At 38.6% G+C, this 72089-nt stretch overlaps 1 long non-coding RNA gene and 1 other non-coding gene across 2 annotated transcripts; one reads left to right on the forward strand and one right to left on the reverse strand.

The window, feature by feature from the left end:
- Positions 1 to 2297: 2297 nt before the first annotated feature.
- LOC129678688 (uncharacterized) lies at positions 2298 to 35841 on the reverse strand. The gene is made up of 3 exons (XR_008720436.1): positions 35636 to 35841; positions 26523 to 26601; positions 2298 to 2311 (listed from the first exon to the last, which is right to left on the reverse strand). It is a non-coding gene; the product is annotated as an uncharacterized LOC129678688 (long non-coding RNA).
- LOC129679062 (small nucleolar RNA SNORA44) lies at positions 11324 to 11453 on the forward strand. Its single transcript, XR_008720489.1, has one exon. It is a non-coding gene; the product is annotated as a small nucleolar RNA SNORA44 (small nucleolar RNA).
- Positions 35842 to 72089: the final 36248 nt, after the last annotated feature.

Here is a 72089-nt window from a genome sequence, read left to right on the forward strand (position 1 = left end):
CAACGAAGAGGGGCTTAACTGGTGAAAGTGCTAAGACTAAAAGATTGAGTGTTCAACCCTAAATAGAGTATCTACATTAACCCCACCTCCACAGAGTATCAGGAAATATCACAGAAGATGAGGTACAGTAATGTAAGTGGTGGAGGATGGGGAGGAAAGCTATTAAACCATGTCTTTTGGATGTTACACGGCTATTGCGATGAAGTCCTGCTTTTACCACTTTTGTTAACTTGGACAAATCACTTTAGTATCTCTGCTACCTAGTTTTCTCTTCGCTAAGATGAACAAAGAAACCTCTAAGCATCCTTCTAGTCTTAGCATAAAATAAACGAACAGTCTAATGAACAGTAAGATCATTGGGCAAAAGACAAAGTAAAGACAACAGAAATTTCTTCAGTGTTTTGTCATCCATTACTTTACACATATGCCATTAACCCTGAGGCAGTCTCTAAGTCCTTAAAGAAGGATATAAATGACTTACTTTAGGACTGTTATGAGAGTTAAATACAATGTTCACGAAAAGTATTTTTTCAAATTATGAATGCAACACATTGTTACTAATATGTTAACTTGGATGAGATTGAAATCCCAAGTATTAACAGCAGGGTGCAATGGAGCATTCCTTTAATTCATTGACTTTCAGGGTGGGGTGTGGAGAGGGATTGCCTCCACAAGGATTTGGTCATGTCTGGGAATATTTTTGATCGTTACAAAAGGAAGGTAGTATTGCAGAGGAGAGGCAAGAGGTAGCGGTACCGCTGGCATCCACTGTAAAATGGTGGCCATGGATGCTGCTACATGTTCTCCATGGCACAAGAAGAATGACAACAAAGAATTACCCTGCTCAATAGTAAAGCTGCTACTTAAAACTCATCCTAGGGGCAGGAGTTGTAGCCCAGTTGGTAAAGGCTTTACTTAGAATGTGCAAAGCCTTGGGTATGTTCCCTATAAAGGCATAAAGTCTAGTTTATCAGTTCATTCCTATAATCCCAGCACTCAGGAGGTAGAGGCACAGAGATTGATATATGAGGTCATCTTCAAAATACATTGCAAGTGTGAGGTCAACCTGAGCTACTTGAGACCATATCTTAAAAAAGAAAAGTAATAATAATAATTCTAAATAATGACTGGGTTTTCCCAAGGAGTAAGACAAGTCCACTCTTTACAAACCACTTGTATTAAGATAGCTGAATAATTAGACTGTCAAAAAATGTCCATGGCCAGGATAGAGCTACAGCCAAAAACATCTTTCCTCAGAGATTTCTTTTATTATCATTTATTACAATTTATTCACATTTATCCCCTCTGTGGTCCCTCTCTCTTCTCCTCCCAATCCCTCCATCCTTCCTCTTTTCCCCATATCTATGCCCCCTCCCCTAGTTCACTGATGGGGAGGTCCTCCTCCCATTCTATTAGACCCTAGCCTATCAAGTTTCATCAGGGCTGGTTGCATTGTCTTCCTCTGTGGCCTGACAAGGCTGCACCCCCCCCCCAGGGGGAGGTGATCAGAGAACCTCCCACTGAGTGCATGCCAGAGACAGCCCCTTACTAGGGACCCCACTTAGGTACTAAGTCTACGGGCTACATCTGAGCTGTGGTTTTTAGGTCCTCTCCATTCATTGTCCTTGGTTGGAGTATCAGTCTCCAAAGAGCCCCCAGGGCTCAGTTGTTTTGTTTGTTTTTTTGTTTGTTCTGGCTCTGTTGGTCTCCTTTTGGCACTCTTGTCCCCTCCCGGTCTTTCTATATCTCCCTTCTTTCCTAAGATTCCCTGCACTCTGCCCAAAGTTTGGCTATGATCTTCAGAGATTTTTATCACCAAACTCTCAGCTGCTGGAATTTGGATAGAGACTGCTCTGAACAAAAGTCCCCAAAACACAAGTGCAAATCGAAAGGCCCATTGTGTTTAAGTAGGTGATAGGAGTTGGAAATGGAATGTGTGAAGAATATCTCCATGTGTCATCTGTCATATGCTGCTAGCTCATGGGATCTCTGCATATTTCATTTCCAAGCACACAGTTAGGATATAGCTGTAAAGATTAACCTTTCTGGAGACCTGTGAATCCAAAGCAGTGCTTGGAACACCCAATGCATGGGGATAAAATGTCTGCTATAATAGATAGTCCTTTTAGTTACCTCTGTAAAAGGACTGGCTTGCTAGCCGGGTATCACACATTCTGAGGTAGGACTGCTTCTCTGGGTGTCTGGGAGCCTTGGCTCCTGAACGCATCTTGTGGGGTAAGATCTTCAGTGTTATTCAGTTACATTATTTAGTGAAGTGAACTGATAGTTCAGTCTCCAACTCTTTCCGCTCCTGCAGAAAATGACAAACAGATTCAGAAGCAAAAACCACTTATTTCACATTTAAATAACAATGCTTTGTTCAAAAGGAAAAAAATCCTTTAAAGTCATTGATATTATTTCTCACCGTAACATGTAAGAAAGATGTCACAATAAACGCAGAAACAAAGCTGCAAGGAATAACAATTGCTTTGAAGAGACTATTGAAACTCATAACCTGTAAGTTATTTAAACTCAAACCCAGAAGCCTGAAAGTGCAACTGTTGCCCTCCCTATACTTTCTCCCTAAATCAGGTGTTTTCATATTCCATGCAATGCCAATATGCTCTCTAAAAGACTTTGCATGGCACAGACTTGGTGAAGGGTGGTATTACAAGGCTTGGCTCTGTGGATGTGATTTGCCTCGTTCAGATGTTTTCCATTCCCCGAGCCTGGTGTTAAGGCCTTGGAATCCTAATGTATCTGAGAGGAGCAAGAGTCCTCTCTTTGCCTCTTGAAATGGTGTAGGGGCACAGGCAGGGACTCTCACTGCTGAGATAAGAGCCTAGCATTGCACCCTGAGTGGAGGTGAAGCTCTTTAAAACACAGGCCACAGGCATAATGGCTTTAAGGTGAGGAGAAGTAGCTGCCCCTGAGAATCCAGTGAGGTAGCGTTGATAAAACCTAAGATACCTAGGTTTTGAGTGGGTCAGTAATTACAATCTCTTTATATGAAAGTCTATGTAGATAATACTCCAGACTTTCCTTGTATCTGAATACAAGTTTGGCACTTTTGAAAAGGTATGAAATCTGTCAGGTCAAGAGTGTCATTTTTTAAATTACTACTACAATGAACTAAGTGCCCTCTCACAGGATTTACCCTTTGTTAAACATTGTTCTTATAATCAAAGAATAAAATGATTTGGCAAAAACCTTAAGAATAATTTAAATTATAGAAAAATCCAACTACCAGGGGTCTGTTTTTGTTGTTGTTGTCCATGTACTTCCCCTAAGACCCAAATGAACTCTAAAAATGTCTAATTAATAATTCATTGTAAGAATTTATTAAAAAGTATTGTTCTCATTTCATCACCAAACACACACACACACACACACACACACACACACACACACACACACTCATTCTTTATAGAGTTCACATCTGGGGTTTCTGGTAAAGGACAATCCTAGCTTCAGGAACTGGCTTTTTGGATTGATGCAGGTAGGAGCTGCCTTTTCAGATCCATAAAATATTGTTATTCAGGACATGATTGTTGAGTTCAGAAAAGTAATGGCTGCAGGCAAAAACGTGAAGAGATTATTTTCTAAAATCTGGCAGTGGTTAGAATGGAAGAGGGATGTTTTCAGTTGTTCCTGTTTTAGAGAAAGTTAAATAAACGTCAAGGAGATAGCCATAAACAATAAATCCATAAACGCAAGTTGGGTGACCTTAAGCGAGGTGACCCTGCTTGCACACTTGGCACTGCTGAGCCTAAAAACCTGGACTGCAAGTCGCCTCAAACTACAAAAGCCAAAGGGAGAGAAACCATCTGACTAGATGCAATGATTTTTTACAGAAGTATTCCCAGAACCTGTATGTCTTCAAGAAGAATGAATTCAATGGTCTCTTTCTTTGACATAATGAGGAAATTGAGCAGCTGAGGTAAGGCAAGCTCCCTTAGGTCCGGGGCCAACATCCACAAGACTCCCCTCCCAGGTTTTTCTTGTGTTCTGGGATAGAATGGGGCCTCTGGAACAAGAAATCAGCAAACATTCCTGTGATGTTGATCTTGGGTGAAAAGAAAACAATATATCAGAGACCACAGCACTCCAGAACAGGTTGGCTTATTCCTTATTTAAGTTTCATATGGAAAAAAAAAAAAAAAACAACCAATTTGTCATTTGACAGGAAAAGTCTTTAAAATTGGAATAAACAATTCTAAGAAACATGGAAAAGGCAAGAAGATATATAATTACTCTTCTGCTATACTTTCCATGTACAGGTCTCTTTCTTCCTGAGACCTAAATTTTTCATATGGATTTATTTAACTAAGAGATTCATTTAAAGATAAATATTCTGAGATCCTGAGATACCCTTATTTTTGTTTCCCCTGAAGTGAAATCTATGTTATACTTAGAGTCTCCTGGTGAAATGTTTAAGGTCAAACAATGTTGGATTTTTTTTTTCATGCTTATCTGAGGAAAGTCATTCCTCTACCCCTCTCTTTTCATATGCCAACTTTCCCCCCCATAAGAAATGCCTTACCTGAACAAGTCCTTTAGAGATACACAAAGCTCTTTGGGGAGAATGTTTTAAAGTAGGCCTGAGATTCATCTTTGTTTCAGCCCTAATCTATGTTGGTTTCAAGTCTTAGTGTTTCAACGCCCTGTCGTTGGAAGACGCTCTCCAACAAAACAGGAAACTTGCCTTTCAAATGCCCCAGAGGGTTCTCTCTGAACATGAATATTCCTATGATTTGTTCATACCCTGTTGACTCTAACCCTACTTTAATTAGGAACAGATTCTGTTATAAAAATAACAACAAACAAACAAAACCAATACATTTTCAAAACCAATACATTTTCAAAAATTTCATTTAAGTCACCTAGACATAAACACGTAAAGATAAATGTGGGACTAAGATAATAAAATATAAAAACACACAATTCATAAATAGCTTATTCTTGCAATGTGCTTTATCTTCTGGAGAAAGAAACTACAAATATTGCCAAAAATTGATTGGAAATTAATTAGAAAATTCTATGACCTAAATCAAATAAGAAACTATGACAAAAATAGGCACTGTTCCATATGTGCTAAACTAGTAATATTTGTTTCTTATTCGGTATACATATATATAAGAAATTAATGTCATTTGTTTTAGTACATTTTTCCTTCTGTTGTACATATAAGGACACAAACAAATTCAAACACACATAGTTCTATGAAAATATCTATTATTTGATGTATTGCTTAATAGCAAGTGACATGCAAAACACTTTGTGAAGGTAAGCAAAAAAAAAAAAAATGATGCGTTTTAAAGCTATGATTAAACAGTCACACCATGACCCAAGCAGAGAGTTCTTTCTTATGCCTTCTTGAGATGCCAGTGGGGCACAACACAGACTCTCTCCACTGAGATAAGAGCCTGGCAGAGCACTAGCACGGTGGAGATAAAACCCTTTGTAAAAACACAGGGCTCAGAGCTCAGACATAATGGTTTGAAGGTGAACAGAGGTCATCGCTCCTGAGAGCTCAGGGGGTAGCGTTGGCAATGACTACAGAACTCTCAGCTTTGTAATATGTTAGTATTTATAGCTTCCATGAGAGGTAGCTGATTATAGTCTATGCAGTTAACATCCTGAATTTTTCTCCTCTGCCTGAATATAACTGAACTGATCAACATGGAGATTGTTGAAAGGTTTCAAATCAGTGTGCTACACACTAAGACTATTTGGATAGATGTACATCCAAAATTAATATTATTAAAACCAGGAAGTATTAATGAGATAATACAAGGAATAAGGTGTAAGCATGTTTGAATTGAGCTATCAAGTACTTGAGTTGCATTAGTTGCAAGACATCTGTGATGGCTATTCTTGGTTGTCAGCCTGACTATATCTGGAATTATCTACAATCCTAGAAATGGAGAGCACTTGTGAGATCTGGGTCTTGAGTCTGAAAGACACGGGCTTTTGATCCAGATCTTGAGGCAGGAAGACACACCTTTAATCTGGGCTACACCTTCCGCTAGAAGCCTTTATAAGAACAATGGAAGAAGGAAATTTTTGTTGTTTGCCTGCTTGCTCTCTCTTTGCTAGCACATCTATTCCTTCACATGCATTGGAGCCTACTTCTTTGGGATTCCAGCACATATGGAAGACCAGCTGAGACACCCAGCCTCATGAGACTGAGCAACCACTAGGTTATTAGACTTTCCATTCACAGCTAGCCATTGTTGGATTAGTGGTTCCAATAAATTCTATATGTGTGTGTGTGTGTGTACGTGTATATATATATATATGTGTGTGTGTGTTAGATATTATATATATTCCTTACACATATATAAATTACACTCACACACAGATTCATACCATAAGTTCTACAACTCTAGAGAACCCTGACTTATACACATCATCTAACAGAGGAAGTTTGAAATACTATGCTCCAGTATAAGAAGGACCCAAGGAGAGACTAAAGATCATTGCCAACCATCCTGGACAGGATTCATCTGTTTCAGAACCTCAGAGATATATCTCAGCTCTGCCACATGTAACACCCCACCTTCTTTATCTTGAAAAGAACTTAGGAGTTAGAAATGCAACCATGCAGTACAACCCACGAAGACTTGGGATTCCAGCATCCTGGTGACAAGCTGGGCATGGTCTCACAGGCAGCTGCAATCTCAGAACTGAAGCAGGGAAAGAGAGGAGGACAGCTGCAGCTTGCTGGCTACCAGGAAAGAAAGAAGGAAGGAAAGAAAGAAAGAAAGAAAGAAAGAAAGAAAGAAAGGAAGGAAGGAAGGAAGGAAGGAAGGAAGGAAGGAAGGAAGGAAGGAAGGAAAGAAGGAAGGAAGGAAAAAAGGAAGGAAGGAAGGAAGGAAAGAAAGAAGAAAGAAGTAAACTCTGGGTTTAGGAAGAAACCCTTACTCAAAGGAATAGGGTAAAGAATGATAGGTGGGGACAACAGACACTCCCCTTGAGCCTCTGAATGTGTACACACGCATGCACGGACACCACATGCTCACTCAAACAAATCTTAAATTGTGTGCTCTTGAAAAAAAGATTTTGGAACTAAAAAAAAAAAAAAGTGTAAGGAGGTCCTCCCCAATCAGTGGACTTGGACAGGGAGGAGATGAGGGAGGGATGGTGGGATTGGGAGAGAATTAGGGAGCAGGATACAGCTGGGATACAGAGTTAATAAAATTTAACTATTAAAAAAAATGAAATAAAATAAAAAAATTAAAAATAAAGTGTGAAACGTCATATCTTACAGAAAGATTATCTCTATTAATGCTGTAATAAGTAAGAAGTTGTAATAATTTAAAGATTAGAAGTATTTCCACACCTGGTCTTAGTAGGGATCTGTCCCATTAAAGTATTTGTAAAAGGAATAGTTATTAGAGCTGGACACATGTGGAAGCAAATTGAACCACAGAAGTTATTTTTTCAGAGATAAAAAGTTATCTAAGCTAGCCACTGAGTACAGAGCAGAGACAGTCCCTGCTCCCCTTACTAGGGTACCCACATGGATACTGAGCTGCCATGGGCTACATCTGAGAGGGGTTCTAGGTTATCTCCATGAATGGTCCTTGGTTGGAGTATCAGACTCAGAAAAGACCCCTGAGCCCACATATTTTGGTTCTGTTGCTGTGCTTGTGGAGCTCCTGTTCTCTCCAGGTCTTACTATCTCCCCCTTCTTTCCTATGATTCCCTGCACTCTGCCCAAAGTTTGATTATGAGTCTTATTATCTTCTTTTATACACTGCTAGGTAGAGTCTTTCAGAGGCCCTCCATGGTAGGCTCCTGTCCTATTTCCTGTTTGACGGCCTCTCCTGGATGGGGGAGCAACCTTGCCAAGCCACAGTGGAAAACAATGCAGCCAGTTCGGATGAGACCAGGTAAGCTGGGGTCAGATGGAAGTTGAGAAGGACCTCCCGAGGGTGGGATTGGGAGGGGAGGAGGGAGGAGGCTACAGCTGGGATACAAAGTAAGTAACCTGTAATTAATATAAAAAAATAAAAATAATTAATAAAAAAATTTACCAACCAAGTACCATGCATGGAGCTAACCTAGAACCCCTGCACAGATGTAGCCCATGGCAGTTCAGTGTCCAAATGGGTTCCATAGCCATGGGAACAGGGACTGCCTCTGACATGAACTGATTGGCCTGCTCTTTGATCACTTCCCCCTGAGAGGAGAGCAGCCTTACCAGGCCACAGAGGAAGACAATGCAGCCACTCCTGCTGAGACCTAATTGACTAGGATCAGAGGGAAGGAGAAGAAAACCTCCCCTACCAGTGGACTTGGGGAGGGGCATGTGTGGAGAAGGGGGAGGAAAGGTGTGATTAGGAGGGGAGGAGGGAGCGGTTTATGGGGGGGTACAAAGTGAATAAAGTGTAATTAATAAAAATTGTAAAAACTTTAATTAAAAAAAGACATCTAAGGTATCTGGCACAACTTTTTTATTAACAGATAAAAAAACAAAACAGCAACTGACTGGAAGAAAGCGAACATTTGCTCTAAGTTCACACAGTAAGTTAGTGGGGAGTAGGCAGGCTTGAGGGTGGGATGTTCTAGTTTGTGTGGCTCTGTGTCCCATCTCCACCATTGCTGTGATATGACCACAAATAAGTTTCTCCTTTTGTTTAGGTTTCTACCTATTTTTTTATGGACTGAGAAGGTTGTATTTACGTATTTAGATATACATGTGTATATACTATGTATCTAGGAATACCTATTTTCATGGTATATGTACCATTAGTATATACCATATGTAATTATATATTATATATAAATATGTATGTTATATATTTATAAATATATATAAAATATATAAATATAAACATATATGTTTAGATATATAAATACATACACATGGTTATAATATGTACATACATACATAAAAACATACATATTTATATTTGTATATATAAACAAACATATAAATTTACATATTTTTATATGCTAAAATATATAAATATATGTTGCAAATATATATTTACATGTGTATCTTTATATATATATATGTGCATTTACATATATGTATTTACATAAATTATATATGTAAATATATGTTTATATGTACATATACATATAAATATATATGTTTAATGGTATATATATTAAAGAAAAAAGAACATGAATTTGAGAGAGAGAAAAAAGGGAATTCATGAAGCAGTTGGAGGGAGAAGAGGGAAGGTAAAAGGTTATGTAATTGTAATTTTAAGAAATAAATTATTATAAAAGAGGAAAATAGGTGAAAGTCAATACAAGTACAGAATTCTTTCCACTTTTTATAGTTTTCAAATCAATAGCTATTGCTTCACATCTGCTTAACCTACAACACAGTTATGTAACCTGCATAATTTATGAGCAAAAGATATTTATTTTTACAGTTCTGAAGGTTGAGAAGTCCAAGACTACAGAGCCAAGAAGCTCTGTGTCTAATGAGTGTTTCTGATTCACAGATGAGGCCTTCTATCTGTATGTGAACATGGTAGAAGTGAGGTAGCTTTCTGGGGCCTTTTTTGTTTTTTAATAGACTACTGAAGACAATTCGTGATCAGTTCCTTCATCATGCCCTAACCCTTCTCTAAAGTCCCATCCCTGAACAGCAGATGCTGATTATTAAGCTTCTGTAGATGAAGATTTTTGAAACACAGACATTGACAGGACAGCACACTTGGAACTACTTCAACTATATTTAATTTTAAAATTATGTTCAATCATATTAATTCTCCTAATATATCTTACTTTTAAAACTACTTAGTTTTAATTTTCAATTATATACACATTCACATATAGCATTTCAACTATACTTTTAAAATCATATCGATTCTCCTCATAGATCTTATTTTTAAAAACATTTATTTATATCTTTAGTTATGCATACACGTATGCACATAGGCGCACATGTGAGTGCAGGTGCCCACAGAGGCCAGAAGTCAACATCGGATTCCCTCGACCTACAGGTGATTGGGAGCCACCCAAATAAGGATGTGCTTGGAACCAAACTCCAGTTACTTGCAAGAACAGTTTGTATCCTTAACTAGTAAGACATTAACTCCAGCCCCTTGACTTAAATCTGAGATTCACAGGCAAATACTGGGAGAAGTGTAGGGAGTCTTGTGGAAAAGAGGAAGGAAGGAAGGACAGAAGAATCTGGAGGAAACAAGAGCTCCAAAGAAGACCAACAGAGCCCACTAACCAGGGCCTAGAGGAGCTTGTGGAGACTGAAGCACCAAGCAAGAACCATAAAAGAACTGGACCCAGGCCCCCTCCACGGATGTAGCCAATGGGTCCCATAGTAAGGGGAACAGGGACTGTCTCTGAAGTGAACTCTGCTATATGATCTCTTCCCCCTGGCAGGGCTGCCTTGCCAGGCCACAGAGTGGAGGGTGCGCTCAGTCATGATATGTCTTGAAGTGCTGAAGTGACGGGGGGAGTGCCCCTTTTCTGAAAAGTAGCAGAGGGAAAATGGGGGAAGAGGGAGGACAGGATTGGGAGGAGAGGGGACTACGGCCCGATCAGGATGTAAAGTGACTAAATGAGCTAATTAATTAAAAAAGGAAAATTATTCTAACACTTACCTTAAAGAGGAGCCACAATCACCTAAGTGTTTTCCCCAGACTAAGACATATCCATTGCACTCCAGGATGCTGACCCTTGGCATTTCCTCTAACATGGGGAACTCAACTGCATAATTTGTGGCAGTGGAGGAACTGCATTCAAGTTAGTCCCTGCATTCAAGGCAAGAATGAAAGAAAGAAGGAAGGAAGGAAGGAAGGAAGGAAGGAAGGAAGGAAGGAAGGAAGGAAGGAAGGAAGGAAGGAAGGAGGGAGAGATTATTCTGTGATGTTTTTATTTCATCAGACTGTGTTCTACTTAATGAAAGTTTGTAACTGGATTGATGACTAGAGCTGTCTAATCACATTGGTTTCAAATATCCCTGACTTTCAATAAGATGGACCTGAATTAGCAGAAGCAAAAGCAATCATCTTCCTGAAGAGCTGTCAATTTGTCCGTTCATTCCTGGAGTTCTTGATGTTCTGTAAGGTTGTCAATGTACTTAACAGATAGGATTGAAAAGCCTGTAATCACTTTTATTCAAGTGGTCAAGGAAGTTCTACTGAAAGTTCACAGAACGATGTCAACACATTTATTAAAAACACCACCCAAAAAAGGAAGCTATTAATATACAAGCTTAGGATTCATTTCTCCTGAATTCTTCCCAGAAAACAGACATTTGTAAATAAAAGCAGCCGTTTCTTTTGTCCACCTCTGTATTTACATTTATTCCCTTTTATTAACATAAATAACATTTTAGCATGTTTCCAAGAGCTGTGGCTGGTTGTTGCCATGGGATCTCCAATTGCATACCAGAGTAACTAGAGGGACTTTGACAGGCCAGGTCAACACAGTGCCTGCAGCTGCCACTCAGCTTTCCTGTATACGTTGGGCCTGAACTTAAGCTTTTTACCTGGAGCATTGTTCTGTGCCTAAATATTCGCAACAGAGCTTCCTTCTGCAGGCTACACTCAAGGTTCTTGGAAATGTCTGAGAAGTCAGCCTGCCTGCTGCTGCTCATTAAGTAATCTAGGGGCCATGTAACTAGTGAGGTGGCCATCTTTTATGACTTTGTCTACAGTTGTTTGGAAAAATTCAGCAAGAGGACTGCCCTGGAAGCAAACAGAAGTCTCTGGTTTATCATTAGCCAGGCTGCCTTTAAGCACTTGAAGGTAGAGGCAGGCACATCTCAAGGCCAGGCTGGTCTACAAAGATAAACCCTGAAAAACAAAGTGAAACGATTTCACTTAATATGTAATTGGGTCAATAAAGACTTTGGAAATCCCGGTAATTGAATTTTTAAAAGGTGTCCTAACTGCTACTAAGCCATCTCTTCATCCCCTTGTTTATTTTTGTGATTTGATACCCTATGAATCATAAATATACTGCATTCTGAACCTGCAAAAATTAACATTTCTTCCCGATTCATTAACAAATATTGCAAATTATTAATTATTCTATTAAATATTAAGAAAACTACTCTAGACTTAATATAATCTCTAACATGTAAAAAGATATATTTTTTTAACTTAAAGTGCAAAATTTATTCAATCAGTTGAACATTTTGTTCTACAATGGGCTTTGTGCTGGGTAATTTTGTCCAGCAGCATACTAATAAAAGGCTCTAAGCATGTTTAGAGTGAGCTAGGCTAATCTGTAGTGGTTATGTAGGTCATTTGGATTGAAGACATTTTCAACATACTATATTTTGAACTTAGAATGAATTCATTGGGCATAACTAACCTCATCATAGTCATAAAGTACCTGTGCTCAGAGCGCAGATGATCCTGGGTCTCCCATTCTAAATTTATTTGACATTGTATGTCTTTCTAGTAGATATAAAGATTCAATTTAGTACAAATGAAGTGATTTCTCATTTTTTAATTATTTCCAATTGTCTATCTTTTCCCATTTTTTATTTTGAAAATAATTTTTTTTCACATAATATATCCTGATTATGGTTTTCCCTATCTTAGCTCTTCCCAGTTCCTCCCCACAACCCCTCTTATCCAGATCCACTCCCCTTTTCTGTCTCTCATCATAAGAAAGCAAGTTCCTAAGGAGTAATAATACAATATTATGCAATACAATACAAAACAATATAATAAAGCAAAAGCTATCACATCAAAATTGAGCAAAACAAACAGACTGAAAGAAAAGAGCCTAAGAGAAGGAACAGGAAACAAAGATCCCCTTGTTTGAACACTCAGGAATCCCATAAAAATGCTAAATCCCATAAAACGTAAACCATAATATATACATGCAAAGTACCTGTAGTGTAAAAAGGGAGAAGAAAACATTTAAATAAAATAAAAATAATAAGATAAAATTTTAAAAAAGAAAAGCTCTGGAATAACATTATTAAGACACGGAACCTTCAGAGATGCCATTGAGTTTGTTGAGAAATTGTTTTTATTCGGTAATTTATTTCTGTTTTTCTGAAAATTGAGTTTAAAACTTGAATGCTGTATTACCCTAAGGTGCACAATCCCCCAATATTTTAATATCACCTTTGAAAATCTGAATGAACACTTCGTGTTGCCGACATCTTGTAGGTGCAGTATGGCAGGCGGTGGTTATAACACAGTTATATTGTCTGCACATTTGTCCTCCTGGGGTGCCCACATCAAAATTCAGAAGTGGCAGCAACTTGAAAGTAAATTGCAGAATCAATAACATATCACTCTTTTGAGGGATGCTCTATCATGAATGAGTGGAGTGTCAAAGAAGGGGCAATATTGTGCGAGAATATATATGCCAAGACAACTTGGAAGCGTTGCAGGAAACTCTGACCTTCCAAACTTTTGCCAGTCTGTTTTACTTATTTTTTGCTTTGTGGTGATACAACAGGAATGATGTGTGATTGAAAAATCATATCCCCACATCTAAAAACTACATATTCACTTCCACAATTTATTTTCACCTGTTTAATGTAGTATTGTAAGTATTAACAATGGTAACTGGGCAATGGAAATAAATAGAAAGCAATCAGATTAGAAAAAAAAGTTAAAGTATGCATGTATGAATATCACAGGGATTCATAAATGAAAAAAATATAAATATGCGAACAAAAGGTTATTAGAACTGAAAATGAATTCGCTAAAGTTGCAAGATGCAAAATCAACATACAAAATACAATAACATTTTTCTGTGTCAGTGTACTTGCTGCAAAGAAATGAAAAAAAAATCTATCTTATTTACAATAGTTACAACAACATGAACTATTTGGGAACACATTTAACCAAAGAAGTAAAATATCTCCACAATAATATTAATTTAAGAAATGATGATAGAAAATATAGAAGATATAAGAAATTGGAAGATACATTCATCACTACGTATATGATCAAAGAAGTCATTATATCAAAGTCCTACCTGCAGGTATCCATCTCAATGAATGATGAATAGGAAAAATGTGGCACATATGCACAAGAAAATATTATTCCATCATGAAAAAATAATGAAATTCTGACATTTTTAGCACCATGGATGGAACTAGAAGTCATTTTTAAAGTGAAACAAGTCAGAAGATATTAGAAGACAAATAACACTTATCCTCACACATCTCTAGAAATATGTAGTTCATCTCAGAGAAGAAAAGGATGAGATGGTGGTTGACATCAGAGGACAGAGAAGAGGAAGAACTGAAAGAAGCTAGGTAAGAGGCAGCAAAACACAGGTAGCAACGAAAAAAATTAGCTCTTCCTTTTGTTGGCACAGTTGGGGAACTACTCACCACAGCACCTGTGTGTTCCAAAACGACTGAAGAATATGAAGGTTTCTGACACAAGAGAAGATTAAAATTTGAGGAAATAGAAACCCTGTGACCTTGATATGATCATTATACATACACATGCATCTATTTTCATAGTGTCCTTCATTAATACTTAAAATACTATTATGAACAAAATTTGAGGTAACAAATACAATACTGGGAAACTTTTAAATGCCAGTGTATAGATAGGGGCTCATTGTATCACTTAAAGAGTACCATGATTTCTAACAATGAAGGAAAAACTGGCCCTAATCCTGGCTCCTATCATGAACAAACATAGTGGGAGGCCAAACAGATATAACAACTGAGTTAGGACATTGTCCACACACAGGACAACATTATGGATTCTCATCAAAAAGAGCTTGGGAGCCTCAGACCAGGCCAGATGTCTTCCCCTTAGGTAGAGATGAATTTTCATGATGTGCTTGGACTCAGATAACTGCTCTAAACTCAACTGCTCTAAACTCAGAACTTGTCCCCATTAAAGAATCAGAGTGGGGGTACACAAGGCATATGAAGTCTACAATACAGGACCCCAGAAAAGATCGTGTAGAGAGGAGACTCACAAAGTTTGAGATGGGTTACTCATGAGTGCTTAGCTAGGGGCTATGCCCAATGGCCAAGTGAGCCATTTTAAGGCTTAGCAGAGTGAAGACACTACAAGGTGAAACAAGGAACAGGCATTATTGACTAAGTCTCACTTGTTATAATGTTAATGCCAAGGATATTCTCCAGAGAAACACTACTTTTGAAAGGACCATGCCTGATTCCAGACCTACACAGCAAAGCCAGGTTAAAAACAAACAAACAAACAAAAAGCTTAACAAAATCTGCAAGAAGATAGAATGCAGGGGTTCAGTTCCACTGAATTCCAAGGCCTAGAAAACACCTTGGCTTTCCAGATATCTTCCCTAACAAAGACTATACATATGGCTAAGGTTCCATAATACAAGGAAATAACTGAACTACATACAGTTCTCAAATCAAACCAGAACTCTCAGAGGTTTTATAACACATTATTCAAAATGATTTTTATATTTAGGTCTTCACAGAAACATGAAAATGTAAGGCATAGTCAATAAAATTGCTATTTAAAAACATACCCCAAATGGTCCATATGTTTAGCAAACAAAGATCTTAAGAATCATATATGTGTGTATATAATACATTACATATATATGAATATATATGTCTGTGTGTGTTTGTGTTCAAAGAACTACAGAAAACTATGTTTAAAAAGGAAAGGAAATGGTGATTATAATAAAAAGTACACCATACTCAATGTGGCAAAAGAGTTAAAAATATTCGCACAGCCCAGAATATCTTGAATATTGCTATTGGGAAGCAGAGAGTGGAGAGATTGGCTAGAGGTGGGGAGAAAGAGAGGAAGGGAGGGGTAGAGGGAAAGAGGAAAGAAAGAAAAGAGAGGGAGATAGAGGGAATGTATAAATATTTGAAAGGATAAGTGGATAGGTAAAATGCCTCTATTTTCAGATTATAAAATTACTATATATAAAAATCCTTAAGAATCTACAAAATTGCTACATTAATAAATTAATTTTGTTAGCTAATGGGATATAAATTCAATATGCAAAAGTAAGGTGTGTCTCTACATATTTCTAACCAATTAGAAAATGAAATATTTTAAAGATGAAGATCACTTATAGGCCAACAAAATGATGTTTTGAAGAATAGCTCATTTTATAAGTGCTATATACTAAAATGACAAAACATTACTGAAAGAAACCTAAGCAGATTTGAGCCCAAGTAATTAAAGAGAAATATAAGATGTTCATAGCCAGAAACCTGTATGTTGATATATCCATTCTCCCTACATCTGCCCTGCAAGAAAACATAGCAACAGAAATTAGCATTGTTCTAACTTTTCTATATAATTGAAAGGATGAAAATAGCAAAAATAATTTTGAAACTGAGAAACATAGAATGATGACATCATCTTATTTCCAGACTTACAAGTTACTGCGATCAAAACAGTGTAATAATTTATAATGTTAGAAAAATATATCATGATGCACAAAGTCCAAAGACCCTTCCTACACACAGTCAAGTAATTTTTAACAGAACCTCTGACATAATCTGTTAAAGAAACATATTCATTTCTTCAAATGCAACTGTAGACTGTCTTCACCTCCTGTCTCATGCTATACATAAAAATTAACTTGAGATTAATCACACGTAACTTTAAAGATGAGAAAGGTAAAAGTCCTAGAAGAAAACACAGAAGAGAATCTTTGTAAAGTTGAGACAAGCAAAGACTATTACAAAAACTGAAAACAGACACAAAAAGTACTAATTAATGAGGGGAAGAGGAGGAAGTGTAAGACAGGGAGGGGAGGAGGGATGGTGCTACAATAAGGATGCAAAGTGAATAAAAAAATAAAAATAAATTGGAAAAACTCTTTGAAAACCAATTACACATACAAAAAAAAAGTACTAATAAAAAATAAAACTAAAACTTTGTAAATAGAGTTTCATAAATGTTAAAAATTCCTGGCAGAAGCTAGCATTAATGAAAAGTAAACATAACCAATTTGTACATGATTGGAGTCAGATCATATTATGGTAATTCTGATTTTTAAAATTTTTGTTTTAATGTGCATAGGTGTTTTGTCTGAATGCATGTTGGTGCACCACATGTGTGTCCAGTGCCCATGGAGGTTAGAGCAGTGCATTATTTCCCCCAGGAACTAGAGTTACACACTCTTATGAGCCACCATATGGGTGTGAGTTCTCAATGAGGTCAGGAAGGGGCTTTGGGTATCCTGGATGTGGAGTTACAGATAGTTGTGAGCCAACCAACGTGGGTGCTGAAAACCAAACCTGGATCATCTGGAAGAACAGGAACTGTTGAGTCATCCTTCTACCTTCCAAATCTGAATTTAGAAGTTACATCAAAGTGCTATTTTTTAATTCAATGTTTGGGGTTGTTTTCTGTCTTATTTGCTTTCTGTTGCTTTGATGCAACACCAACCAAAACTAACTTGAGGAGAAAATGGTTTATTTAGCTTAGACATACCCATCACAATCTATTACTGAAGGAAGTTAGGGCAGGAATTCATGCAGGAAATTGGATGCAGGAACTGAAACAGGGATCATGGACGAATGCTAGTTCTTGGCTTGCTCCCATGGTTCAGTGTGCTTTCTTATTAAACCCTGGACCACCAGACAAAGGTTGGTAGCACCCACAGTGGACTGGACTCTCCCAAATTAGTCATGAATCATGAAAGTGACCCCACAGACGAGCATGCATACCAAAGTGACAGAGGTATTTTCGAAGTTTAGGTTTCTACTTCTCAAACAACTTTAGATTTTGTGTCAAGTTGACAGAAAGAAAGAAAGAAAGAAAGAAAGAAAGAAAGAAAGAAAGAAAGAAAGAAAGAAAGGAAGGAAGGAAGGAAGGAAGGAAGGAAGGAAGGAAGGAAGGAAGGAGAAAAGAAAAGAAAAGAAAAGAAAAGAAAAGAAAAGAAAAGAAAAGAAAACTGAGGAAAAGAAAGCCAATACAGCATTCTTCAGATTTTTAAACTAGAGGAGGGTGGCCCACAGCTCTGGACTTGATTATGTCTTTTCTAAATCCTGAACTCTGACTCTACAGTGGGATCTCCTAGCTCTTACTCAGTTCTTCCTCCCTTCCATGGAACTTGAAAACTCTCCAGTCAGCAGAGTGGAACAATAATGGGCTCATCTTGTCTTTGCTCTGATTCTTAGGAATTATTGCCATAATTCAACCACTAAACATCATTGTCTCACCTTTTTTGTCTAGTGTTCTAGTTGCCTGTGAAAGACAGATAATTTTGGACCAGGGAGATGAAAGTGAAATCACTTGCAAGAGTGTTTTCATCTCAAGTGCTCATATCTATAAAGCTAGTTTGAATGTGACAAGATTTCCATGCACCTCAGTTAATTCCAGTTTAAAAGAGGGGGCTATGGAAACATTCTCATGGAATTATATGATTTAACCTATGCTAGAGTTTTGCAGGTGACCTGGAGAGTGGATTTGGTTTTGTTTTGTTGATGCTGCTTTAGAAAGAAGTCTAAGATGTTTGGCAAACTTATAAGACTTATAAGGTCTTTATGTGAATTTCACTGGGTTGAAGTTACATACAGTGCTCAAGTGTATGACTCAGACTGTAATATGATTCATAAATAAAAATCTTAAATGTTTTGGGGTTTCTGAGTTAGAATAACAGAAATTGTGAAGGTACATTCTCTGTGCATAAGGGAAGCCAGAGATCATTAAGAAAGCCAATTTCCTTTTTAAAATGGCTACAGCAACTTCAAAAGACTGTTAATCATTATTTCCCAGTCTACAAAAAAAGAAACATGGTCTAGGCTCAGAGAAAGAGAGCCAATAAGTCTCAAAGTCTAAAGGCATGTTCAAGAGCACGGCCACACAGTGAACCTAAGAACAAAGAGGGTCTAGAGTTCAGAAGGCAGAGGCAGTATCTTTGCATATGCTCAACCTGAGCATGCATCATTCACCTTTGTTGGTATACAAAGACTATTGACCTTCCACTAGTGGGTGCTTGCTGCTTTGTAGAGGAAAGTGCACTCTCATTCTGTTATTATCAGAACCTGCTTCCAGGAAGGGAAAGCAATAATTATAAAACAAATAAGGGGGAAAAAAGAATAGCTACTCATAAACTATCTCCAAAGGGGCAATAGACATTATTTAGATTAATTTTGATTAAGAAGATTACCTTTTCAGTTCCCCTTATTGAGCAGACAAAACAGTCTTTAGGATAACCTAACACTCTTGCTACCTGTGTTTGCTGCTACACCAACACCAAACTGCAGCAGGCAAAGTATGAAAAAAGGCCCACACAGTAAAACGGTTTCATGTTTTCTTATCCTTGCTGAGATTGCCAGCTATCTCCCAATCGTGATGCATTCTATGATAAAGACACAGGGGGCTAGACAAAGACCACCCGTTAATTTCCGTTACAACAAATGACAGAACTTATCATGAAACACAATCACTTGTGTCAGGGACCATTGGGTCATGGTTTCTACATCAACTTTGGCAGCAGCTTACTAGACCTAGAGGAAGTTTGTTACCTGTAAAAGAGTATGTGATTAATTGGTACCACCCACGTGATGCAGGAAACCTCTCTATTTTAAGGCTTAGTGAAACATGCAAATTCCTTGTTTATTTGTAATGTACCACATCATTAAGTCCAGGGACTAGAGTATAGACATATATGTAACCTGTACTGCCTACTGCGGGCTTTAAGTGCTATTGGAGTTCAGAAGGAAAAGAAAACATGAGACCTGTGAGTTAGCGAGTATACATAAATGTACACTTGAGTTGGATTTTAAGCAAAATTCATAAGACATTGCTAGGCACTTATTTTGTTAGGAAGGAAGAGGGAAATCCTGGGGAAGGGGAAGGAGCTCGTCCATGTAAGCCACACACAGATTATACAAGTAAGGATAAAAAGGAAAATATGAGGCATTTGCGGTAAGTGATAATGATTAGCATGGTGGAATCATAGAAACAAACCATTGGAGAGCTCTGCTGAAGGGCAGAAATGGTGAGCTGCTGGATAACAATAAGTGACTCTGAGAGGAATCAACAGGAAACGATTATGTTTTGGTTGAATGCACGAAAAATTAAAATGGCCTCTTTGGAAAATAAATTCAACCAGTAAAGAAAGACAGGAAGTAGGAAGGTAAGCAGCTAGTTAGGCATGTTAGGAACTGTCATAATCATCCAGTTGTGTAATGATAAGATCACTAGGAAGGGAAGAAAATGACCAAGAAGTATAAGGAAGAAACAGTTGGAACATAAGACTGAATGCTGCATGAGGAAAAGAAACTGGGTTTGGATTAAGGGAGTGGAAGGGACAAGGTGGAATCTACTGCAAAGAGGAAGCCTGCGTCAATCAACATGAGATTGCAACCCAGAGATCCCTGCTTTGCCATCTTAAAGAGCAGGCAGGGGCTGTGTCCTGCTCACTGTTCTCCTCCCACTGTTTTTCTATTTAGGGTAAGTGATGGGTTCATCCGCAAAGCAGGCTCCCTACTGGCATCCCGACTTCAAAAGCCACATCTCCAGACACACACACACACACACACACACACACACACACACACACACACACAAAAAAAAAAAAAAAAAAAAAAAAAAAAAACAGATGCAATTTTTTTTTCGACTGAAAAGTTCCTTTTAATATCTGGAGTTATTTTCCAAACAGTGGTTTAATTAGCATTATTAATTTCTATACTTAATGAAACATTTACAGCTTCGTGGTTGCTTCTGAGGACTCTGCTTTCAGAAGTGAGTATCTTTTTCCTTCTTCTATACAAGACTTTCATTGACTCGGGATCCTCTGAACTTTAATCTTTGAGGGGGCATCTCTGCTTCTGAGAATTGATGTATGTAATAATGAAAAAACTCTCTGACTGAACAAGAGGATGGATTAAGAGATTGTTCTTGAAGGTGTTTGTTAATAAACAATCTTTGGCAGGCCTGAGATTTACAGAGGGCATGATCAAAGTGGCCATGTAAATGGGGATGTATTGACAGTTTTTGTCCTTAAAGTGAGAGGCAGGCAGGATTTATATGCTTCAAGCACAGCTCTCTTGGGAATTCAACAAGGGACTTTGTTTCTCTTTTAATAGCTTCTCCTGGATAGTCTATGGACCAGTTTTCCCATTTAAACTGTCTGATCTCAAGACATAAATTTATTTTAGATGCGCCTTTTATCCATCTTGTCTGATACTGCAATATTCACTATTTGTTTGGGTTGCCATGGAGATAATTGACTTCCTGCAGGGGTACAAGTCTTGTTTGGGGGTATTAAGAGAGTTTAGGTCCAGAGACTTTTTAATTTTATCACAGTAAGGAAAGCCATTTTATCAATGAAGCATTTGTATAAATCTCCCACTTATAATTGGAATCATTTCTTTATCACTTTGTGAATTTTCTCTTTTTATTTTTCATTGCTTCTCTTTTTATATTTTAACCTCTAAAACTACATCAATGGGCACCCAGTCTACTTACATTTGGGGGGACATAGCATCCCAGCACAACAGTTTCTGAAAAAAAAAAGTAAATGAAAGACCTGAGGTGAATATGGTGAATTATAAAGGAAGATGCTGCATTTTTTTTCAAGGCAAGAACACTTAGAATATCAATTCATAAAATTAATTTCCTAGTGACCAAGTCAGGCTATTAAAGACTGGCTCCCTCTGGAGTTGGTAGCAGTCTTAAGGTTTATAAAGGGAATTGTTGAATTCTGCTATAAATTGTTCGAACAAGCAGACAAAAAGTCTCTCTTTGGTACAATGAGAAAAATTAGGAAGGGACTATCAGTGTTAAAGTCATTCTTTTGAAAGTATGCAAATAGCAAAATGATAAAATGCAGTTTTTTTTATTTTCAAAAAAAAGTTTTTTTTATTGTTTTTATCTCAGCCTACATATCACATCTAGCAATGCAAGTATATACAGCTCACACTTTTCTCTGAGTCATATGGGCTCTTTGAAGATCCTCAGGTCTGAAGAATGATTATGTAAATCTCTGTTTTATTGTCTTCTTTTTCTTTTTAAAAATTTATTTATTTTTAAATTAATTACAGTTTATTCACTTTGCATCCTAGCTATAGCCCCCTCGCTTGTCCCTTCCAATCTCACCCTCCCTCTCTTAACTTCTCTCTGCCCCTCTCCAAGTCCACTGATAGGGGAGGTCCTCCTCCTCTGCCCTCTGACCCTAGCCTAACAGGTCTCACCAGGACTGGCTGCACTGTCTTCCCCTGTGGTCCGGTATAAATATGTTTATATGCATTCCTTCTTACCATGAGCAGTTTAACTACCACAACCAATTATGAAACTTTCCACAACATACTATCCAAATATTTATTGAATTTTTTGTTACACTTTATCTCTGAGAATCATATGTGTTATGATTTTCCCACATTTATATTTTATAACATAAAATATAACCCTATGCCAATTATCCACACAGGTGAAGTTTTTGCTAAGATAATTTTTGTGTGTTTTAAAAAGGCATTACCAGAAGAAAAAAATAAATCAATGATCATAATTAGAATTCTCAGAGCAAGAGTAGTGAACCAAACTCCAAGAGCCTACTTTAGTTCTTTAAAGCACACAGCACACAGCCAATTTTCAATGGCCCTGAGAATCAGTCTTCCTCACCACATGACAATGAAAGAAATAGGGATGAAAACCAATGAAATTCTTTTTTGTCTTCCAAAGATTCCAGTACCACTGAGGTAGGAAATATTCCCATGTATCCTCTGAATGTTTATCATTGTGCCTTTTAAAGCAGATCTTAGAAGGTTATGGTCCCTTTTCTGATTTCTCTCTCATTCTCATTGCTTGTTCAATCAAAAAGAAATCCATTTGGAGGGATTTTTCTTTTTTTATTGACATAGCACTATGCTTAGCAATTGAGAGAAAAAAATTGATGCAATCTTGACAAGTATCAAGGAAAGAATAATGCAAACTGTGTAATTGGATACATGTCCAGAAAACGAGTGTGAGGAAAGAGAAGAGGATGACACATAGTTTCGGGTCACACTTCCCATAGCTCACTTAACAAGGATACCTTAAAAATGGAAGGCAGAGTACTACTTCCAGTTTACTGTCAAGAAAGCTACATTCCAAAAGAGAGCTGCAATAGTCAGACAAATTTGATCCTACCAGTTTCTGCTTCCTAATCTAAGAACTAAACCACTAACCTACAAACCTTATTTGTTTCGAATATAATAATTGGCTTCAATGATGAGATTTACTCTGGACCAGAAAGGACTTACAGGTGTGTAAAAACAAGAAAAGAATTCCACAGTAACAAGGCACACATGGAGGACAGTGCATGACTTCTTGAGATGAGACAGATAATAGCTAAAGCTCAAAGCACTCATTTGATGGCTAGCACTATGATAACTGCTTCCTAAACATGAATTTATTGCCCCCTCACAATGACATGTTCATTTGAGATATTGTTGTCATTCTTATTGTGTAAATGTGGAAAGTAAGGCTCAGAGATATTAAGTACCTAGTCCAAATTCAAATACCTAGTAAATACCTAGCAGAGACAGCCTGAGTGACCTTGCATCCAAGCCTATGTGTCTACATTTCCCTGGACACAGACCTGCCTATCTGGAGTTTGATTATAAAATGCAAGAGCGAGACTGACATTCAACCAAGGACCATGTATGAATATAACCTAGAACCTCTGCTCGGATGTAGCCCGTGGTAGCTCAGTAGCCAATTGGTTTCCCATAGTAAGGGGAACAAGGACTATTTCTAACAGGAACTCAATGGCTGGCTCTTTAACCTTCCCACCCCCCAAGGGAGGAGCAGTCCTGTTAGGCCACAGAGGAGGACTTTGCAGCCAGTCCTGAAGATACCTGATAAAACAGGATCAGATGAATGGGGAGGAGATCCCCCCCATCAGTGGACTTGGAAAGGGGCATGGTGGAGATGAGGGAGGGAGGGTGGGAGTGGGAGGGAATGAGGGAGCGGGATACAGCTGGGATACAGAGTTAATAAAATGTAACTGATAAGAAAAAATAAAATTAAAAAAAAATGCAAGAGCAGAGACAGGGCCAGGCAATTATTGATTGTTGTACAATGTAACTAAAGTCATGATGAAAAAGTCCATCACCACCTAACCTTTCTTGCCCTTGGGGGATATCATCATCATCATCTTTATCATCATTATCATTATTATTTACTTTTATCATGGGAAGGATAACCTAACCTCCCAAAGAGCTTCTAAAAGATAACTCTGGAGCAAAAAGAAGTGTGGGTCTGGGGAGTCAAATTCTCAAGGCACTTTTGTATTATCAAGAACAGATGTACAAGTAACCAAATATATGCATAACATACACAAAATCATACATATTACATATACATATGTATGCAAAACACATACAACAGACATGTACAAGTGACACAGATCACATATCTCATATAAAAATACAAACCTATACACATGTAAGATATATATCTCACAGTACATTTGTAAGCATACCACATACATTTATACTCCCATACAGATATGTACATGCACATTCCATCAAACCACACAATTCATTAGATACCACATACCTAGGCCGCTCTATAAATACAAATATACATATAAACCAAACACACACAAACAGTTCCATGTACATTTACCTCTCACATGCCTTCACACACACACACACACAAACGAAGAATATTCAAAGAGAGTAAATATGCACACATATTTACATGTGTATAGAATACTTTCGGCATATATATTCCATATATACACATAGAATACATTCCATATATATGTATACGTGCTTGTATCCGTTCTCAAACTTTGAATGAGAGGTACAGACTGACCCAAAAGACATGATCATTTAAATGTATTCATATGGTTTGCTTTCTGCCTCCCTGTCACACAGAAAGTACTGTCCAGAATTCTCAGCCTTCAGAAGAACGCTTCTCACCATCACCTTTTACACTATGGTCTGATGTTAGAAGGTATAGACTCATATTGATTTTTGTTAAGCTAGAAACGATGTCAGGCAAGCTGCTTAGATGTGAGGCGAGCATTGTCAATTATGTCCTAAATTAAGCAGTATGTTTTGGTTTCCTTGCTTTCATCCAGCTTCCTTCCAGAAATCATTTATTTTAAATAGGGACAATGGCAGCCTTCTGACCATGTTGGACAACTCCAAGACAAAGAATCTAGTAGAACTACGTGGAGACATTAAGTAGACTTCATCTTTAATTTTATACATTACTTTGTATAATAAATGTAGAACCATAATATTTACTATTTGTAATAATAATATGTCTCTATCTAAACAACATGAAAGTATTTATTCTTGAGTCTAAATGACTGCCACCTCGATGGTTAATTATACCCAAAGTGTGGTTTGTGTTCGTAAATTTTTTTTAAGGCTTCAGGAAATTCTGGAAAGCAAAACCACAGTTCTGAGCTAACACGGTTTAAGTTTCACTGAGGGACCGCGAAAACTGCATCCTGTGAAACACACACGGGGTATTTACAGGAAATGTGCTCCGAGACACTGAGCCTGTTTGGTCTGAATGGAAGATCACATTTTCATATTTTAAGGTCAAATTACATCAGCTTCTTTCCAGTAAAAAAAAAAAAAAAAAAAAAGCATCATCCTAGAATGCTAATATCTTTAAAGCCTCAGCGCCTCACTATTGTGATCTCTCAGGATAATTCACAGAGGATGAGACTGATGAGCTGCGGTAGTCATTTAATACCCGAGTTGTGCTGAGAAGAAAGGATTTCCAGGATAAACCATTTGCAGGAGAAATTCAATCTACAGCCTTTATTTTCAGAACATACATTTAGAGTAGAAAAAAGAAACCTCCAACATACACAAATATATATGCTCCTGTCTTTTATCTAGTTCAGATCATAGGGCTAATTTAGAACTTTGGCCTTTATGATTAAATAAAATCATCTCAATGAAAGAAATGACCAAAGTGATTTATCTTAGTACTCTCTTTCCATACTTCTTTCCCTCCCCAGTGAGGACTTTGCGGGATTGTTATGTTCACAGAACCACATACAGAACGTATTCAACAATCATTTCCTGAGTCCCGCTCTGCCAGGTAATGGATGATACACAACACCACAGGAGCGCTCATGTTTGTGCTCGGTGTGCCTGAAATCCAGATGGAGAGATAAGGTACTTATGGGACTGTCTAAGACGAAAAATCACAGAGGAAGGATCAGGGCGGTGCCCGTGGTTTCAAGAACACGAGCTGGAGTTTAAAAGGTTCTTGCTAATCCAACAACAGGAAATGAAATTCCCATTACAGGGACCTAAGCTTGAATTCTGTTGAGGAACGTTTTGGCTGCTGCAGCAGATGTTTGAGATCCCATGCTAGAAAAGCCAAGTGTTAACGATTACAGGTGGTTATCACAGCAAATTGACAAACAACAATAACCAAAAAAACCCAAAACAAAACAAAACAAAAATCTATGAAAACCTGAGTGGCTTCTGCATGGTTTGCTGGCGTATTTTCAAACTGAAAAAGGTTGCTCATAAATTATCTTTCAAGTCGATTTCCCTTTTCTCTGTGTGTGGGGAAATGCTTTAATGCACATCCACACCACCTTGGGAGCACTGGCAGCTGGCCTCATTTGTGGAAAACAGGTTAGGTTATTGCTCAAGGACGTACCTTAGTGAAAGATGTTTCCACCCCAGCAAAACTTCCGTGAACTCACAAATCTTCTGGTGAATTGGGGACAGCAGAGCAACTATCAAAGCAAGCCAGAGGATTTGAGTCACTAGGGAGTTTTCCTTGTGGAGTTGTACAGACGACTCTTTAGGAGTTCTCCAGGTACATTCTGACCACTCATCTTCCTTCATTCTGCTGGCACGTGCAACCTGAGCCTCCTACACAAAACCACATCCATATCTGTCACGAGAAAGAGTCAAACTGGATGAGAGGCTGCTCTCCCGCCCACACCTGTGGGGAAGGTCTCACCACTGTTAATATACCTGCTGAAGACAGGGCAGCCTAGATCTATAGGTTAAGTAAATGCTGTATCAAAATTACCACCCTACGGGGGAAATAGCAGTATGTGCCATTTTCAGAACACCTATCATGCTCTCCTTTTTTTCTAATCCTGGAGAATTAACTATTGCTACTTTTTTTCACAGACTTCAAAAGGCAAAATAACCCGCCCAAGGCCATACATACAGCAAGAGGCAAGACTTTCAGATCTTGTATCATTGTTTTCCTCTGCTCTGGGCTTGGAAACAGCCCACAAGAGAATTACAATTTTCAATTTAAGCAACATAAAAACACGGTGATCGACTAGGTAGTAACTGTACTGAGGTAATACAGAAAGACACTGATAAAAAGCAAAAGCTCTTTGAAAGTCTAGCTGATAATATTTTGTGTGAGAAGAGGAGAAGGAAGGAATCCAGAGGACACCTTGTATCTTAGTTTAAATAATACAGCACGGTACCCAGAATGGACAGTAATATAGAGCATTGCTACTTCTAAGATAGTAATTCCACAGGCATGAAAACTCTCTCAGAACCTCAGTATGGAAGTTGATTATTTTTCCAGCCTTGCACAGAACCTTCTAGAGTGTACTAAATGAAAATCTGAACCCAATCATATCATAAACCCATGTATTTCCTTGGTGAGCAGTTAGTCTAAAAGTCAGTGATTTCAAGTAAAACATTTAAAAACTACTATGCTATCCTTAAGAAAATAAATGTTACTCAAAAACTACTAAAATTTCATGTCCTCAAAATGGAATGAATAGAAATGAAAGGTAAGAAGATTTTTTCTTACATAATATTAATCTTACTCTGCTCCATTTGCAATTTGAATGTAATACAACCTAGATTATGCAAACTTCCCAGCATTTTACTCAAAACATCATGTCATTCTTTTAATTTTTTTTCCTTTTTCATTCCTCCCTGTGGAGGCATTGCTTTCAGAGTAACATAGGTATTGAGATTTGCAGTAGTTAGTGTTAATTGTCAACTTGGAAGAACCTAAAATCTTAGACATTGGTCTCTAGGCATACCTGTGGGAGATTATCTTGATTACAATAATTGAAGTGGGAATAACCACACACTGTGGGTGGAATCATCCCCTAGCTGGAATCCTAGATTACATAAAAGGATGAAATGAATTGAGTAGCTGCAAGCATTTGTCATTCTCTGCTGCTGCTGCTGCTGCTGCTGCTTTCCCTTTCTGATTATTTTGTTTTTAATTATAGATGTGTGTATGTGGTGAGGGGATATGGGCACATGTCCACTGAGCCCAGATGAGGGGTAGCAGAAGTCCTGGCACTGGAGTTATAGTTGTGAGCCCTCTGATGTGGGTGCAGGAAGCCAAACACTGATCAAGAACAGCTTGTGTTCTTGATCATGGAGTCATCTCTCCAGCTCCTTCCTGCTTCTTGACTACAGATGCTTTGGATCTGCTCCCCCAGGCTCCTATCCCCACAGCTTCCTTCTTTTCATGGACGTTAACCAGGCACTGTGATCCAAATAAGCCCTTCCTCCCTTCAGTTTCTTTTCTCTGGGTGTTTTATCACAGCAAAAGGAAGGATGCGATAGCAAAGGAAAGAAAGCAACTTGCTCATTAATTCATTTAGAGAGTTCCTGGGTATCTACTTTATGTTCCTGGAGGACACTGTCAACAAGTTAACAATCCTCGCCCTTGTGAAAATCCTGTTCCAGTGAGGGGAAAGATGGCTATTAAACAGTGGGAATGAATAAAAATAGAGATTATAAGCTACTGAGATGAAATTTTAAATGTAGTGATTATTTAACACGAGTACTCCTATAATCTAAAGAGTGGCTGAGGATTTTCTGGAATTTCTGTAGTGAGCTACTACCCACTAGGTGTCTTAAATAGCAGAAAGGCATTGTCTTAGTGTTCTGGAGGTCAGAGTCCTACAGAGCTCCTGAGGATTCTGAGGCATCTTTGCTATTGCCCTTCCTACTTTTCCCTTCTCCCCATATTCTAACAGTCTGGAGTTTTCTCTGTTTGTAGGTAGTGTTTTCCCATGTCCAAATTTCCTTTTTGTTGTTGTTTCTTTTCTTTTTCTTTTTGGCAGCAGAACAGCTATATTTTTTTTTTATTCTAAGTTTGAACTTTTCTATTAGCTTCAGTATACTTTTTTCTTTATTATTATTATTTATTACAATTTATTCACTTTGTATCTCTGCTGTAGCCTCCTCCGTCATCTCCTTCCAGTTCCAACCTCCCTTCCTCTATTTAGTTCACTTATTTTATAAGTGTTTTGCTTATGTGTATGTATGTGTACAATGTGGGTTCCTGGTGCCCCCAGAAGTCAGAAGAGGATGTCAGAGCTCCTACAGATGGAGTTACAGATGGCTGTGCATCACCAAATGGGTGCTAGGGATTGGACCCACGTCCCTTGCAAGAGCAACAAATGCTTTTAGCCACTGAGCCATCTCTTCAACCCTTAAATGTCCTCTTTTTGTAAGGTCATAGGAAAATTACTCTCCTTTCCCCGTGACTTCATCTTAGCTTGATCATCATAAAGGCCATTTTGCCAGATAAGATCACATTCATAGATGATAGTGATTCGGACTTCAGCATCTATTGAGGAGCCACAAGTCAACCCATAATAAAAATGGAGTATAAAAATGCTGTAAAACAATTAAAAGTCCTGACAGTACCTTGTGGAGAAAAGAATCATTAAAAGGGTTGATTGTTCTCATCAGGGAATGGTGATGATGCGTGCTTCTATATTTAATAAAGGCTAATTTCAGGCCTACAAACATCCATAATGAGCTATTTAATGTGAGCTGGGAAAAAATGTACCTATTGAACACAGATGTTGTCTTCTGCTCCTATTGGATTTGGCTATAAAATAAGACAGGAATTAGTACTCTCTAGGGACACAAGGCAACACAAAGTCACACAGGCGAAGGTCTCCTTAACCGTGCAAAACTGCATACAATGAGCTAGTACCTGGAATGGCCCAGACTCTCTGCCTTGTTCTTATTTAAAAAAATAAGAAGAGTTTCTTTCCATGAAGAAAACAGAAACTATTATCAAGCTAAATTTCCCCCTCTGCCAACAAGTTAGGGATAATGTGCATCATGTAGATCAAGCTGATCACATAAATCTCAGCTTTAAAGACAATATCTGAGCATTTCCCAGCTGAACACTCCTTTTCTGTACAAATTAAAAATGTCTAAAGGAGGGTTTATTAGAAGGAAACTATCAAAGCTTTTTATGAACATGCTTTCTCTTTTGATCTATATAATTTTCAAAAAGTGTTAGACATCTCATGATTTCTAGCACAACTGGAATTTTAAACCTAAGAATCAGAAGGAAAAATGCAAATAGAAAAGACATGATTATGAAGCAATGTCTATTTTGCCACAATTAGTCATTAAGCACAGTAAGTGAATTTCAGCAAATGGTCTACTTTATTTAGCATTTTATCAACTGAAAAGCTCTAGGAAAAAGTATTTTATATATGTATATTCCAACACAAATTTCTAATCTATAGCCACAGAAGTACAAAAAGGTGGATCTTAGGTTTCTGGCTGGTTTCAGGGAACAAAGAAAAATTGCATTTTGAATTGGTGAGATATTTTTTAACTATTATGTTTTACATGTCAATCTCCTGGCTATTAAACATTAGCTATATGAGATTTCAGCCTCACCCAAGAGAAAACATTTAAGTCACAGATGATACTTATACCTGATAACTACTTTGAATACATATAAGCCTTAGAGTAGATCAAAGGCTCTTGAAGGCATACTTGTGACTCACTGAGCCAGAACAGATCTGAAATGATTATTTATTCCTGAGACCTCCGTTCAAGTATGTAGATATTAAAATACAAAATATTGAGAGATTGTTTTTCGGGTTTTATTAAAACCCTGGTGAAAAAGTTCTGGTGCCTCCATGGAATTGAGAGAGTAACAGAGAGTAAAGTTAATGTCCTTAAGATGCCTTATTTGCAACATAATCATAACTGCCATCTAAAGACCAAAGTGCTCACAGAAAACTGTGAGCTCTCACTCTGCTAAAAACAAAACAAAACAAAAGGAAAAAAAAAGTTTTTAGTGCAGCATCTGGAGATTGCTACAGAAATCTATAACTTGTCAAAACGCAGACAAGTGATGAGGAGGTGACAAGCCTCAACTGGTGCATCTGCCCTACACCTAAGGCTCAGACAGGAAGATGGAAGATGGAGTGGAAGGTTGAAAGAGCCAGAGGACCAGGAGTCCAGTTGTAAGACAGTATCCTATATACCTGTACCTGTACCAAAACAAGTCCTGCATAATGGTTGTGCCAGCTGGTGTGCCAACCTGGCTGGTGGGAATTTCACAAAGCCTCACCCATAAATGAAGAGCTATCAACAATTCTAGAAGAAAGGTCATAAACTTGAGAGGACTTAAGAGGGACATAGGAGGATTTAGATGGGGAAGAAGGAGGGGTGGAGATGACATAGAGTATTTGTGTATGAAACTCTCGAAATATAATTAAAATTAAAGTACATAAATGAAAACAAATTCTATGGAACAGAGAAACTCAGTTTTGCTGTTTTGTTTCAAATATCTCTAAGATCAGTGGTTGTACCATCAGAGTGTCTACATAGATTTTTTTAATATTGTGGTTTGTTTGTTTGCTTGCTTGATTGTTGTTTGTTTTTTAAAGATGCATGATTTGGTGACTTAAGAAGCAATAGTAGAACAATGCAATCAGAATAGCCAGAGAGATATGGAGTTTCTCTTTCTGCCTCTGGAGGTAGGTCTATCAGGTTACTGAACTACAGAATATTCAAAAGAGGCAAAGTTAGCTTGAGTGGCTCTAACAAAATGCAACAAACTAAATAGCGTTTAAGTTTATAATAGATCTTGAGGCCTGAAGTCATAGATAAAGTTGGCTGAAGAATCACTTTTCTCTGAAAACTGTATGGAACACCCAGACTTGGATATCCCCCCTGACAAACAGATAATCACCTTTTCATTGTGCCTTAACATGGTTTTTGCTTAGTTAGTATCTCTATGTGCTCTATTCTCTTTCTATCAGAACATTAGTGAAATCAGGGCCATCACTAACAGATTCATTTAACTTAATTACTTCTTTAAAGTTCCCATCTCTGGTACAGTGATATTCTGAGATGTTGGAGGTTAGAGTTTCAACATAAGAATTTGATGATGATGATGATGATGATGGAATATAACTGCACACCAGATTGAATGGGTATGGTAGTTTGAATAAGAATGTTCTCCATAGGCTCATACACTTAAATGCTGTGTCCCAGTTGACAGAACTATTTAGGAAGGATTAGGAGTTGTGGCCTTGTTAGAGAAGGTTTGTTACTGTGGACAGGCCTTGAAGTTTCAAAGGCTCATACCATTTTCTGTATGTTCTCTTTGCCTCATACCATTAGATCAAGATGTGAGCTCTCAGCTACTGCTTTAGTGCCAGTTCTACCTGCCTGCTTCCATGCTCTTTGTGGTATCTTAGCAAGCAACAGAAATATAACTAAATAGGTGAAAATGACTAGCTAGCTTGGTGGTCATGACTCGTCATCATAAAGTGTTTCATATTCTCTCTGCTTGAAGTATAAAAGTAGACTTTGTCTACTTTTGACAGTGTAAAAGCCACAACACTGTCATCTTCCTAAGTGAAGGAATAACTAACAAAGCATGGATTGTAATGGCAGTATTAACCTCCTTCTGAGCTTCAAGATTGACAATCTCTCCCTCTCTCTTTTCTTCTCCTGAGATAAAAGCCATAGGGATTGTAAGTTAAATCTTTAGAAATCACAACCTGTATGAAATCTAGTTTCAGATTTCAAAGCTTTATACAACACAGATGAGAGATATCTGAATAGTATGTCCTTATTTGGCTATTTTTTTTTTCCTTTCTCACCAGAAAATGATGTACAGTCGTTAATTATGCAATTAAAATCTGTTGTAGAGTGAATATTCCTTATACTGGGAGAGTTCTAGAGCTTTATTTTTAGAGTTCTAGAGTCAGGAACAAGACAAGTTCTGTGATGACAAAGTCACTGCTTTTTGATTTTCTGAGAAATTTAATTCAGATGTTCTACCCATTCAAGACAAGAGAAAGGAAGTTTAATGTTATCATAAATTGGAGTTATTTCATTTTTTCCCACAGATCTATACAGAATTTACAATACTTTCTTATATAGCTGAAGGACATAGTTCTGAAAATGATTGATTTCCCATTGATTAGATTTCCCTTTGGTTTAATTTGTTTGAATTCCAAGAAAGAGCCCTCCTAGTATATGTGCCCTGGTGATAAGGATACATATACTGAAGTAATGGAGTTTTAAATTTTTACACGGCATCAAAAGTTTTTTCTTCTTTTAATTATGATCCATTTTACTAAAGTTCTCACTGACATGATTCAAATGCTCTGTTCTCCTCGTTGGTAAAAAAAAAAAAAAAAAAAAAAAAAAAAAAACAACCACATTCTGACCCATGATGCATGACTGAAAGAAGATAATATGTGTCTCTCATGTGATCTTTTGAAAATGCAGTCACAGTGTATGGACAATCCTGTACTAGAGTAAGGACTCCCTACCACATCCCTACTTTCCAAGAATTCCAAAGAAATAGGCATGCTCTAGGCATCAGAAATGTCACTCAACCTCCAGAGGAATCCCAGTTTTGGCAAAGCTCCCCCGCTTCCGCTTCTTCCCAGCTTCTTGGAATGAATGCCATTCTGATTTACCAGAGCTAATGATCCCAACCCCATGAGTACCAGGGATGGAGAGTGCAATAAGAAGCTGTGGAAAAAGATTAGGTGCTGTTTTGCAAGTCACACTCACATTCTCGGACTATCGGTTACCTAAAGAGAAAATTATTTCAACCAAAAGTTTGTTCCATTCCATGAAGCTGAAGACTCATAAACTGAGTTTTTCCTGAAAGACATCAAATCATGCACACATCCCACTCAGGAAGAGATTATCTTCAGGGATCCTTGCCTATTGCTAGGCAGTATGAAAGAAAGCAACTTGGTGCTCTCTTCTTAAAACATAGTCTTGAAGTTCTCCCTCACCTGTCCACTGGATTCCCTATGCCTGTAAATACAAACTATGGCTCTGGAGATGAAAAATCTGATACCATCAGCGCAAGTGAAGCAAAATGAGAGAGGGGAAAAAACCTACACCCATCTGGACTTCCATATGCTCTGTAGCCCAGAGGATAATATAATTCCTTGAATGTTGGTTATAAAACAATATGATATGGATAACAGCCATGCTCTGAGCTTATTTAGACAAGCGTTCTTTCTAGTCAACAAACCTTTGGAAGGATTAAAGTATAATCAGAGTTATCTGTCCAGAGTTTGACCATTCACTGTGCACATTTTCTGTTTTTACCCCAATCTGATTCCTTAGCCAATAGACCAAGTGATTCAGTGTAGAAAACTTGACAAGTAAAAAAATATTGGTAAGTTTAGCTTGATGAAGGTGCTGGATACATGAACACGCAAGCAGTTCCCACAAGATCCTTTCAAATAAATAAAAACCAGATTGTAAGTGGCCTCACGGGCTACAGGGTTGGTTCTATCATTGGATGATCAGCAAGTCTTCGAAGCAATCCAAGGATTTTTGTTTGAAAGAATAAATTTATGACAGTGTAGACAGTGAGCAAGAGTATTAAAATGATGAGAGGGAGAAAAATCCATTGAGACTGTTTCAGCGACAATGTGAAGACAAACTTCAACAATTCTAAGACTGTGGAACAGAAAGACCAGATTGAAAGTTGGAGTCAGCCTTATACAATGAGTAAACTACTCTCTTTCCTTCCAAGAAACTCAGCAGAAATCAACTCCCTACAAAATCCCTCTTCAGATGTTTGCAACTCTTTACATATGAAAAATATTTTCTCCTTTGTTCTAATGATAGTCTAGCTCATCTAGAGCTCATCATAAAACCCAGGTTTGCCTTGAACTTGTGATCTTCCCACCTCTGCCTGCCAAATGCTGGTATTACAAGCCTGTGCCACTACATCTGCATTAGGAAGAATAATATTAAGGGGACTTTTTGCATGCTTATTAAAAAGGAGGTTCTTAATATTGTGCTAAGGACTTCTTTATCTTGTAGGACAGCAGCCTTTAATACAGTAATTTTTCATCTTAACGTATACATTGCCTCTTTATTATTTTTAAATGCCAGACTTTTCTGTGTCCTAATTTATTCTTTTATGCTGGATATAAAACATGCCCTTGATTTTTGTCCCTTTTCATTTCATTTCTAATGGTGCCTCAGATTTCCACCTCTAAAAGCTCTAGTAACAGCCTTGACCACCAGCCCTATAATACATTTCATAATGAAATGAAAACTAAATGGATTTCAATGATCAAGTTTAAATGTTTCTATGTCCTCTTATACAGACATCCTTTCAAAATGAAGAGCACATGATGGCCTTTGTGCCCATTTCTCAAAGAGAGACATTTAGCAACATATTTTCTCCTAAAAATTTAACCCTCATGCTAAAATCCCACTAATGTTATCTGAAAGAATTTAAAAGACCTGTGACTCAGCAAGCAGGATTAAGAAATAAACACTATCATATAATTTACAAAAAAAAAAAAAAGTGCCATGCTAACAAAAACTCTTGAATGATCCTTAGGAAGAATAAATAATGTGTTCCAAAGACCTTCACCTATTAGAAAGGACAGGAAAAACTGGGTTGAACACTGGTTGTAGGTCAGCAAGTTCAAGATCAGCCCTCAGAAGCAGCTTCAGAAGAGCCTCAGGGTGTGATTTGAATTAGCTAGATGTACTGACCTTAGCAAAGCTGGATGTTGTGCTCAGGGCTGCACCGCTGGGCACTGAGGACGGCTGGATCTGACACATCCCAGATAGGTAGCAAGAAGCATGAGGCTTGTTTTTAAAGAATTAACAGTTTCTGAAGAATAGTGAAAACCATCTAATACATTCAGTGAAGATTCTCAAGCGGCTTCGACAGAAATTCATTTCACGGGAGAAGCAGGTATTTCTAATTTCTAGTTGCTTTTCTCTCTGTTATGAAAGTGATCAGGGGGTACAAAAGAGCTGCCTGTGTTAGGCCACACTGTGACATGGGAGAGGCAGCTTCAGAAGCCTCACCTGTCTTCATGACAGGCTGTGTGTGCTCAGCAACAGGCTCTCAGGAAGCAAACAAGCTTGTCAGCTCACCAAAGAAGCAGCAGACCGGCTGTCACTTTATTGCACAACACTTAGCTTTTAATTTTATTCTGAAGACATGAAAACAGAAGTCCAATACCAGCCCTAATTTTCCTTAAGCAGCACAATAGAAATGAGATTCTCTGAGTCACAAAATAAATGTAATCAGAGTAACAGCAAGAGACAGAACTTATATATACTATGTATATTCTCATATATTTTTTTTTATTTATATTCTTACAGACATATACACCACCACTCACTCAAGGCCAGATTTTCAATGTGCCTTCTTAATTGTGCCTACAGTCTTAAACTCTTAAACGCCAGCTTCCATTTACACCAGTATAAGCCACATTTCAAAAGCAAATTGGATACCTGCATGAACAAGCAGGCAGTTAGGCAGCTAATTACTGTTTGCAATTCAATTACCTAATTACTGTGGGCAAGTGCAGGTAGTTTGTGCAAGCAAACAGTCCCACCCACAAATATTGCTGATTTGATTAAGAAGGCTTAGGTGCAAAGATCCATGTTCACCGCTAGTGCCATAACAGGCTAAATAATTCCCCCACCATGGGCCCAGAGAAGTCCTGGTTAAACACTCTTTCAAGATTGGATTAAAGTAAAGCCCCTCTAAGTAATACCCATCAACCCCTTCTCATGCCAAGCTGCAGGCTATCTTGGAACTCCACCTTACTACCCGAAGTGTGGCCTGGGGGACCAGTAGGCAGCATTAGCCTTCTCTTGAGAGTTTGACTACAAGGCAGAATCTTGAATTCTATCCTATATGGTGGAAGGTACTCGGGTAGTACACATGGATCTTTGTGTTTGAGGAGCTTCTCCCCAGGTAGTTGCTCAAAAAATAAGGTTTTCTTGGCACAAAGTTAGATAGAGCTGTTTGTGGGAGGATTACTCTGTTTTTCTTTCAAATGGAAAGGCTAGAGGAACAGAGGAGATAACACTTCTCAGCTATAATGTGCAAACTCTATGCTTCAAGAGAAATCCCAGATAGCCTTTCAGGAACAAATCCTACAACACGAATAGTTCTTAGCATGTGCGAGGAAGTGCAGATGATACCCTCACTGCAGATCCACAAGTGCATCCCTCACATTCTTCACCCACTTAGGGTCCATGTCTTATATGTCTTCATCTATGACTATCTGTTCAGCCACAAAATTATTCTGTGAATACTCCCAACCAGGGTTTGGATTCCAACTAACAGTCCAACATCTCTCCACAGAACAGCAAAGTGAAGGGACTCTGTTTCATGAGCTCTGCAGAGATAGTCCACACTGATCCATTTGCCCAAATGGTACCAAGAAGACAGCTGTGCAGCCTCAGGGATGGACATTTTCTACTCCCAAATAGGCTGCTTCAATGACATCATCAATCTCTCTTGCTTTTGCATGGTATAGAACCTGCACACACTGCCACTTTAGGCAAAATTGTGCAGTTTGTTTTCCTGATATAGTGGAGAAAGGACCACACAGGAACCAAGGATTTGACCCCAACATTTACTGGTTGTGTGATGTTAAAAAAAAAATGCCCTTAGGTTTTAGCCTTTATTTCTAAAATGAGAGAGTTGCATTGACAGCTTTCTAATTCCTTTCCAATTTCAGTAATAATGTCTACAGTCCACAACTTCTAAGTGTATTGTAGCTGCCAGGTGTGTCCTTAGAGTATATTAGGCCCTTTTGATTTCACAATGTGGGATTTATCATTGACTGCCTCCCTACCCTTTCCCACTGTGAATTGTATGTAATTTAGACCCTCTTTCAGCTAGATGTCTCATTGACTGTCTTCCTCCAAATATGCAGAGGCATTAGGAGATAATTTAAGTGTATTATCTTCCTATGGAAGTTTTTTGATTTGGACAGAAAACTCTTTCCACAGCAGAGGACACTGATGAAATGTTAAACTTGCATTTCTATTAAGGAAACTATAGCATTTCTATAAATAACTGACGCCCTACTCATGAGACCATAAATAGCAAATCTTTCTCTTTTCATTTCAGCAGGGAAGGTCCAGAAATTTTAACTCACTTGATCAAGGAAGTGCTACTAAACTTAGAATGAGTATGTCCTCCATCTCAACACTGTAAGGCCATTGGTCCTCTTATTGTTATCATTACACTGCAGTTTGTGATATGTGAATGACCAATCAGCACGACAATGAACTTTGTCTCCTGGAAGGTGAAGGGTACCATATCTCTGACAGAGTGTATGCATGTCACTTCAGTGTTCCTCCCAGAAAGAAAAAAAAAGGGAAAGTACCTTTCCCAATGATGCTTTGTGGTCATAACCCAAGCTAAAATTGGTGAGCTCGTACACAAAATCAACTTTTCAACAACTCAGGAGACACAATGCTGCTGAGAACACAGAGATTTTTGCAAGGGAAGGGGGCTAGGGCATGCACTGAAAGCTCAGCTTGTCAGCTCCCAAAGCCCCCGAGGTAAAGGACTTAATGCCATTCTCCTGGACTAAACTGGGCTCCACTAGATGACCTCTCATTGCCCCAGATTCAGAAAGCCCTTAGGGTGTAAGATGAACGTGATCTGTGAGAATAATAAATCCAAGCTAAATCAGGGTTCGTGAGACACAAGTAAAAGCCCCATTTTTACAGTGGACCCATACACACTGCATGACAACAGAATGGCTGAATATTGCTTGAAACTGATAGAAAGTTTTATGAAATATTTTTTAACTTTGAGATAGCTGCCTCCAGTTCAGGGAGGATTGCTATACATTCATTTTAATACAGATTAAGAAAAGCTATAATTATACATGTTGCTTGGTCCCTCACCTAATGTGTTATGTTTAACTTTGATGCCACACTTAAGACCAACAGGAACAAGGAAAAATAGATCTGGAGGAAAATCTTTAGAGCAGTAAAGAGATTTGAACCTTGTCATGTGTCCTCCCAGGACAGGGTGTGAAATGCTTAGTCCTTGGAAAAATAAAAAGGCCCCAGGTGACCTGATGCCAACCTGAAGGGCTGTCATTTTCTAGAAGAGTTGGCTTATTTAGTATAATCCCAAAGAGCAGAGCCAGCATCAGCGTGAGGGAGATGCGCAGTGGAGGGATTTGATCCAAAGGCTGAAGAGCCTCCTGAGGTCACTCAGCAGAGCAGTTCAAGCCCTTCTGTTTGTTCCCTGGAAGTGGTCCAAGCATCTGATGAGAGAATGAGCAAGGTGACCCGTACTGTCCCTTCCCACCTCAGAATCCACAGAATGCAGAAAAAAAAGCCAGGAGAAAGGGACAATAAACAGAAGCAAATGCCAGGAGGTTTTTGCTGTGTTAAACAAACCCTTCTTGTATCAGCAATGGCAGAGCATCGTTTATTCTTACAGGAGGATGTCTCATTAGATGTTGGTAACATGCACAAACTCTGCCACAGAATTACAACCATTCAGGCCTTCTCAGGGAGATCCAGGCCAGGCTTCTATTACCTATTTGTGAGTTTTACTTTCTGCTAATGAGATGCAAATGTTTTGTACTTATAACAAGAAAACTTTTCTTCTATACATAATATGTGAACTTTTCCCATGCTCCTTCTAAGTTTAAGGGTGATCATATCCCACTAGTAAATTTTATTTTTACCCGACGAGTTGAACACACATTGCATTAATGACGAATTGTGTAACTAAATTAAATGAAGAAGTATTGTGTCCTTATTTCAATCCTGTTTCTCCGTTGTTGTTAGTGTAACTTTCATTTATTAAGATGTGGCCGTCTTCAGTAGTGTGGCCATCTGTGTTGTCAATATGAAACAAAGAAAACCTGTTCCTTTAATCTTACATCCATCACCTCCCCTCCAAAAGTCTAATGATCAGTTTATTCTGCCTTGCCCAAGAGACAAGAACTGTTTTCTGATTTCAAAAGTACTCATTCTGAGAATTTTGAAGTTCAACTTTTCTCTGTAGTCCTGAGAGAAAAAAAAAATCTCTAAAATTCTGACAATAAACATCATAATCAAATGTACAGATGTCCACAGCTATTAATTAGCAAAGATGCTGAGATTATCAGAGAAAATGTCCCCTAGGTAGTTTATCTCACTATCAACTGCTTTGAAACTGTACAATGCTATCTACTAAAAAGCTGAGGACACGGGGAAAGAAGATGTCTGTCTGTAAGGGAGTAATCATTTTTTATACTACGTACTAATTCTATCCCTAGTATTTATGGAAAGGCAAAAAACAAAACAAAACAAAAAAAACTGATTTTTTTTTTTTTTTTAACAGCTCGGAGATGAACTAAGAGTTGTCAGGAAAGAAAGAAATTGGAAAAAGAATAAACAGAGCTAAAAAGACCCTGGGGACTTTTTTTTTTTTTTTTTTTGTAATCTGGTTTGGGGTTTCATGTATGTTATATTTTTACTTAAGTGCTAAAGAAAGTGATTAAGGTAGTACATATCAGATGAAGAGGTAGAAATATTCTGTTCTGGACCAATAAGAATTTTTTTTGCTGAAGTCAGAAACAGTGGCACACACCTGTAATCCCAGCACTCAGGGAGGCAGAGGCAAGTGAATCGCTGTGAGTTCAAGGCCAGCCTGATCGACTAAGTGAGTCCAGGACTGCCAAGGCTACACAGAGAAACCCTGTCTCAGGATTAAAATTTTTCTTCTTCCTTTTTTTTTTTTTTTTTCAATTATAACCAGTTCCTTTAACTCCCTCCAGAGCTTCCCAAAAGTGTTTGTTGATTGAATGAATAAATATTTTTCCCCCAGGGAGTTTAGCCCATTAAGGACTAGCAACCTCAAATTTGCTTGCCTCTCAATGACCACTATTTTTTTTAACCAGGCATAAATGAGCAGCTTATGAAAGGAGCAAGAATACTGAAAACAAAAATAATCATACAACCAAGTTCATGCTCTTGATTCAGAGCCCATGGCCTTCACTGGGACTCTTTATTCCTACTGACTGGTGTCAGAAAAGGAATCCTCAGTGCAGGCAGCCTGTTCCATGAGCCTCATGGCAAGAAAAGACCTCAGCTGTGAGGCAAGCGTCCATTGCCACAGCCCTAAAGTCATCATGAAGACTCCGTGAAAATAAATAACAGTGATCCTCATGTTGTTGGTAATGGCAGGATGATATTTTTGTATATTTTACTTCATGGGATTCTTTAGCTGCATTTTTGTGGCAGGATGGTTATCAGATTTGTCCAGTTAGCATGAGAAGAAATCAAACTGCAGAGAAGTTGGAACTCTGCCCACTTTGCCTGGCACTCAACACTGACAAGCCACTAAGAATCATGAAGGTCATCGGTTGATTTACAAAATAGGATTAGAACTTGCTCCAGCTCATTTAATGTTGTTTGGCCAATATTCACTCTCTTTTCAATACCATCTTATTTTCAAGGCCAAAAGGTATTAGTTTCATATTAGTCCCAGGAACTGTTCTAGATTCAAATGAGTCAGTCAAGGCCCCAAGAATTCTAAATGCTAACCGGTAAGTAAAATAATTACATACTTTGTGCTGTGGATTATAACGGAAACTTGAAAATGATACTCGACGAATGCCACAGCAAAGACTCAAATTTTCTGATGATATCATGGGAGAAAATGCTTAAATGACTAAAACACAGATTGGTGTGCTTGAAGTAGAGCAGTGATAAAGAATTACCTTGTGTGCATGCTTGCATAAGCAAAGGTCGATAATTGAAAGAGCGAATGATGATGAGCTAGGCAATAGAGGAGGCTGTAGGTAAGTCAAGAAACTAGGATTTAACTACATTGGTCAATAGGAGATAAGGAAGTTTTGGATGTTCTGTTTTAGAGCTAATTAAAGGCTGTTGTGACTACCCAGTAAGGGTACCATACATGGTTACAAGAACCACTTCCCTGGCATGCTGACTATAAATGAGAACAGCAAGGCTTCTCTTTGCTTATTCTAACCTGCCTCTGTCCAAGCTGACATCATCATTCACCTGCCTTTCTACAGGATCCAGGAGGCATGAGATGTAATTGAGCATCCATAGCAAGTTCTGTGTTGGCAGTGAATGGAGTCATTCATTCTGGCGACGGGATCTTCATTACAATTTCATGAAGCTTTCACTGCAGGCCATATTATCAGAGTCTACTCAATGCTGGCACAAGGAGAACTGCCTGGTAGAGCCAACTACAAATGTCATGTCCAGCTTTTACTCACAAAGGAAGTGGGAGCTTTTATATATATATGAAAGTCCAACACCCATTATCACTGATTCATCTTCCCAGCAGCCCCAGGATGTCTCGGATTACATTGTCTGACTCTAGGGAAAGAGAATGAGGACAAGGTTGAATGGAAGGGATTGCCACTGGGAAGTCAGAGGCACTCATTTGAAGTTTCAGCTGCAGAGAGCCATATTCCACACTGGAAGTCAAGCCAAGGCCTTACCAAATGATGGCTGAAAAGCCTTACTAAAACAGAATGTGAACGCTAGAGTCTACTGCTCCTGGCAGGAACTGAGGAAGGGAACAGTGGAAGCTGGCTATGACTTCCTCTGTCTGTGATAACAGAGCAAGGGGAAGAGATGTGATAAACATGAGGGAGAGGAAATGAGAGATCTTTATGCTGAGGCACTAGATTCACTACAGGGGTCTGAAAACTGGAAAGAATTAGTACAAACACTGCATGAGCACATGTACATGTGTGTACATGCTCACACACACACTCACACACAAACACTTCCCTGGAGTGTTCCAGAACATTAAATGTAAGAATTATTATTTTCAATAGTTGTTTTCCTTTCAGACAGAGATGATCTTGCCTCAAAACTTCAGTTTTACCAGGCCACAGAGGAAGACAATGCAAACAGTCCTGAAGAGACCTGATAGGCTACGATCAGATGGAAGGGGAGGAGGACCTCCCTTATCAGTGGACTTGGAATGGGGCAGGGAAGAGAAACCAAAGGGAGGATAGGATTGGGAAGGGATGAGGAAGGAGACTACAGCTGGAATACAAAGAATAAATTGTAATAAATAAAAATATAAATTTAAAAAAATGAAAAAAAAAAAACTTGAGTCTAATCTATGAAGCCCTTCATGGGTGTCTATATTGGAGAGGATCCAATCAAAAAAAGTTATCATAGGTATTTAATTTTGCAAAAATTTTAGGATCTGGTCACTGAGAGCCTATTGGTTTTACATCTGCAGCTGGAGCTTAATGTCTGCAGGTCAGGCAGGAAAAAAGATAGATGTCAAACAGGTCCAAACTAGAAACCCTGTCAGTTTCATTGATATCTGTAAGAGAGCTTCCCTCACAGCATCAATCACACACCTTCGAGCCAAAGCCCTGAGAAGCTGAAAGAGGATCCAGTGGAAAGCGAAGCAGTTCCAGGTTTAATTACCATTTGACATCAACTAGGTGAAGAATGGGCAAGTGAATGGGTAGATGATAGGGCAGCAAGTAAACTATCTACAAAATCATCTGCTGTCTTTGCCACTCCGGCAAAGTTGTGCACCAAAGCACTCATAAATAAGTCCCTATTGTCTACCTTAACCAGACACAAGGAAAAGAATCCCAAGAAACACAGCATAGTACAGTCAATCAATGTTACAAAGCAGCTCCCATGTGATTTCAGAACTAATTTTCAAGACTTCTAGTGGGAGGTGTCTGGCCTATAGGTATGGTAATGATTCCCCAGGACAGCCACAACACAGCACGATAGCTTAGGTAACTTAAAACTATGTTTATTCCCTTATGTCACAAAAGCCTAAAAATCTGAAGTCCAAGTTTTGACAGGACCGTACTTCCTCCAAAGGCCCTTCCAAACCTAAGAAAAAGTCCTGAAAGAAAAAATATCTCATGACTATCAGCAATCCCAGTGTTTCTTGGGACACAGCTCCTCACTCTACTTATCTCCACATGGCCGTCCCTGTGACTCTCCATGTTTCCAGCCCTTCTTACAAAGGTACTGACCCCACTAGCCCTAGTACCCACCTTAATTGACCTCATTAGTATAATCACATTTGCCACAACTCTATTTAAAGTGTCATAGATCTGACATGACACTATGCATTCCCCAAGAGTCCATTACACTTCTAAATTTGGTAAACAGGTGTTGCTATAGGGAAATGGTGCCACATAAGGAGATAGGTCCATGTAGGAGGTTCTTAGGTCACTGAGGGAGGGGCCATACAGGGCAGTTTTCATGGGACTTCTTTGTAGTTCTTTGAAAAAGGATTTTTGTAAAGCCCCAAAGTATATTCCATCAGTTTTCTCTGCTTTTAGGCGAAGATGTGATCAGTTGCTGACCCCTATACTCTCCTCATTGCTTTCAGCCATGATCTTATATGACCAATGGAGTCAAGGTAATGTCATGCCTTTATACTTCTAAATTATGAGATAAATAAACATTTTCTCGTTATAAAGCTAATTGTGTTTCATTGTGACAATGCTAAGCTTAGTATTGGGTGGATTAAATCATATTCCAGGATTCTGAAAGGTGATAAACTATGAGGGATCTATAAGCTAGTTCAAATGCTAAAGAAGCCTGGAATCCAAATTGAATGTGTGAACAAAGAATTTGGAAATTCCTTAAGACAAAGCTTCAGTTCAAAAAATCACATGCTTGTTTAAGGATGAAGTCATGGTACCAGGTAGAGCTTGCAGGTCTTTATATGAAAATAGGGGATAGCAAGAAGGCTAAAAGGCATGTGGTTCCTATTTTATTATTCACTTCGTTATGCAGCTGTCTACATTGTTATTCAAGATGGAAAATCTTGGCTCAGAGAGATTAAATATTACTCCCAAGATATCCCTTCAGAAAGCAGTGAGGCTGAGACGTAAAGCCAGAATTATCACATTCCAGAGAGTAATTTTTAATTTCCCATGTATTATGTAATAACTAATGCTAGAGAAGTAAATGTTCACAGCCTTCCTTCTTCAGGACATCTCTTAGTCATCCTTTAATGCTTTCATTTAAGAATACCTACTCTGTAAAATTTTCTACAACTCACTTGGACAAATTGGGTCTTCTGTGACCTCACATCTAATGACTACCATCCTACCATTGTATGCAGGCCTTTGTACTATGTAATCTACTTATACATCTGTTTCCTGTCTGATATGCTGATGTCATAACCCCAGTACCCATCCAGGGCCCCAGAATGTAACAGGAATTCAATCTAATTAACTCCAAATCCCAAGAAAACAGAACACCTTAACATGTAAAAATGCTAAAAGGCAAGGAGAGGGTTCTTTGGGGCCACCACCTAAAGGCTCACTGAAACCCACAGTGTGATTAATCATGATTGCTCAGATGATTGGATCTGGAATCAACTAAAAGACAGACATACCACTGGGAACTTGCTGAGGATTTTGCAAGAAAGGTTACCTGAGGGGAGTAGACCTTCCCCAGAGTTGGCTGGTCTCTTGCCCTGGATCTTCAGATGCCCCAGGGAAAATCAGTGCTGCTTGGTTGCCTGCACATGTGCTGATGAGTGTGTCTCTACTGCAAGTGCCATTGCTCTCTCTTCTCAGACTCCAGTCCCAGCCTTTCCTGAAGACTAAAGTACTCGAGGAATCCTTCAGGCCTTCAGTAACTCCGTACTGGGACTATTGAGGCATCTGCCAGATTTTCAGCCTTTCTAACACGTGAACAGACTTCACCAGACTACCAAGCCCTTATCTTGTAAGCTAATTTAACATGTCCTCTGATCCATGTAACTTTTAACAACCAAATCTTATTCTTCTTAATTTAGGTGCCTTCTGTGTGCTCTTTCCTCCTCTGTAATCTACAGGATGGGCTATAAAGTCACAAAAGGCTAATTTATTTTAGCTACCTGTACATCTCTGACCTCTCTATGTGTTTGAATATATGTTTACTATGTTCTTTACCCTGCTCCTCAAGAGAAGCTTCAAGATCAATTGTGGGAGCATCATTCAGGATCCTGGTAGGAATGCCGAGTCTTTGAAACTTCATCATACCTGTTCCCTCAGACTCCACACTTTAAGAAGTTTTATACTTAATTCACATGTACATTCATTTTAAAGTCATGCATCCCTGGGTAGTGAAAATGGCTGTGCCTTAGAGGAACTAAGACCTAGGGTAGATACTTGCTATGCTAAATTTCTCTCCTCATGACCTTTAGAAAACTGCTTTGCATCTCTGACTCTCAATATCCTCAACTACTACGGAAACTGTAAAGTGATCCAAGAGTCATTGCAGCAGATTCTTAAGTCTCCCTACAGTTACTAAATCAGACTCTCTCAGAAGGTTATGTTTTTAACAAATTCCCCAGCTTATCCTTAAGCACACTTTTACTTAATTGTCAGTACAGCCAATCAATATAAAGAACAATCTTTTTTGTCTTCTTGTCATTGCCAGTGACATTAGAGTAATGCAAAGAGGAGTGATTTGAATAATCTCTCGGAAATTCATGTCTATGCCATATTTTGCCTTTCTTCTTTAGTCTATACCACAGATAAGAAATTGGTAGTTCTCCCTGAAACTAAATTATGGAAGAAAATTACTTTATGTAACACTTTCCATGATAGGCAACCAACCATCCACAACCACTGTACCTGGGCAAAATGTATGGTCTGTATAGTAGATGAGTAGTTATGGGGAGGTTACTCATTGATCTTCAGACATAGTAACATCAACAAGGTTTCTACAAAGAAGTAGTTTCTCATTTTTTTCTTTTTATTTTTATTAATTACACTTTATTCACTTTGTATCCCATCTGTATCTTCCTCCCTCCTCCTTTCCCAATCCCATACACCCTACCCCTTCTCTACCCATGTCTCTCCCCCAGTCCACTGATAGGGGAGGTCTTCCTTCCTTTCCTTCTGATCCTAGTCTATCAGGTCTCATCAGGACTGGCTGCATTATCTTCCTCTGTGGCCTGGTAAGGCTGCTCCCTCCTCAGGGGGAGGTGATCAAAGAGCAGTCCAATCAGTTCATGTCAGAGACAGCCCCTGTTCCCATTACTATGGAACCCACTTGGACACTGAGCTGCCATGTGGTACATCTGTACAGAGGTTCTAGGTTATCTCCATGCATGGTACTTGGTTGGAGTATCAGTCTCAGAAAAGACCCCTGTGCCCAAATTTTTTGGTTCTGTTGCTCTCCTTGTAGAGTTCCTGTCCTCTGCAGGTCTTACTATTTCCCACTTCTTTCCTAAGATTCCATGCACTCTGCTCAAAGGTTGGCTATAAGTTTCAGCATCTGCTTTGATACCCTGCAGGGTAGAGCCTTTCAGAGGCCCTCTGTGGTAGGCTCCTGTCCTGTTCTGTGTCTTCTCCCTCTTCTGTCTCATTTTCTAATCCTCAAGATGCTTCTTCACCTGGCCTCTCAATACACTTTAGAATATTAAGCATTTTCTTCCTATTGCGATGCAGTCTCCGTAAATCAAAGGAATCCCTTAAATCTTAAATTAGGAAAAAAGTGATGGTAATAAGCATTTGGTTAGCCTCTGCTCTATGCCAGACACTACAGGTTATCTTACACTATTGGTACATCTACAGCTGCAGATTCAGAAAGCCCCATTCTGCCATCCTAAGATGCAAATATTGGTCTGTTGCATACCATATGTGAGCATGTTATTTCTCTTGCATATATTTGATTCTGGAGTTTAGTTAGCTCAATATAGCCTCAAAGCATGCAGGCACATACCTGTGTGGATACACACACACACACACACACACACACACACTCACAGAAACACACATATATACAGGGAGAAAGCCCTAAGAACTGATAGGTTTAACTTATATTCTATTAGGCATTTTAGTTCATTCATCATTTTCAACTTCACAGTATCATGAAACTTAGTTCATAAAACATTGTTTAGTGCCTTTTCTGTTCTGTGGAGCCCAAATACACAAGGTTAGGGAGAATTACTCAGACACTAAATGATGACAGTGCCTAGGAAGTCTGGATTACATTCTTCTTTAGAATGAAGCCTGTGCAAAGAATTATGTTGATGTCACATGAGAAACAAGAAATCTTATGTCATGAAAGGAAGTACTGGTGTTTGGCTGAAGGATACAGATAAGGTATGGAAAGGATATTACTGTTTTGAGAAGGAAGATCAAGCAGTCTAGGAGGAACATCAACTAAACAAAGATGAGGAGACAGGAAACTCCAGGGTCTATCCAAACAAATTGGTTGCTTGCAAACCAGGGAGGAATGTTTGAAAAAGCAGGGAAGAGAGGTATTGGTAATTACTACCAGAAGCCTGGAATGTCAAGCTGTGGTACATGTGACATATTCCAAAAGTTTCAGAGTCATAATTTGCAGAGAGTGCTTAGAAGACACAAAACAAAGTGGTAACGAAGAAGGCTGCCATCAAGCCCCTGAACAAAGGAGGGTGGAAAGGGAAGCCAATGACAGAATGCAATGAAGTATTTGCTTGTTCTAGAAGACTGTGCCTGGGCAGGATGGAGAGCAGACACAAAACAAAAGGCAGGACAGAGAGGAGGCCACCTCAAACTAGTGATATCACCAAGGACAACTTTTACATCCCCATTCTGTTTGGTGTCCTAACCTTGTTGACTCCCCACACTTTTTTTGTAACAGGATAAGTAATATTGCAGAGAGTCTTTGAGAAGGGATTGAGTGAAATTGTAAAATGCCTCATCCCAAATGGTATCTTTAGACCCAGATTTTGTTTTCTCCCCATGTCCTTGCTGCTTAACACATGGTTGATACTTGCACCATCAGCAGCAGGAGCACATGGAAGGAAGTTAAAAATTGTACAATCAGCCTTCTTCCCAACCTATGGAATCAGAATCTGTATCTTGACATGATAGGCAAACATTCATGTTCACAGTGAAGCTTTGGAAGTATTGCCCATACAGTCTTGGAATCTCCCCACCTACACTCCAGACTTTTTAGCCTGAACTCCTCTACCTTTTTTCTACCTTCCTGAAAAGAAGGGAAGAAAAAACATTAAATATAGCACTGACTAGAAGAATTCCCTATGACTACAACACAGCAGCACTAATTTTTTTCTTTTTGCTAAAACTGTCACTAAAAAGCATTTTGAAGACAGTTTTTCAAAGTGAGTTTCAAAAATGTTTGAAGAAAAATGACTTCCAAAGACAATTCAGTTGGCAGTTTTTCTGCTGTGTTTGTGTGGTTGGGACTATCTCATTATTTTATTGGCATACCCGTAGTCAAGCCTTTAGAATGATATATAAAGAAAAAAGGCACTGTGCTGGTGACAGTAGTAATCTAATTTTAAGGCAACAATCAGAGCCTGTGGCTGAGAGAAAAGAATCTTTGATGCTGTGGATTAAGGATCAAACTCAGTCCTGAACACCTTTGCATGTGGCCACCATTTAAATAAAAGCTTTTAGGCTCTTGTCATCATAAAGCAGCACATAGTAAAGGATCAAAAGATAGAGAATTCTCTGCAAGGAAGGGTGAGTTTGGATGCTGTCAACATTGGTATTTTCTGTACAACATAAGCAAGAATGGGATGCAGGTAAGTTCATGAGCCAACAGCTCAGGCAGCAAAAACTGGCATTCTGATTCTGAGCACAGAGAAGACAGCAAGGTGATCTCCAAGGGCTGTGCCTGGGAAGGGGCATTAGTGATGAGAAAATGATAGCTGTAAAACAAACAACTGAGGATCAACACCTCAGATGTTCATCCACCATGGACTTGTGTCTTTCCACAAAAGTCTTCAAAATACTTCACAAAATCTACCCAGAAATACCCTCTTGAATTCCCTAACCCTGATGAGGAGCAGCAACTGCAAAACATCTTCTGATGTTATTTCAGTAATAAATAACAGGATGATGTGACTTTTAGCCAGGTTCCACTGAATTATTAAGTTTAAAAATACATTTTGAGTGCCAATAAAGCCTCCAAAAATAAAAAAGAAATATATTCCAAAATTCATATGAAATCAGAAAAGTCTCACACATATAGAGATAGTCAACATAATCCAGAACAAACAAAAATTATGCTGAAAGAACTAACATTCCTAGACTTCAAGATACATTATAAAGCTATGGCAATAAAAACATTATGGTACTGGCTCCAAAACAAACATGTAGACCAAAGGATTAAAATACACTCAAACATTACTACTCATAACTATAACCCATTTAATATTTGAGAAAGAGAGAAAAAACTCACTGAGAAAAAGAAAGCATCTTCAACAAATTTTTCTGGGGAAACTGGATGTCCACAAGCAGAAGAATGAAATTAGACCAGTACATATCAGCACTCACAAAAATTATCTTCAAGTAGATCAATGACCTCAATTTGAAATTTGAATTCTTAAAATTCTAGGAGAAAATATAGGCAGTACCCACAAAGTTTGGGTAAGAACTTTCTGAATAAGACTTAAGGTCAACAAGTGGGACTTCATAAAACTAAAAGGCTTCTGTACACCTGAGGAATCACACAAGCAAAGAAGAAGTTTACAGAATGGGGGAGAAACTTTTCCAGCTATACATTTGACAAATTATTAATATTCAGAATATTCAAAGAACTCACAAAGAGTCAAAAAAAGAAAAAATATTAAATTTAAAATGGGCTAAGTTGTCTGTAGCAGTCTCTGTTTCAAAGAGTAGTTTCTTTGATGAGGGGTGAGGACTATACTTATCTGTGATTATACGGACAAATGTTTAAAGATTGTTGGAGATAGATTCTCCTCAAATAATCATGATTTCACTAGTACTGAGTAATTAGTTAAGTTTCTATTAAAAAATGGTATCCCTCTTGTTAAACAGGTCTTAAATCCAATTAGTGAGCTCTTGGTTACCACCAAGGGATGCGTGCCACTACTACACCTGTAGGGTCTATCATGCTATGATGTCATAGCTGTGTAGGACGGTTATTTCCTCTCTCCTTTGGAAATTAACATAGCATCTTCTCATAGAATGAAAGTCAGTCTTCAGGAAAGGGCATTCAGATCAGTTCCAGACCCAGGGTCTCTGAGTTCTGTTTCTAAAGTTCATAGTATCTTCTGCAATACAGACTTACCTTCTGCTGCTGGAGGGTAGACAAGGGAAACAGCAGTAAGCGATCACTACAGAAAACCACAATAAATCAAAATGCAGACGAGTGGAGCCCAGTCCCAATGGATACATCTACAAACCCCTCCAGCATAAGGTTCATGGACCATTGAAGAAGAGGGGACAGAAAGTTTGTAAGAGCCAGAGGATAAGAGGCTTAACTTCAAAACTGAGTTTTCCAGTAATGTCAGAAGCTACACTCACAAAGTCTCATCAACATGATCACCCAAACATGAATTGAACAAGGATGACATCAATGAACAAGCCAAACAGAATGAATAAAAGCACATGAGGCCTCAACCCTACACAAAGAACTACAGGCAACTGGATAAAGTTGGAAGACAAGTACTCTCCTCCAGAAAAGAGCAGGCCAATTGGTTGTCCAGTGCCAAAGGTGAACCCTGAAAACATACATGCAAGTAACATATGGTTTCAATAGGTTATATTTAAGAGCATATATGTGTATACAAATATATATATATATATACACACATGTAATAATAATGAAAAAGAAGCAATGAATTTGAAGGAGAGTGGGAAAGTACATGACTAGCTTTGAAGGGAGGAAAGGGAGGAGAGAAATGTTGTAATTAAATTGTAACCTTGAAAATAAACAAGCAAAATATATAGGGTATTACAAACATTTACCAACACAGACAGTCATGATGATGATCATGTTTCACTGACTAGAAAAAAAAAAAAAAACAACTAAATAATGGGCTAGGTATCCTAACATAGAGTTCTCAATACCAGAAATAAAAATGGCTAAGAAATACTTCAGAAAGTATACACTATCTTTAGCAGTTTCATCATCAGTAAGATTGAAATTTGATTTACTATTCTTAGGTGACATTATGTAGGAACAATTTCTGACAGAAAGAAATTGTTCAATAAATGGAAAACCACAACTGGACTCAATGAAGAGATCAACAGATTGTGGGGAGCTAAGCCCTAATCAATACAGCTACATCATATCTCCTGCATCTAGCTGCATACTGCTCAGGGAACACTGAGGAAGAGGCCTCAGAAAAATTGTAAGGGCTGGAAAGAAACTACTAAAAATCCTGAAGTACCAAAATAATAGGAAAGATGAAAATACAAAGGCTTCTCATTTTCTGTTTACACATTGAATGCTGACATAAAGACATACATATAAGCCTTTGGAAAAATAAAAGTATTAAGACAAAAGCTTGTGAATGCATGACTGGCTAAAGATATACACTAAGAGAAGAACAAGAAAAGAAAAATTTCTTTAATAAATGCTATTGGAAAAAACTAGATTGCCACCAGAATGAAATTATATCCACTCAAAATGGATTCAAGACATAAATTTAAGTAAGGACTAAAACTGTAAATTCCTTAAAGAAAATGAAAACATTCCAAACGTTGGTCTTGACAATGATTTTCTGTCAAGACCAATCACCTGCCCGAAATCATAGTCCACCAACACAAAGCTAGAATGAAACTGCATCATATATAAAATGCTTCAGTGAAGCACAGGAAACTGCCAACAGAGTGCAATGTTGATCTATGGGTTGTGAGAAGATACATGCAAGCTACATATCTGACAGCACGTTAATATCTTAGATACACACAGGACTGCCGCACTGTAAGAATTAAAGAAAACAAACAAAAACAATTAGAAGACAGGCAAAACTTGACCAGATACACCTCCAAGGAAGATACACAAATGGCTGATACGTAAACCCAAAGACGTTCATAATTATCCGTGCGGAAAATTTAAAACCTCCGTGAGGTATTGCCTAATACCCATAAAAACTTAATCTTCTTTATAAAACAGAAAATAAGTGTTGACAACAATGTTAGGAAATTGAAACACTTGAGAGCTGTTGGAATGTTTAATAATACAGCCACTATGGAAAGCAACAAGGAGGTGTGCTGTTTGTTTTGTTTTGTTTTGTTTTGTTTTGTTTTGTTTTCAACTTGACACAACTAAAGTTATCTGAGAAGAGGAACCTCAATTCAGAAAATGCCTCCATCATATTGTCTAATAGGCAAATCTCTGGCATATTGTCTTGACTAATGATTGATGTGGAAGGTCCAATCCACTTTGGCTAATGCCATTCCTGGGAAGCTGGTTCTGGAACATATTTGAAAGAAAACTAAGCAAGCCAATGAGAGTAAGCCAGGAATCAGCAGCTCTTCAATGGCTTCTGTTTCAGTCCCTGCCTTCCCTGCCTTGAGTTCCTTCTGACTTCCCTCAATGATGGAATGTGACCTTAGAGTTGTAAGACAAAATATATTCTTCCCTCCCAAAGATGCTTTTGGATATCATATTTTATCACAGCAATATGCTCCCTAATTTAAAAAAAAAAAGATTTCTTGAAATAACTGAAATTATAGTCTTGAGAGATATGTTGTCACGTGTTCATTGCAGTGATGTTGTATGTCGTATGTCATAGCCACGGTAGGAACATCCTAAATCCCCAACATTAGAGGCTAGGATAAAGAAAGTTGAGTACAAACATGGACTATTATTCAGCCTTGAAAAGAAGGAAATGTAGTCAAATGCTAATGCGTGAATAAATTTTGAGGACACTGAGCTAAACAAAATAAACTGATCACAGAGAGTGTAATACTACAAGCTTCCACATAGATGAGGTATATAAAGTAGTCTAATTCAAATGCAAGGAACAGTAGATGCCGGGAGCTGGGGAAGAATGGGGATTTGATGCTTTCCAAGGATTAGGATGGTTCGGTCATGTGATGAAAACAGCTAAGAGATCTACGGAGGGTCATACTTACAATGCACAATCCTGTCATGTGTGTCTAAAATCCCATTCGGAGATTAGATCTCATGTTGTGTTTTTTACCAAAGTAAGAACAAAGCAGTAGTCTTTGCATGCTGGAGCTTAAAGTAAAACCCAATTAGTGGAAGAAATTATAAGGAATATAATTTTTGCCTCTAAACCAATAGCCAGCCACAATTCAAAACAACAGATGATTTTGTTTCCCAAAGTGTATACCACATTTTTTCATCATATCTTCATCCATTATTCTCAGGAAATTTTTCTTTAAAGTTGTCCTAACTCTGTCATGAAATATGGCTTTTTTTTTTTTTTTTGTCCAAAGTCTAAATGTTTTATTTGGTACTTGTCCATGCCCCTGGGACTCTTTTGTGTCCCTTCCCTTCTTGTACCACAAATTTTTTTAAATGGCCCTGGGACTTTATCATGCTATAAAGGACTGAATTCCTTGGTGTTGTCTGGCAGATGGATGATGTCTCAGGCTTTGTAATAAAGTGGCCAGTTCAGCCAGCAAGTCAGTTAACTCATCAAATTGCATTTTCTTCCTTCATCTTCTTTGTTACCCAGCACTTGTCTTTCAAAATGCCTGGAACTGTGCTCCAATATACTTGTATAATTCACATGTGACTACTCATTTTTACATCTAAATTAATTGTGGTTATATAACTATCTGAATTTCGGTACCCAGTCACCAAAGTCACATATCATGTGATGAATAACCACCTGTAGCTAATGGCTGTGGTGCTGGAAGATGCAATTATGCATTTACATAACTTTGGAAAGTTGCTATGGGTAGCCCCGTTCTAAATGCTGCTCCTGCCTTCCCAAATTCCCACTTCCTAGTACCATATTAAGACACTTCACTCCAAATAAGTCTCACTGTCTCATCTGAAGCTGAAAAGTGAGAATAGTGCTTTTCAGACTCCAGAAAGAAAGATGACCCAGAAAGATTTCGAGGTTCCTTCGTAGTATGAGCATCTCTCTTCTGAGTCTACTAAGATCTGACCTCTGGTCAGGAAGATAACTCCATTATAATAATGCGTCTCTGAAAAAAAATATTAAATTTGAATTACATCATCCTAACCCGTTGCTCCTGCCAAGAATATAACCTACTTAAACGCAGGAACTGCTTTCCAAATCCACAAATTCCTTATTGGGTCCAACATGGCAGGTGGTGCTTAAACCATAGCAGTTTCTTCATAGCCCAGCAGGGCTTGAAAACAGTGTGATAAGAGAACCGCTTTCTCAAAGAAGGGTCACAGCATGCATATGAGGAGACATCTGGGATGCAGAATACTCATTTAAAAATGCAAGCCACATAGTCTTATAAGTAATTAATTGGAGAACATAAGTTGTATTTGAACTAAAATGGAACCTTTGATTACACTTAATGTCTTCTGGATGATTAATGTATAAAGTATTTGCTATTTACCAAACAAAGGATTTGTCTTTTCCTTACCATCTGAAAAATCTTGCTTAAAACACTTATTTTCAGGGATGTGATCATTTCTTTGGCACTTACTGAACTGTTAAATTGAATTCATGCTGTCCTTCCACATTTCCCAGCCTTCTCAGGAAGTATGAAAATGGGAAGTGATGAGCGAGGCCTGGACATGTTTCCACATCCAAGGTTCTGATGTTTATTAATGCCATTCAGCCCTGCACACGGAACCTCACCTGGACCAAGATAAATGGTAAGTGATATCCTTCGATGCCTGGGTAACTACCCTTCTACTCAGTCCAAAACAGAGGAAGTTTCCTGACTTGGGATATTCACTTCTATCACAGCCTTATTGACATCATCATGTTTTATCAGGCACCATGTAAAATAATCAGATATGTTTTGATTTTGAAAATAAGCTCCAGTATAAGATAAGCTTGAAATGTCAGTGTTGGCTCCAGGCTTTCCTGGGAAGGAAAAAAAAATGAACAACAACAAAAAGAGATAAATTATTTTCTTTATTCTGTAATATTCTGGGTCTTCAGTGGAATCACCTCAACTTTGCTGTGTCATTTGTGTATTTGTGTCCTTGTGCCTTGGGAGAAACCAGAAGGTTGTAACAACAGCCAGAAACAAGTAGTTCTTAATCTTGACCCCTACAAGCCTCCATAAGATAAAAGCTCAACTGTATAAATACATACATTTTTGTCAAAATTGTTTTCTTGGGAGAAGGATAAATGTCCTTAAAATAGTTTTAAGAGAGTCGATGGTAGTCTGGATGTGGTGACCCAGCATTGATGAGGCAGAGGTAGGTAGTCTCTGTGAGTTCAAGTCAAGTCTGCCCCCCAAAAAAATATTTTTAAAAAAGAGTCCATAATCCGTATTAAAAGTCCTGACTCTTGGAGACTGAGCTGTCTTTGGGCTACATCTGAACAGAGGGTGTAGGTCCTCTCCATGGATGGTCCTTGGTTGATGCATCCATCTCTAAGTGAGTCCCTTAATAAGGGGAGCAGACGCAGTCTCTGACATGAACTGGGTTGCCTGTTGTTTGATCACCTTCCCCTGGTGGTGTGGCCTTTCTAGGCCACAGAGGAAGAGGATCCAGGCAGTCCTGATGAGACCTGATAGACTAGGGTCAGATGGTAGGGAAGGAGGGCTACTGCTTTTCAGTGGACTAGGGTAGGAGACTGGGGTCGGGGGGAGAGAAAGGAAGGGAAGGACCGGGAGGAGATGAGGGAGGGAGCTACAATCGGGATACAAAGTGAATAAATTGTAAAATATAATAAAATTAAAAAAAAATGTTTTAAAAGTCCTGACTGATGGATTTGGAGTGTAATCTCCTCATGATGGCGCTGCTACTTTTGCCACTGGTAGGGATTCTGGGTGGACTCATCCCATCAACTAGAGCTTCATTAAAAAAAGAAGCAGGGTGTGAATACTTAAGTCAAGATCCTGCTGTCATCCCCAGCTTTTAATCATTGAGAAGTTATCATTCAGTCTTAATGATAGACTTTAAAAACTATAATTATGATTTACAATAAATAGGTATTTGGTCTTCATACTCATTTTTGACACGGCTCTTAGCAGCTCTTCAATCCTTTTCAACCCTTTGTAATTTCTTAAATGATGAGAGTTGTGGTAGTTTCCTTAGTTATAATACTTGGTATTTTGGTTTTGGTTATCAACACAGCTGCAGACCCACAGTGAATGAACACCCAATAAGCAAACCCACAGCCAATGAACAGAAGGTCCTGGAAAGAGCCCTACCCTACACTGAGTTTTCTGCAAGGCTGATTAGAACTTGAGGAATATGCGAGGATGGAATGTTGCAAGACCAGACCCCTTCAGGCTAAAGACGCCTTTCTCTGCATGTGACCTAAGAACTTTATGACCATTTAGGTGAATCCTTTGAAATGTAGGTACGCACTCCTAGTTCCTGCCAACTAAGCAGCCAAGAATGCTGTAATGTATGAATCTTATATTTGTGATATATGTGAGGCCCATAACAGATTTCCACACCTTCCTGTGACACACTTACCTGATGCTTCCACCATGTATTTAAGAGATGTCTATGCTTTTCTTTCTTCTGTTACTGTAAAATGTCATGGAACTGTTACATCAGTAGAATATGAAAATATGAAGGCAACCTGAATTAGCAAGCCAGGGTCACTCATATTTGGCTATAGAGCAGTCTCTTATTCCTCCTGAAGTAAGAGTTGCCTATTTGTGTCATCTTCTGATTACACCTGTTTATATTAACAGGTTATTTGTTGGAGAGCTTCCAGGTTGTCAGAAGACAGCATACGAGAACTTTTAGCACTGTCCTCCTGCCTCCTAGGTCTAAAAGGCAGAAGGCTGAACTGATTTGATCAATCATTCTTATATCACACTGCCTATATAATAACCCAAAAGAAAAACTTTGTGTGTTGTGGACACACAGATGATAGGAGAGTGGCACCCTTGAAGAGGGCATGGAAGCTCTCAACCTCTTCCTTCATGCCTTGCCCTGTGCATTCCCTCACTTACATATTTCTTAATTGTATCCTTTATAACAAACTGGTACACTATACAACACAAGGACGGAATAGTAGGAACCGTTTTGACTTGGAGCTGGTTGCTCAGAGTCACAGGAGATAACCTGGTTTTGTGAGTGACATCTGAATGGGATCATTATTATGATACTGAGCCCTTTACTTTGTGCTATCTCGAAGTAGACAGCATCATAATTGAGTTAGATCATAGGGCAGCCAATTAGTGTCACAGAGACCTGGAAAATGGTTTGGCACAGGAGACCTACACATGCGGTAGCAGAAGTGAAGTATTTTGAGAGTAGAAGTTGAAGAAAAGCCATTTCCCTATTGTTGGTTGATAGAAGGTGGCAAGTGTGACTTAGATGCTGTGGGACATGCTGTACTCAGTTACCAGCCAACTGACACACAGGCTTCCACTTAATCCTAACAGTCTTCAGTCAGGCCTGATATACTCTGTTATGAGGTATGAAGACTGAGGCTCAGACCAGATAACTAATGTGTTCAAGGGAACAACACTAACTAATACAGTCCAGTATCAGAATTAGAGCCCCTGTCACTAAATCAGATAGTCTGCTTGTCAACATTGCACAGCTAGGAACATCTTTCAATCTTTCAAAAGAATTGAGGAATTCTGTTGAAAATTGATAAGAATTCAATTCTCCTGCCATTCTGCCAAAGACAGAAACGGTGACACAACTCCTAATTCTTTTAGCTGGATGAAATAAGACTAATTTTAGAAGTATAATGAGGCAGGATTAAGGTACTTCCTGGTGGACAGTCAACACAAGTGGCTTTCATTAACAACAATGAAAAAAAAAACAGTTTATATGACCAGCAAGGTGGCAGCCTCTATTTTCTTTTATGATTCTCTGCTGGATTGCCCCTTTAAGAAGCTTAGCCCACCTAGTCACATCCATAGATCCTCTAAATAAAAACCTTTTTAAAAAACAGCCAGGAGTGATCCCTAACTAGCAAGGAGTAAAACATACTCTTTCAGAAGGAACCAAGCAGAGGCTTATCCAAATGCCAGTACCTTTCAACTATCAGAGAGGGAGATGTCCAGAGCAGTGAGTGATTTTCCACAATTTGTAAAACATGCTCAACTCCAGCCAGCTTTTTCTGACATCTGCTCTACTCAAGACTTGCACAAAATGCTGCAGGAAAATCGAAGGCACATATACAGAGAGATGGGTACCTAGCAGAGGCTTGTGGCACAGGGGTGAGACATGGGCACACCAGGTCTGTACAAGCCGGCATACAGCAGTATACTGGAAAACTTACCTCCAGACAAAGTTCAAGAGGAGTACAGGATGACCACAGCCATTCTCATGATTGCTCATGAAAGAAACATGGATGAGAAGCCTGGAAGAGAACCTGCTCACCTGGCAGTTAAAAACAGTAAACACTAGCATGTCAAAAGCACAGAAACAGAGGAATGAATATATCAAAGAAAGAAAGAGAAAGGAAGAAGGAAGGAAAGAAGGGAGGGAGGGAAAGAAAGAAAGAGAGGAAGGAAGGAAGGAAGAGAGAGAGAGGAAGGAAGGAAGGAAGGAAGGAAGGAAGGAAGAAAGAAAGAAAGAAAGAAAGAAAGAAAGAAAGAAAGAAAGAAAAAAAAAAAGAATGAGAAATAAACGAAGAAAGCAAGGAAGGAAGGAAGGAAGGAAGGAAGGAAGGAAGGAAGGAAGGAAGGAAGGAAGGAAGAAAGAAAGAAAGAAAGAAAGAAAGAAAGAAAGAAAGAAAGAAAAAGAAAAAGAATGGGTAATGAGCCAGGAAGGCCAGGAAACACAGTGACCATGGAGAAATAAAAAATAGAATATCAGTACACTTGGCAAAGTAGGGTGATATATAGTGTGTCAGTTTATCACGGCTGGGCCTGTCCCATGAACTCTGTGCATTTAAAGTGCAGTCAAAAGACGCAGCCAAGAAGAACTGGGAGCATCTCAGATCAGCAGATGCTCACACCTCACTCTGGACCAACCGTGTCAGAATGTGCAGGTTTACAACATTTTCAGGTAGGCCATAGGCACTTTAAGCACTAAGAAACACTGCTGTAGACAGTGTAGGGCCATTGAAGGCTTTCAGGGGAAAGGAATACCCCGGAACCTCCGTATCAGCTTCACTTCCTACTTTTGTTTAACCAAAAGTGTAGTCTGAAAATATTGCATGGAAATCTTCAGTAATGAGAAATTGCTGAGTTTTAAGTTATGTGGCATTCTTAGTACCATGATGAGATCTCTTCCCACCCTCTGTCCTGTTTGGGACAGGAATCTTTCCTATCCAGTTCACACTGTGTTAGCTACTTGCTTATTAGTAACTGTCTCAGTTACTAAAGTAATTCTTCAGTACCAAGGCTCAAATGTTCAAATCGTCTTTATGTAACAGTAATCACAAAGCAGAAGTAATTCCAGTGATTCTGATATGGCAGGGAGAAGCCAGAAAACACTTCCATGGAATAAAAAGAAGAGGAATCATAGCACATTTTGAAGAGAGACTGTACTTGTGTAATGCTTATTGCAGAATGGCATTAGGACATGCTTTATCATTCGCTATTGTTGTGATCTCTTACTGTGCTTAACTACACATTAAATGGTGGGGTGTGTGTATGTAGGAAATGCAGTACACATAACATCCAGTGCCACCCAGAGCTCTAAGCCTCTCAGGATTTGGAATCTTCCCCCTACTCTCAGAGGGGACTACTCTATAATCGCTCTTACTTTTGCTTTGGACAAGCAAATTTGTCACACATACACACTGTGGAGAGGATAGAAGATGGCCATTTGATGAACAGCTGTTCTATGACCCAAACCTTTTATTAAAAACACACATCTTTTGAAATGGTAATTATTAAATGATACTGGAGTCAGCTGCATCCTATTTGACTTTGAGGTCATTAGAATGTGAATCTTCTTAATGCAACCATTTCTTGAAAGGAAAACCACTTTGCACTCAAAAACAGCTATAAGTCACCATCTAGAATCTATGTACACAAACAAGTTGTCTGATTTTAGTGGCCTGAATTTTTCAGAATTGTTTGAAGTCTGGAAACCCTAGACCCTGTGATACAGGATGATAAGATTAATCAGTCTGGCTCAGTGGCCTCATTCCAGAACCGTCTCTAACAACTCTTATACCCACCCCAGCTCCCCAAACACCCATTTTGAGATAGCCAGGATAATTTTCTTCATTTCCTGCCCAGGCAGCTGTGGCATGTTGTAATTCATTGTTCGACAGCTGCAGCAATCCTCCTTAGAAAAGGAGACATCTTGTCAAGGATACAGTTATTCTCAATTTTTGAGTTTATTTTTTACACAGCAATGTACCCATCAGATGTAGACAGAGTCTAGCTCGAGAAACCTCAAAGGGAAGCCGGATCTAAAATGTGCTCCCCTGCTTGGAGGTCAGTGCTACAAATATCCTCACCAGGTCGCCTGTAATCTTCTCTGCCCTGGCGAACAGTCCAGCCCACTCCTTCTGGAAAATCCTCTGGACTCCTGAAAATAACTCCTTCCTCACTGAGTAAACTTTAACCCCCTCCTGCAAGCAGATAAGAAGATGCATCTCGGAAGTGAAGAGGAGCCAATTTTAATCCTCAATTATCTCTTCTCTCCACATCCACCAAGCGGCCCTGCCAACTTCTGATCTTTACTAGAAAGCTGTGGCGAGAGAGCAAAAGAGGAACTGAAAGATTAAAATCTCTCCGTGTCAAAAGTAGAAAGCAGAATATGAGACGGGAGGCCTAAAGGGAGTGGGGCACAAGAACTAGAAAAGGAAACAGAATATATCTATCAGGAAGGCAGAAGTAGGGACTGTTGGGAGAATAAGAGGAGAGGATAGTGGGTGGGGGATAAAGGGAGGGAAACTAACAAAGAACACTGATGTATGAGTGTGAAGATGAAAAGAAGAAAGACATTTCTTTGTATGCTAAGCAAAATAATAATGACAATACACTACGAAGGATAGGTACAGCCACATAAAAATAGATTTCCCTTCGATAACAATAGACATGACTTGGAAGACTCCTGGGATCAGCTATGGTCTGAATCAATAGAAGTGCCCTGGGAAAACTAAACATTAAATAACTCAGGAAATGGCTATTAGGTCAAGGGACATTTGTTCTAATGTCAAAGACTGTAATTTAAATACCATGAATCACAAACAGGAAAAATATGAAGGAAAATTTTCTACTCTTAGGTCTTCCTTTGCTTTCCAAATAATTTGATGTTTTGGTACTATTTTCACTTTTTAAGGTACCTGAGAGTCAGAAAAATGTACCCAGAAGCAACTAAAGTATTCTCTAGTTTCTTTCAAGACATTATTGTTTAATAGCTGTTTGGGGAATTTCTCCCAATAAAAGTTCATTTCCCTCCCTCATTTCTATTGTGGAATAGCTAATACTTATTAAATTTTGACAAGCACAAACCAAGCTATCCAGGAAGTTCACACAATCAGTCACAGACTCTAGTCCCTGAGACAGAAAGGGGCAGAGGCTGTCCATGAGCACAGCCAGCAAGTTCATATAATGAGAAGAGTCAATGGAATGAAAGCAGTCAACAAACCTCTGAGTGCCTCATGCCTACCTCGAACGTTACTGGGCAGAGGCTGCAACAAGTCAAGTCCTGAAGGCAAATCCCCTTCTCACAAAGCTTAAAGCAGTCCAAGAAAGGACGATCGCCACGTCATTTTATCATTGTAACTGCAGCAGCGCCACTAGAGCTTAGGAAAGGTCTCCAGGTTAGCCCCGGAGAAGCAGTTCTCCAAGAATTACTTGTTCTTAGAAGTTACTTCTCCTGCCCCTCCTCCCACCCCAGCAGTGGTGGGCATGGAGCCCCCCTGTGCCTTGTTCATGCTAGACAAGCCCTCAAACTGGCTCTTGTTTTACTGTCTTTGCAGATTTGTTTAGAGACTGAGTGCTATTCCATTCCTCAGCATGGCTTTGAGCCCATGGTTCTTCCTTCCTCCTCCTCAGTGCTGAGCTTATAGGCATGGGCTTTCACACCTGGCTACATAGTAATTTTGATGATTTTTTTTTTTTTTAAGAAAACTAACCTGGGAATGCAAAGGCAGCAGGAACCAGCTCTAAAAGAATTTAAAGCTTGGCTAAACAATTAAGTAGTACAGTGATGGACAAGCTCAAGATTTCCTTGCACCTTCAAAGACATTTGAATGCTGTAGTCTGGGTCACCTCTGTTAGAATCGTCAGGATCAATTATAAGTGGGCTGCAATTTTCTGAGTGGATAGGTCTGCAGCACTGTCCGGTAGATTAGAACAACAGCTAGATCACTTCTGTCTGAGTCCTGGTTGTCCCATTTAAGTTCAACTTAACCTCTCTGTGCCAAGATTCCCCATATGGAAAATGGGGCTAACAACTCTCAACCACACAGAGTTCTCCTAAGAGTAATGCAAGGCAATCCTAAATGAACGCTGCTGTCCTGTGAACACCAAGTCAATGAATGTCTATCAAAACAAGGAGGACATATAATAATTTTTCTAAGGTAATGTTTACATTTTCTGCGAGTGAATTGCTATTTCTGTAAGGGATGATAGCATCTGCCTGAAGTAGCCTCACTCCCAACCAACAAAGGTCCATCCGGGCCATATGCAAATAAAGATAGATCTGTAGATATTTCTCCAGATAGGTCACATTGAGTGGCATACATGCTCCCACTGTTCTTGCCATGATAAAGCCCCGCCCTTGCTCTTGAATTAATAACAGATATCCAAAAGTAAGAGGCAGTTACCTATAAAGGGATTAGAAATCCTAAAATCTGACAGCAAATTAGTATTGTACTCTAGCCATATTATTATATATGTTTCTTTTCTTAAATTTAGCACTGAATTTAATTAAGTTAATTAATTTTTTGTCTTATTTCAGATTATAAAATTAGCTTGAGAAAACCTCTGTGTTTCTTATTGTTCTTCACCAAAGTTCACACACACACACACACACACACACACACACACACACACACTCAATGTTTCTCTGGATCGTTTTTTAAAAAATTACACTTAGGCATACATACTGCCCCTAGACTGACAGACTTCGACAAAACTAATTTCCCATCCTCTTATCAGAGGTCGGTACTGAGGCAGCAGCCACATGGAAACTATTTATAAGCTGCACAGGGCAATGAAATGCCAGGAAGTAAAATTGGCTGCTTTTAAGATTTTAAACAGACATTTTAAATCTCAAAGTGATTTCTTTTCCAAAATTTTAATAATTAGTCATTTTCTTAAGCTGTGACAAAAATAAAGGACAAAAGCTTCCCTGGGAGGATGTTAGGATTGTTGTATCCTACTTTGTCATGCAGCTTAATAAATGTCCCGCCGAACAGGGTCAGGAGCAGACATCCTGCTTGCCTCACTGCAGATAAAAACTCTACTGATAGGCTGCTGAGTCTTTGACCTGCAAATTAACACACCCTGTTTTTCCAGATGGCGGTTCTCCAGAGTGTGTGAGCTGACAATCCTGTCAAACAGGGCGAGGACCTGACCACCAGCCTCATTTTCGATTGTGAGTAAAATCAGGATCTGAAGCCAGGTCTCTGAAGATCAGATGCAGTGACATGAACTTGGCCTCCTAATAAATCACAGCCAGAGTGAACATTCCAGGGAGCTGGTGCTGTATGATTCCGCTGGCAGGAGGAATTCCATTAGTCTCACTTGTCCCCTCTGTCTTGGCGTGAAACTTGGAAAGAACTTTAATCAGTCTCTAAAGCTCCATGTCTATCCATTGTTTAAAAGCATTGTTGTTGTTCCTCAAGGAAATCATCTTACAGATGGTCCCAGGAGCAAAACTGTGTATTTTATTATATTATTCTGAAGGGCAAAGTTCAGAGCAGAAGCCATAGTTTTATTATGGAATTCCTAGTGAAGAAAGACCACACACACACACACACACAAATACACATCAAATCACTGTTCAAAGAGAGTGAGTGACATGCCTAGTCATTTTTTCAAGTATTTTTCAACATTTTGTTTTCTATCGAGAAATGCTGAAAATAAGTAATACTACTTGAAAATTGTGATTTACCTTATGAATTCAGCTTTGGTGTAACAGGTGGTTTTTGAGAAAGCGTCACCAGTGAAGATCAAAACATCATAGAAATATTGCTGTATTACTTTTTTGCTCTTCTTAGTGAGTTTTAAATGGGCCAAATGATATAAATTCAGCCTTTAAACCTTCAAAATACGAATATTCTTTTCTGAATCTTAAGGCAAAGGTGTGTACTCACGAAGAAAAATCAATTTGTCAACCTGGTGTGTACATGACAGTTTTCATTTCTTCTCTTGCTGGGGAAGAACACAGACAATGCATACTACATGTGACAATAATTTTTTTATTTTTCAATTTTTTCCATCGCATACTACTGGATGAAGAGCACTGAATTTTTTCTTTAACTTACCACCTTAGTTATTTTTTTTCTTTATTTCAAATAGTACATGCATGGATAAGCCTTACCTACATATTTAAAATCAAACCATAGGAATTTTTTGCAAAGAAGCAAAACTATTCACCTGCTCAAATCATCCATCCACTTACACTTTTCTCAAATGAATGCACATAAAAGCACCAAAGGCCAAATGAAGAGAAACGATCTCCTCTTTGAACAATATTTTTCACATACATCATGATTCTTCACATGTCCTAACTGATTATCGATCTATCTATCTATCTGTCTGTCTGTCTATCTATCTATCTATCTTGGAGATGGCTTCATGTATCTCAGTCTAGCTTTGAATTTATTGTACAGCCAATGAAGGCCTTAAACTAATCTTCATACATCCACTTCCCTGTGGTCCCAAATCTCCCCAAGAGGCCCAGACACTCCAGGCTGGAAGTGCATACTTCTGCAGGAAGGGTAACAGGAGACAAGCTCATGTGCCTGACCTTGTAACTTTGAGTGATCACCAGTAACCTTGGGAGCTGTGTCATGTGCTCCTGAGGCAGGCACAGGAAACAAGGAGAGAGCTTTGTTCTTTGCCTTACAATCTCACGATGAGATTTAAGTCTCTAATGTGAGATTTCCAGAGTTTGAACATGCTCCAGTCTCGCTTGTCCAATGCCAGTTCCTCTAGAGGCACAGTCTATGAGCCTGACACTTCCCAACTGCTGAAATTAACAGGCATCCATCATGATACCATACCTAACTAATCTTCCTTCCTTCCTCCCTTCCTCCCTTCCTTCCTTCCTTTCTTCCTTCCTTCGTTTTTCCTCCCTCCCTTCCTTTCTTCTTCTTTCCTTCCTTCCTTTCTTCCTTCCCTTGTTATTTTCTCAAAAAAATGTCATCAGGATCATGAGCTCACTTTTGATTTCTTACTACATTTTCAAGATACAATTTGTCATAATGAAATCAGATTTCTTTCTCAAAGAATAAAGTAGATCACTGATGCTTATATCTTATATATTTAGACATAAACTACCTACCCCACTCTTTTCCAGGCAGAGCAATTTTACCTAAGGAATTTTGGCTTCATTAAGTGCTTTGTCTGGTCTTCCTGACTGAGTAACATTGTTGGGGGAGGTTGCAAGCACAGCGGGCAGATATGGAGGGACGGGGAGATGAGTGGGATTGGAGTGCATATTGTAAAATTCACAAAGAATTAACAAAAATCTAAAAAAAAAAATTATTGACACATAATATCCATGAAATCTGGAACACTATGAAAAGATCAAAACTAAGAATAATAGGAAGAGCTCAATGGCTCAGAAAATATTTTCAACAAAATCATAGAAGAATGTTTTCCTAAGCTAAAGAAGGACATGTCTATAAAGGCACAAGAAACATACTGAACACCAACTAAATTGGACCAGAAAAAAAATTCCCTCTCATGTAATAATCAAAACATACAGAACAAAGAAATAATATTAAAACTACAAGGGAAATAGGGCAAATAACACATGAAGGCAGAACTATTAGAATTGCACCTGACTTCTCAATGGGAACTCTAAAAGTCAGAAGACCTGGACATAATGTGCTGCAGACTCTAAGACACCATAAATACCAGCCCAGACTACTATACCTAGCAAAATGTTCAATCACCACAGATAAAGAAAATAAAATATTTTGTGATAAAGTCAAATATAAACAATATCTATCCAAAAATACATTCCTACAGAAAGTGCTAGAAGAAAAACTCCGACCTAAGGAGGTTAATTAAACCCATGTAAAAAATCAAATAAATAATCTTACACCAGCAATACCAAAAGAAGGGATATACACCACACACTACCACTACCAGCACCAGCAACAACAACAACAAAATAACCGAAATCAAACGTTGGTCACTGATATCTCTCAATATCAATGGTCTTAATTCCCCAATTAAAAAAAAAAAAAACAGACTAAGCCAGGTGATGATGGCACAGGCCTTTAACCCAGGTCATGGGACACAGAGGTAGGTAGGTAGGTCTCTGAGTTTGAGGCCAGACAGGTCTATGTAAGTAAGTTTCAGGACAGCCAAGACTACACCGAGAAACCTGGTCTCAAAAAACAAACAAAACCAGAACAGCAGCAACAACAAAATAGATTAACAGAATAAATGGGAAATCCTGCGAGATCCAAACTCCACACCTCAATATCAAGGGATAGACATTACCGCAGGGTAGAAGCTTGGAAAAAAGATTTCTAGCAAATGGACCTAACAAGCAAGCTGGTGTAGCCATTTTAATATCTAACAAAAGAGACTTCAAGATGCTATTCCAATTCTTTTTTTTTTTTAAGGGGGGGGGGACTTTGTTTTATTTCATTCTTAATTTTTTTTTTGTTTATTTTGTTTGATTTGCTTTGTATCCCAGCTGTAGCCCCCTCTCTCACCTCCTCCCAATCCTAACCTCCCTCATCTTCTACCATGCCCCTCCGCAAGTCCACTGATAGGGGAGATCCTCCTTCCCTTCCCTCTGACCCTAGCCTATCAGGTCTCATTAGGACTGGCTGCATTGTCCTCCTCTGTGGCCTGGCAAGGTTTCCCCCTGCTGGGGGGAGGGTGATCAAGGAGTCAGCCACTGAGTTTGTGTCAGAGACAAGTTCTTGTTTCCATTACTAGGGAACTCACGTGGATACTGAGCTGCCATGGGCTACATCTGTGCAGGGGCTCTAGGTTATCTCCATGCATGGTCCTTGGCTGGAGTATCAGTCTCAGAAAAGACGCCTTTGCCTAGATTTTTTGGTTCTGTTGCTCTCCTTGTAGAGCTCCTGTCCCCTGCTATTTCAATTCTTAACATCTATTCTCCAAATACAAGGGCACTAACTTTTGTTTTTAAAACAAAAAAGTGAGCATAAATCATATACTGACCCTCACACATTAATAGCAGGAGATCTCAACACCCTCTTCTCACCAATGGACAGGTCTACTACACAAAAGATTATACCTTTGTGGAACTCTCTACAAAACTGACCCATACTCAGATGACAAAAGAGTCCCAAAAGATAATTGTAATAACTTCTAGTATCCTATCTGACCACTGTCAGTCTACAGATTGAGAAAAGGTCTTCAGCAATCCAACACCCAACACTAAGTTAATATCCAAATATACAAAGAACTCAAGAAATTAGACACCAACAACAAAATAATCCAATTAAGAAAATGAGATATAGAGCTAAATAAAGAATTCACAACAGAGGAATCTCAAATGGCCAAGAAGCACTTAAAGAAATGCTCAACATCCTAGGTCATCAGGGAGATGCAAATCAAAATGACTCTGAAAGTCCATCTTACACCTATCAGAGTGGCTAAGATCAAAAACTCAAGTGGCATCACATGCTGGAGAGGATATGGAGAAAGGGGAACCCTCCTCCATTGCTGGAGGGAATGCAAATTTGTACAACTACTTTGGAAATCAGTCTGTTGCATTCTCAGAAAATTGCGAAAAGCTCTACCTCAAGACCCAGCTATACCACTCCTGAGCATATATCAAAAAGATGTTCTATCATACAAGGACTTTTACTCAACTGTGCTCATTGCAGCTTTATTCTTAATAAACAGAATCTAGAAACAACCTAGATGTGTTTCAACCAAAGAATGGATACAGAAATTGTGGTACATTTACACAATGAATTATTATTCAGCTATTAAAAACAAGGAAATCATGAAATTTTTAGGCAAATGGATGGAATTAGAAAAGATCATCTTGACTGAGGTAACCCAGACACAGAAAGACACAGATGGTATGTACTCACTTATGAGTGTATTTTAGTGTATATAGTACAGGCTAGACATGCTACAATTCACAGGCCCAAAGAAGATAAATAACAAGGAGGACCAAAGGGAGAATGATTAACTCTCACTCAGAAAGGGAACTAGAGTAGACAGAAGCACTTCTGTGGTAGCAGAAGTGGCCTAGGAGAGGGAACAAGACAGAAGCCTAGCATAACTATCCTCTCAGAGTCTCGACCTAGCATCAGATCTAAACAGATGGTGAGACTCACAGCCAAACATTGGGCTAAGCATAGGGAGTCTTGTGGAAAAGTGGGAGGAAGGCTAAAAGAACCTGGAGGGGACAGGAACTCTACAATAATACCAACAGAGCCAATTAACCAGGGCACAGAGGGGCTTGCAGAGTGAAGCACCAACCAAGGACCATGAATAGACTGGACCTAGCTCCTCTACACAGATGTAGCCCATGGCAACTCAGGCTTTATATGGGTTTCCTAGTAAGAGGAGCAAGAACTGTCTTTGACATAGACTCTGTTGTCTGCTTTCTGATCACTCACCCCTGGTGGGGCTGCCTTGCCAGGCCACAGGGAAAGAGGATTCACTCAGTTCTGATGCAACTTAGTGAGCGGGGTGGGGGTTCCCTTATCTGAGGCAAGGGAGGATATGGAAGAGGGCAGGAGGGTAGGACTGGGAGGAGAAGAGGGACGGGGCTACAAACCAATGTAAAGTGAGTAAATAAATAAATAAAATTTAAAAAGTTGATTATCAACAACAACAAAAACAACAGAAAGCTTGCAAACTCAAAGAAACTGAACAGCTCTCTAATGAGTGAAAAATGTGTCAAAATAGAAATAAAGAAAGAAACTAGAGAATTTCTGGAACTCAAAGAAAATGACTACACAGCACACCCAAGTTATAAGATACAATGAAATTGGTGCTAAGAGGAAAAGTCATTGCACTAAGTGCCTACATAAGCAAATGGAGAACTCTCATACTAGCAACTTAACAGTACATCTGAAAACTGTAGAACAAAAGGAAGTAAGCACAGCCAAGAGCAGTAGAGAGCAAGAAATAATTAAACTGAGGGATGAGATCAGTAAAATAGAAACAAAGAGAACAATACAAAATGAAACATAGAGTTGGTTCCTTGAGAAAATCAACAAGATGGGGAAACATTTATCCAAACTAGCTAAAAGACACAGGAAGAATATTCCAAATTATCAAAATCAGAAACAAAAGGGGGACATAACAACAGACACTGAGGAAATCCAGAGACTCAATAAGGGAATACTTTAAAAATTTGTATTCCACAAAATTGGAAAATCTAAAAGAAATAAAAAGGCTAATTTTCTTAATAGATAACATTTCCCAAAGTTAAATCAAGATCCAGTAAACTATCTAAATACAGCTATCACCCCAAAGAAACAGAAGTGCCCATTAACCCCCCACAAAGCTTGGAGGGAGATGGCTCCAGTACAGACTTTTGCCAGACTTTCAAAGAAGAGTTAAACTCAGACATACTCCTTAAGTTATTACACAAAACAGAAAGAGAAGGAACATTTCCAAATTCATTTTACGAAGCCACATTCACACTGATCCCCAAACCAAATAAAGGCTCAGACAAAATGCAAACTAATTTCACTTATGAACATAAATGCAAAACAAACAAACAAACAAACAAAAACACTAAATAAAATACTTAATTCTGGAGCACATAAAGAAGATTATCCATCATAATCAAGTAGGTTTCATCCCAGAGATGCAAGGATAGTTCAGTATATGAAAATCCAGTAAATGTAATCTACCATACAAACAAAGGAAAAGAAAAAAAGCACAAGATCTTCTTATTAGATGCAGAAAAGGCCTTTGACAAAAATCCAACACCCTTTTCTGATAAAAGTCCTGGAAAAATCTAAAGATACAAGGATATGCCTAAACATAATAAAGAGAATTTACAACAAGCCTATAAGCAACATCAAATTAAATGGCAAGAAACTCAAAGAAATTCCACTAAAATCAGAAATAAGACAAGGTTCTTCCATTCTCAATTCCGTTGTTCAATTCTCTTCAAGGTGTCATTATTCTAGGTGTAAGATGAAACAATTTGAGGATTTTAGTTAAATACAAAGTATGGGGGGATCGTTAAACAAGGCCTCTTTAACCCAGCGTGTGCCTCCAGCAGTCTATGCACAACACATATTTTGGTACATCATGGATAGTGTTCCAAACGGTTCTTCTCTCATTTTCATTTGGATTGTGTGTGAAAGCAGGATATGCCTGAAACTAAATCTATGAAGCATTTATTGACTACCTTCTCTGTAGAAGATATTATTTCAGCAAAGAGCTTGAAACTTTCATGATATTTAATTGTAAGTGGCTCCAGGGATAACATACAATCGCATCTCCATTGTTTCCCCACTTAAATAGAATGGATTTGGAAGAAATATTGTATTAGTCGACTGTTGCCGTGTAATAAGCAACTCCAAAACAATTTTCACTTATTCTCACGTGTGTATAGCTGGCAAGCTTGGAGTCTGTTGATCTGTGAGAGCTAAGCTGAGCTGGGCTCAGCTCCAAGGTTCAGAGTGGTGTAGGACTTGTCATGTGTCTTTTATCCTTCTTGGATGAGAATATTGTTTGGAACTCACTCTAAACGCAACTAGCTCATGTGCAGGAGGGCAAGGCCATCAGGCAAGCTCATCCCAAACCTCTGTGCCAACATCCCACTAGCAAAAGCAAGCCACCTGCCTGAGACAGAAGTCAAACAATCAAATAATGTTATCTCACTAATACAAGGGATCACAAAGTCACACAGCATGCCACGTGGATGTCTGAAGAACCAATACCAGTAAGTCAACATACCATATATGCTTGCTTTCTAGAAAATGACTACATATATATTCTGTGCTTGAAGTTAGAGTAGTTGTCATCATACAATTGAGTGACATGTGCCACTCCTTAGAAATTTAAACTGATCTTTCTCTACTATTCCAAAAGTATCATCAATGATCTTGCCACTACAAATTTTTCTGCTAACCTTAATTTATGTCAGTGAATTCAACTAAAATTTCATTACCCATGTCTACATCTAGGACCATAGAAAAACTAAGGACTATGCTTGGATTGGACCCAGGCCCCCTACACAGGTGTAGTCCATGGCCATCTCTGCCCTCATAAGGGTTCCTTAGTAAGGAAATGAGGGCTGACTCTGACATGGGCTTTGTGTC

This window comes from Psammomys obesus, unplaced genomic scaffold, assembly GCF_907164565.1.
Source record: "Psammomys obesus unplaced genomic scaffold, mPsaObe1.curated_primary_1811, whole genome shotgun sequence".
Taxonomy (NCBI): Eukaryota; Metazoa; Chordata; class Mammalia; order Rodentia; family Muridae; genus Psammomys; species Psammomys obesus.